The sequence below is a fragment of the Glycine soja genome, chromosome 14 (genome assembly GCF_004193775.1).
Source record: "Glycine soja cultivar W05 chromosome 14, ASM419377v2, whole genome shotgun sequence".
Lineage (NCBI taxonomy): Eukaryota > Viridiplantae > Streptophyta > Magnoliopsida > Fabales > Fabaceae > Glycine > Glycine soja.
The window spans coordinates 51,393,690-51,464,584 of record NC_041015.1 but is presented as its reverse complement, the minus strand read 5'-3'; the positions used below and the strand labels follow the sequence as shown (position 1 = coordinate 51,464,584).

General features: G+C 34.6%; 6 protein-coding genes and 1 pseudogene across 13 annotated transcripts in view; 4 read left to right on the top strand and 3 right to left on the bottom strand.

Annotated features, from left to right (window-relative positions):
• The first annotated feature begins 18,664 nt into the window (after positions 1-18,664).
• On the top strand, positions 18,665-23,840 carry LOC114384766 (uncharacterized protein At1g76660-like). The gene is made up of 3 exons (XM_028344551.1): positions 18,665-18,948; positions 21,881-23,063; positions 23,394-23,840. Exons 1-3 carry the CDS (start codon positions 18,910-18,912, stop codon positions 23,591-23,593), a joined length of 1,422 nt encoding a protein of 473 aa, XP_028200352.1. The 5' UTR covers positions 18,665-18,909; the 3' UTR covers positions 23,594-23,840.
• Positions 23,841-25,584: 1,744 nt separating this feature from the next.
• On the bottom strand, positions 25,585-31,141 carry LOC114384199 (annotated as a pseudogene).
• Positions 31,142-32,583: 1,442 nt separating this feature from the next.
• On the top strand, positions 32,584-34,925 carry LOC114383341 (cyclin-dependent kinase B2-2-like). The gene is made up of 7 exons (XM_028342997.1): positions 32,584-32,984; positions 33,063-33,124; positions 33,205-33,316; positions 33,397-33,490; positions 34,026-34,095; positions 34,185-34,323; positions 34,447-34,925. Exons 1-7 carry the CDS (start codon positions 32,619-32,621, stop codon positions 34,537-34,539), a joined length of 936 nt encoding a protein of 311 aa, XP_028198798.1. The 5' UTR covers positions 32,584-32,618; the 3' UTR covers positions 34,540-34,925.
• Positions 34,926-37,432: 2,507 nt separating this feature from the next.
• Positions 37,433-39,793, bottom strand: LOC114384893 (short-chain dehydrogenase/reductase family 42E member 1-like). Its single transcript, XM_028344719.1, has 5 exons — positions 39,433-39,793; positions 38,997-39,339; positions 38,634-38,905; positions 38,350-38,546; positions 37,433-38,164 (listed from the first exon to the last, which is right to left on the bottom strand). The coding sequence occupies exons 1-5, from the start codon at positions 39,620-39,622 to the stop codon at positions 37,730-37,732; spliced, it is 1,437 nt and encodes a 478-aa protein (XP_028200520.1). The 5' UTR covers positions 39,623-39,793; the 3' UTR covers positions 37,433-37,729.
• A 2,366-nt stretch (positions 39,794-42,159) lies between these two features.
• LOC114385011 (regulator of telomere elongation helicase 1 homolog) lies at positions 42,160-58,175 on the top strand. Of its 7 annotated transcripts, none has more exons than XM_028344937.1 (28): positions 42,160-42,614; positions 42,697-42,775; positions 43,006-43,081; positions 43,174-43,238; positions 43,365-43,409; positions 43,510-43,610; positions 43,740-43,848; positions 44,089-44,150; positions 44,258-44,331; positions 44,423-44,493; positions 45,122-45,209; positions 45,291-45,363; positions 45,443-45,538; positions 46,067-46,175; positions 47,627-47,720; positions 47,813-47,896; positions 47,979-48,135; positions 48,370-48,563; positions 51,658-51,702; positions 51,937-51,965; positions 52,056-52,177; positions 52,276-52,323; positions 53,257-53,381; positions 53,474-53,757; positions 54,464-55,379; positions 55,520-55,591; positions 55,884-56,003; positions 57,832-58,175. In XM_028344937.1, the coding sequence occupies exons 1-27, from the start codon at positions 42,269-42,271 to the stop codon at positions 55,983-55,985; spliced, it is 3,666 nt and encodes a 1,221-aa protein (XP_028200738.1). In that variant the 5' UTR covers positions 42,160-42,268; the 3' UTR covers positions 55,986-56,003; positions 57,832-58,175. The 7 variants fall into 7 exon arrangements, with proteins under 7 accessions (XP_028200738.1, XP_028200734.1, XP_028200733.1 ...); XM_028344933.1 differs by having other exon boundaries at positions 43,707-43,848; positions 57,888-58,175; XM_028344932.1 differs by having other exon boundaries at positions 43,707-43,848; positions 57,826-58,175.
• Positions 58,176-66,333: 8,158 nt separating this feature from the next.
• LOC114383709 (putative 12-oxophytodienoate reductase 11) lies at positions 66,334-68,615 on the top strand. 2 transcript variants are annotated; one of them, XM_028343434.1, is made up of 5 exons: positions 66,334-66,491; positions 66,713-66,853; positions 66,975-67,105; positions 67,336-67,512; positions 67,800-68,572. In XM_028343434.1, exons 1-5 carry the CDS (start codon positions 66,361-66,363, stop codon positions 68,384-68,386), a joined length of 1,167 nt encoding a protein of 388 aa, XP_028199235.1. In that variant the 5' UTR covers positions 66,334-66,360; the 3' UTR covers positions 68,387-68,572. The 2 variants fall into 2 exon arrangements, with proteins under 2 accessions (XP_028199235.1, XP_028199234.1); XM_028343433.1 differs by having other exon boundaries at positions 66,336-66,491; positions 67,785-68,615.
• A 1,165-nt stretch (positions 68,616-69,780) lies between these two features.
• Positions 69,781-70,895, bottom strand: part of LOC114384499 (catalase-3) — a 3,303-nt gene continuing 2,188 nt past the window's right edge. Inside the window, exons 5-7 of the mRNA XM_028344167.1 lie at positions 70,804-70,871; positions 70,615-70,708; positions 69,781-70,104 (exon numbers count right to left, since the gene is read on the bottom strand). Coding sequence (XP_028199968.1) covers positions 70,045-70,104; positions 70,615-70,708; positions 70,804-70,871 — 222 coding nt within the window. The 3' untranslated portion in view covers positions 69,781-70,044. The remainder of the gene's footprint in view (positions 70,105-70,614; positions 70,709-70,803; positions 70,872-70,895) is intronic.

Below are 70,895 nucleotides of genomic sequence, written 5' to 3'. Positions count from 1 at the left end.
CGGATTGGCTTTTTGGCTAAGTAGCTAGATGTAACAAACATGGCCTTAATCATATCCACCTTAAGTAACTATCCTAACAATCCAAGAGTGATGCAAAACCAGGAACTTAAAAACAGGCGTTTTCTCTCACAATTAAGTTCACACTCTCACCGGAATTAAAGTAAGTATACGGCATACCAGTTATGACCTTGTTCCATCAGACTATCCTTCTCACCTTGTGCTATTCATGTTCCACTTCCTGACTTGACTCGTGCTTCCAGAACCAATGTTTCCAAGGACTAGTGGCATCTCAAGTGTTTCAACCTTTCAGAACAAGCTCAAAAATTATGACCGCTCAAGTTATCATGCAATTATTATTCAGAAAACAAATGCTAAATCTCTCATATTATTACTACTACTTCTTTTTAATACCTAAACAGACCACCAAACACAAAACATAAAAGAAACATCAGAAAATAAAAGGAAAACATCAAGAAAAATCAACTGCCTCCGCCCAAGTCCGCCCATGGGCCCCAGTCAGCGGTGGCTAAGTCAGCAATGAGGTCCTCATCGACTGCAGGATCCTCAGCGGCTCCAGAAGGCTCTTCCCCCCTGTCAGTGGAGGGCTGGTCTCCTGGCCAGGCGACTCGCTGACGATAGGCCTCTGGAGTGGTGAGCGGGGGATCCATCTGCAGGTGTAGGGACAGCCTATGCATATTCTCCATGATGAGCTGCTGTCCAACGTGAAGGGACCTCAGCATCTGCCCATGCATGTCCATGGATGCTGAGGTGGAAGCAGGTGGATGTCGCGGTCGCTGGGATGGCTGAGACGGAGACTGGGTAGGAAGAGGGGCCTCGGGAGCTGATGCTGAAGCTCTGGTACGTGTGCGGCGAGGCCCAGGGAAAGTGATTGATGGGTCGGCGGGGTTCCAGCAGTTCTTCTTCACATATGCTAGGTTGATCGCAGGGCTGAGTGACTCAAAGATCAGGGTATCAAAAACCACCCCCTGAATGTCACACAGCGCTGTAATCAACGCTGGGAACCCGAGCCTCGAGGTACTGGACTGGGCAATCTGGCTGATCTGCTGTGATATAAAGCTGCCCACATCCATGTCCATGCGGCTCACCAAACCGTAGATCAAGCGGGCCCTGTCAAGATTAACATCAGAAGTGTGAGAAGTGGGCGCAAGATCATAGTAAGAAAGGACACTCCATGTCTGAGCAAGTGTCGTCATGTCCTTCCTCAGGAGCTTCCAGGGGAGACCATCAGCATTAAGGACAAAGCGCCCCCCTGGAGTGCACAGTGTGGCCGCGATGGTGTCAGGATCGGGGTGAGTGCTGAGGTATCTGGTGTATGCTGTATACTCCTCCCCGTCCTCTAAAATAACCGGGGTGTCGAGGAAGTCGTTAATGGTGTCAGCATCAAAACGAACGACCTGTCCTCGCACCCTGCAGAATCGTGGACTGTGGTCCTCTGGATCATAAAGGTTCGAATAGAACTCTTTCACCAGAGCCACGTCAATCCGCTTCTCCGGAAGGTGAGTCAGCACCTGGTCCCATCTGCGCCTCCTGAGTTCCTGGAGGAACTCGTCAAACATCCCTGGTCCCAGTTCAACATTCCTCTCCGGAAGGATGTTCCGAAGCTGAATGTTGTCTTGGTACCTGTGCCAAGCAACCTCAGATGTGAAGCGGGAAGTGTCCCAGTTGGACGCTTCCCCTGGTGTGGGCACGGCACGGCGCTTGCGAGAAGCCATCTGCAACAAAACAAAGTCCACAACAAACAGCAAAACAGACTGCAGTTAGTAATTAGTGGGAGTGCAAAAAGTAAACAAATTGAGGGTGAAAGTAGTAAAGAAGGGGGTGCAGAAAGTAGAAGAAGGGGGGTGAAGTTATAAGGAAGGGGGTGTGAAAAGTAAAGCAGAAGGCTGTTGGACCCCGAGGCCCAGCCCCGCGCTAGGCGCGCCTCCCTGCAACCGGATGCACGCGCTTAGCGCCATAAACACGCGCTTAGCGTGCTCACCAAGGATGATGAGCGCGCTTAGCGCGACTGTGCTGGCTAAGCGTGCTTGTCGTTCTTGCTCTTCTATCCGACGGCGGCTTAGCGCGCTGCAAATCCTCATGTCCGCACTCGCTAAGCCATTGACGAAGCTTAGCGTGATAGTCCCTGCAGCTTAGGTTAACCTATGTTCAGAACCAAGTCTTACCTATGAAATCAGTGTGAAATGGCACAGGGACGCAGACAACGACAGGCAGAAAAGAGAGAATGCAGAGAAGAAAAAGAGAGTAGATACTGAGGGCGTAAGGAAAAGAAAAGAGAACGTGGGGTTCTGAAATAAAACCCCTGGGGGCAACTGAGGGGTTGGGGAGTTTCGAAAACTCCCCAGAATTTATGACATTCGCGCTTAGCGCGCGTCGGGCGCTGAGCGCACCAAGGAAAAACGTCCTTTGGTTGCCCCTCAGTTTCAAAATTTAAATTTTAAATCTTACCTGGGCGCTTAGCGCGACGTCGGGCGCTAAGCGCGTGACTTCGTGCAGCCCACTGGACTTCTGCTCTTAGCACCCCTCCTTTTACTGTCTGTACCTGTGGGCTTTTGCTTTTCGTACCCCCTGTTTGCTATTCACACCTGCTGGGCTTTTTTTTTTTTTTTTTTTTTTTTTTACACAGAAACAAAATACTACATTTTTACACTAAATGTTGGGTTGCCTCCCAACCAGCGCTTAGTTTATTGTCCTTAGCTAGACAGTAGGCTCTCTCAAGGATCATTTAAATAGATAATGGTCGTCAATCGCTCTAATTGTCCTCCGTTATACGGCTTTAAGCGCTGGCCATTGACGATCCATTTCTTCTCGAAGCTCCCTTCTCTAGGGTCTACCAATTCCACTGCTCCATGAGGTCTAACTTCTTTTATGATAAATGGCCCAGACCACTTGGATTTCAGCTTACCTGGAAACAGCCTTAGTCTTGAGTTAAAGAGCAATACCTGATGTCCTGGCTGGAATTCTCTCCTCTGCAGCTTCTTATCATGATATGCCTTTGTTCTTTCCTTGTAAATTCTGGACGATTCATAGGCATTCAGTCTCATCTCTTCTAACTCCTGAAGCTGTAATTTCCTTTTTTCCCCGCATGCATTATTGTCAAAGTTAAGCAATCGGAGGGCCCAATATGCTTTGTGCTCCAACTCCACTGGTAAATTTTGGATTTATGTGTATTTGGAAAATTAGGGTTTAGGGTTACTTGACAAATTAGGGTTTACGTATATTTAAAAAATTAGGGTTTATGTGCACTTGACTAGTTAGGGTTTATTGTCACTTGAACAGTTAATGTTTAGGGTTATTTTACAAATTAGGGATTACTATTACTTGACTAACTAGGGATTAGGGATATTTGACAAATTGTGGTTTTGGGTTACTTGACAAATTAGGGTTTATGGGTATTTTACTAATTATGGTTTATGAGTACTTTACTAATTTGGGTTTATGGGTACTTGAGTAATTAGTGTTTAGTGTTACTTGACCAATTTGGATTTAGACTTATTTGACAAATTAGGATTTATGGTTACTTAACTTAGAAGCGTTTACGTGTGTTTGGCAAATTTGGGTTTTGGGTTACTTGACAAATTAGGGTTTAAATAATACTTGACCAACTAAGGTTACGAGTATTTCACAAATTAGGGTTTGTGGGGTATTTGACAAATTAGGGTTTATGTGTACTTGACTAACTAGTGTTTATTGTTTCTTGATCAGTTATCGTTTAGGGTTATTCTACAAATTAAGGTTTGGTATTACTTGACTAACTAGGGCTTAGGGTATTTTAAAAATCAGGGTTTTGGATTACTTGACAAATTAGGGTTTATGGGCACTTGACTAATTAGGGTTCATGAGTACTTTACTAATTAGGGTTTATCGGCACTTGACTAATTACTGTTTAGTGTTACTTGACCAATTAGAATTTATGGTTATTTGGAAAATTAGGGTTTATGGTTACTTAACTAATTTGGATTTACGTGTATTTTGCAAATTAGGGTTTTGGGTTACTTGACAATTTGGGGTTTAGGGGTATTTTACAAATTAGGGTTTGTGGGTACTTGAGTAATTAGGATTTATTGTTACTTGAGCAATTAGAGTTTATTGTTATTCCAAAAATTAGGGTCTCGGGTTACTTGATAATTTAGGGTTAATTGGTATTTGACTTATTAGGGTTTATGCATACTTTACTAATTAGGGTTTATGGGTAGTTGACTAATTAAGGTTTACTGTTTCTTGGCCAATTAATGTAGGGTTATTTTAAAAATTAGGGTTTACAGTTACTTAACTAATTAGGGTTTAGGGTTAATTGACAAATTATGGTTTTGGAGTATTTGACAAATTAGGATTTATGTGTACTTGTCTAATTTGGATTTATTGTTTCTTGGCCAATTATTGTTTAGGGTTATTTTACAAATTAGGGTTTAGTATTACTTGCCTAACTAGGGTTTAGGGGTCTTTAACAAAAATAAGGTTTTGGGTGGCTTAACATATTAGGGTTTATGGGTTTTGACTAATTAAGGTTTATGGGTACTTGACTAATTACGATTTATGGGTACGTGACTAATAAGTGTTTAGTTTACTTGACCAATTAGGATTTATGGTTATTTGACAAATTACGGTTTATGGTTAGTTAAGTAATTAGGATTTACGTGTATTTGGAAAATTAGGATTTACCGTTGCTTGACAAATTGGGGTTTTGGAGTATTTTTCATATTAGACTTGATGTTGACTTGACTATATAGCGTTTATTGTTAGTTGACCAATTATTGTTTATGTTTATTTTAAAAATTTGGGTTTACTAATACTTGACTAACAAGGGTTTATGGGTATTTGACAAATTATGGTTTAGGGTTACTTGACAAATTAGGGTTTATGAGTATTTGATGAATTAGGGTTTCTAGGTACTTGACTAATTATGGTTTATGGGTACTTCACTAATTATTGTTTAGTGTTACTTGACCATTTAGGATTTAGGGTCATTGACAAATTAGGGTATATGGGTAGTTGACTAATTAGGATTTATTGTTACTTGACCAATTAATTTATGGTTATTTTAAAAATTAGGGTTTACAGTTACTTAACTAATTAGGGTTTAGGGTTAATTGACAAATTATGGTTTTGGGATATTTGACAAATTAGGATTTATGTGTCCTTGACTAATTTGGGTTTATTGTTTCTTGACCAATTACTGTTTAGGGTTATTTTACAAATTAGGGTTTAGTATTACTGGCCTAACTAGGGTTTAGGGGTCTTTGACAAAATTAAGGTTTTGGGTGGCTTAACATATTAAGGTTTATGGGTTTTGACTAGTTAGGGTTTATGAGTACTTGAGTAATTACGATTTATGGGTACTTCACTAATAAGTGTTTAGTTTTACTTGACCAATTAGGATTTATGGTTATTTGATAAATTACGGTGTATGGTTAGTTAAGTAATTAGGATTTACGTGTATTTGGAAAATTAGGATTTACGGTTGCTTGACAAATTGGGGTTTTGGGGTATTAACATATTAGGCTTGATGTTGACTTGACTATATAGCGTTTATTGCTAGTTGACCAATTATTGTTTATGCTTATTTTACAAATTTGGGTTTACTAATACCTGACTAACAAGGGTTTAGGGGTATTTGACAAATTATGGTTTAGGGTTACTTGACAAATTAGGGTTTATGGGTATTTGATGAATTAGGGTTTCTAGGTACTTGACTAATTATGGTTTATGGGTACTTGACTAATTATTGTTGAATGTTACTTGAACATTTAGGATTTAGGGTCATTGACAAATTAGGGTATATGATTACTTACCTAATTATGATTTACTTGTATTTGGCAAATTGAGGTTTAGGGTTACTTGAGAAATTGGGATTTATGGGTAATTTACAAGTTAGGGTTTATTGTTACTTGGCCATTTAGTGTTTAGGGTTATTTTACAAATTAGGATTTACTAATACTTGACCAACAAGGGTTACGAGTATTTCATAAATTAGGGTTTTTGGGGTATTTGACAAATCAGGGTTTATGTATACTTGACTAATTAGTTTTTATTGTTTCATGATCGGTTACTGTTTAGGGTTATTTTACAAATTAAGGTTTCGTATTACTTGACTAACTAGGGCTTAGGGTATTTGAAAAATCAGGGTTTTGGATTACATGACAAATTAGGGTTTATGGGTACTTGACTAATTAGGGTTCATGAGTACTTTACTAATTTGGGTTTATCGGCACTTGACTAATTACTGTTTAGTGTTACTTGACCAATTAGGATTTATGGTTATTTGGAAAATTAGGGTTTATGGTTACTTAACTAATTAGGATTTACGTGTATTTTGCAAATTAGGGTTTTGGGTTACTTGACAATTTGGGGCTTATGGGTATTTTACAAATTAGGGTTTATGTGTACTTGACTAATTAGGATTTATTGTTACTTGAGCAATTAGAGTTTATTGTTATTCCAAAAATTAGGGTCTATGGTTACTTGATAAATTAGGGTTAACGAGTATTTGACTTATTAGGGTTTATGCATGCTTTCCTAATTAGGGTTTATGGGTAGTTGACTAATTAGGGTTTATTGTTACTTGACCAATTAATTTATGGTTATTTTAAAAATTAGGGTTTATAGTTACTTAACTAATTAGGGTTTAGGGTTAATTGACAAATTATGGTTTTGGGATATTTGACAAATTAAGATTTATGTGTACCTGACTAATTTGGGTTTATTGTTTCTTGACCAATTGTTGTTTAGGGTTATTTTACAAATTAGGGTTTAGTATTACTTGCCTAACTAGGGTTTTGGGGTCTGACAAAAATAATGTTTTGGGTTGCTTGACAAATTAGGGTTTATGGATACTTGACTAATAAGTGTTTAGTTTTACTTGACAGATTAGGATTTAGGGTTATTTGACAAATTATTATTTATGGTTAGTTAAGTAATTAGGATTTACGTGTATTTGGAAAATTAGGATTTACGGTTGCTTGACAAATTGGGGTTTTGGGGTATTTTACATATTAGGCTTGATGTTGACTTGACTATATAGCATTTATTGTTAGTTGACCAATTATTGTTTATGTTTATTTTACAAATTAGGGTTTACTAATACCTGACTAAGATGGGTTTAGGGGTATTTGACGAATTAGGGTTTATGGGTATTTGATGAATTAGGGTTTCTAGGTACTTGACTAATTATGGTTTATGGGTACTTGACTTATTAGTATTTAGTGTTACTTGACCATTTGGGATTTAGGGTCATTTGACAGATTAGGGTATATGGTTTCTTAACTAATTAGGATTTACTTGTATTTGGCAAATTGAGGTTTAGGAATACTTGAGAAATTGGGGTTTATGGGTAATTTACAAGTTAAGGTTTATTGTTACTTGGTCATTTAGTGTTTAGGGTTATTTTGCAAATTAGGATTTACTAGTACTTGACTAACTAGGGTTACGGGTATTTCACAAATTAAGGTTTATGGGAGGATATTTGACAAATTATGGTTTATGGGGTATTTGACAAATTAGGGTTTATGTGTACTTGACTAATTAGTGTTTATTGTTTCTTGATCAGTTACTGTTTCGAATAATTTTACAAATTAAGTTTTAGTATTACTTGACTAACTAGGGTTTAAGGTATTTGAAAAATTAGGGTTTTGGATTACTTGACAAATTAGGGTTTATGGGTATTCAACGAATTAGGGTTTATGGGTACTTGACTAATTATGGTTTATGGGTACTTCACTAATTAGTGTTTAGTGTTACTTGACCAATTAGGGTTGTGGGTATTTGACAAATTAGAGTTTATGTGTACTTAACTAATTAGGGTTTACTGTTTCTTGAACAATTATTTTTTAGGGTTACTTGAAAAATTAGAATTTATGAGTATTTGACTTATTAGGGTTTATGCGTACTTGACTAACTACAATTTTTGGGTACCTGACTAATAAGTGTTTATTAGGGTTATTTGACAAATTAGGATTTATGGTTACTTAAGTAATTAGGACTTATGTGTATTTGACAAATTAGGGTTTATGTTTACTTGACTATATAGCGTTTATTGCTACTTGACCAATTATTGTTTATTTTACAAATTACTGTTTACTATTAATTGACTAACAAGGGTTTAGGGGTATTAAACAAATTAGGGTTTAGGGTTAATTGACAGTTTAGGGTTTATGGGTACTTGACTAATTAGTGTTTAGTGTTACTTGACCAATTAGGATTTAGGGTTATTTAACAAATTAGGGTTTATGGTTACTTAACTAATTAGGATTTATGTGTATTTGGCAAATTAAAGTTTAGAGTTACTTGAGAAATTTAGGTTTAGGGGTAATTTACAAATTAGGGTTTATATATACATGACTAATTTGGGTTTATTGTTACTTGACTATTTAGTGTTTAGGGTTATTTTACAAGTTAGGGTTTACTAACACTTGACTAACTAGGGTTAGGGGTATTTGACAAATTAAGGTTTAGTGTTACTTGACAAATCAGCATTTAGGGGTATTTGACTATTTGGGTTTATCTGTACTTGACTAATTAGGATTTAGTGTTACTTGACCAATTAGGTTTTATGTTTTTTTGACAAATTACAATTACATGATTAATTAGTGTTGACGCATATTTGAATAATTAGGGCTTAGGGGTATTTGACTAATTAGGGTTTATAGGTACATGACAAATTAGGGTTTAGTGGTACTTGACCAATTAGGGGTTAGTTTTATTTGACAAATTTGGGTTTAGGGTTGCTTGACAAATTAGGATTTAGGGGTATTTGACTAATTGGGGTTTATGGGCTTTTGACCTATTAGGGTTAAGTGTTACTTGACCAATTAGGGTTAAGGGTTATTTGTAAAATTACGATGACCTGACTAATTAGGGTTTAGGGGGGTTTGACAAATTAGAGTTTAGGGTTGGATTATGGGTATTTGGCTAACTAGGGTTTATGAGTACTTTACAAATTAGGGTTTAGTGTTACTTGACCAATTAGGGTTTTGGGTTATTTGACAAATTCTAATTACTTGATAAATTAGGGTTTATTGGCACTTGACTAATTAGGGTTTAGTGTTACTTGCCCAATTCGTGTTACTTGACTAATTATGGTTTATAGGTATTTGACAAATTAGGGTGTAGTGTTACTTGACAAATTAGCGTTTAGGGGTATTTTACTATTTAGGTTTTATCTGTACTTAACTAATTAGGGTTTAATGTTTGTTGACTAATTAGGGATTATGGTTTTTTGACAAATTAGGGTTACACGACTAATTAGTGTTTAGGGGTATTTGAATAATTAGGGTTTAGCGGTCTTTGACTAATTAGGATTTATGTGCACTTGACTAATAAGGGTTTATTGTTTCTTGAACAATGAAGGTTTATGGTTATTTGACAAATTTGGGCTTATGGTTACGTGACTAATTAGGGTTTAGGGGTATTTGATAGATTAGGGTTCAGGCCTACTTGGCAAATTAGGGTTTATGAGTATTTGACTAATTAGGGTGTATGGGTACTTGACTAATCAGGGTTTAGTGGTACTTGACCAATTCGGGTTTAAGGTTATTTGACAAATTTGGGTTTCTTGACTAATTAGTGTTTATGAGTATTTGACAAATTAGGGTTTGTGGTTACTTGAAAAATTATGGTTTAGGGTACTTAACCAATTAGGATTTAGTATTATTTGACAAATTTGGGTTTAGGTTATTTTGAAAATAATGGTTTGAGGTTACTTGACAAATTAAGGTAGTTTGACAATTTACGATTCAGGGTTGCTTGACAATTTAGGATTTAGGGGTATTTGACTAATTGGGATTTATGGGTACTTTACCTATTAGGGTTTAGTTTTACTTGACCAATTAGGGGGAAGAGTTATTTGACAAATTACGGTTACTTTATTAATTAAGGTTTAGGGGTATTTGATAAATTATGATTTAGGGTTATTTGACAAATTCGGGTTACTTGATTAATTAGGGTTTATGGTTACTTGGCAAATTAGGGTTTATGTGCATTTGACTAGTTAGGGTTTATGTGCACTTGACTAATTAGGGTTTAATTTTGCTTGACCAATTAGGGTTTAGTTTGTTTTGACAAATTAGGGTTACTTCACTAATTCAGGTTGATGTGCATTTGACAAATTAGGGTTTATGGTTACATGATAAATTAGAATTTTGGGGTATTTGACTAATTAAGGTTTGTGGGTACTTGACTAATTAGGATTTAGCATTACTTGATCATTTAGGGTTTACAATTTAGTGTTTAGGTTTATATCCCAAATTAGGGTTTATGGTTACTTGACTAATCATGGTTTAGGGGAATTTGACATACTATGGTTTAGGGTTACTTGGAAAATTAGGGTTTATGACTATTTGACTAATTAGGCTTTAGTGTTACTTGACCAATTAGAGTTTAGGGTTATGTAATAAATTCATATTACTTGACAAATTAGGATTTATTGGGTATTTGAAAAATTAGGATTTAGGATTACTTAACAAAATAGGGTTTAGCGTATTTCAATATGTTTGAGAAAAAAGTACAAACTATCATTTGTATCTATTTTTTTAACACTTACACCTTGCCTCATTTTGGGCTAGAGCATTTTTTTTTTGTCTAAAATAAAATAGAAACAACTATTTGCACTAGTTTATTAACACATGCACCTTCTTTTATATTGGGTTTATTCCTTTTTTGCAAACTCTGAAAATAATAAAAACCACTATTTACACCCTTATTAAGGCATTCCCCCTTTTCTCATTTTGGGCCTAACCTGTTAACTATGTAGTTTTAAATAAAATGAAAACTATTATTTAACCTTTTATTCACACATGTACCTTTCTTGAATTTGGGGCTGGCCCTTTCGTTGGAAGTGTGACTATTTGAACCGCTTATTAAACACAAGCACCTTTTGTAATTTTGGGCCTAACCCATTATTGTGAAGTCTGAAATAAATTGAAGACTACTATCTGCACGCTTTTATTAACACATGCACTGTCTTTGATGTTGGGCCTAGCTTGTTTGAAATAAAATAAAGAACTTTACTTACACCCTTTTCTTTAACACATAAACCTTTGATTTTGTGCTTAGCCCATTTTTCTGAAATCTAAAGTCAAATGGAAACAACTATTTCAACGTTTTTTAACACATGCACCTTCGTTGTTTGTTGGGTCTAGCTCAGCTGAAATCAAACGAAAGCCTCTATTTACACTTCTTTCTTTAACACATGCACCTTTCATTTTGGGCCTAACCCATTTTTCTGAAATCTAAAATAAAATACAAACCAATATATGAACCATTTTTTACACATGCACCTTCTATCATTTCGGGCCTAGTCCGCTGATAAATTGAAAACTACTCTTTGTACCTCCTTTTCTTCACACATACCCCTCTTTAATGTCGAGCCTATCTAAAATGTTTTAAAAACCTCTATTTACACCTCTATATTTAACACATGCACCTTTCATTTTGGGCCTAGCCCATTTTTCCAAAATCTAGATTAAATACAAACTACTATTTAAACCTTTTTTTAAACATGCACATTCTGTCATTTTGGGCCTAACCCATTCAAATTTGAAATAAATTGATAACTACTATGTGCACCTCATTTTTTCACACATATCACTTTTTATGTTGGTCCTATCTAGAATAAAATAACAACCACTATTTACACCCCTTTCTTTAACACATGCACCATTCTTTTTGGGTCTAGCCCATTTTTTTAAATCTAAAAATATGCAAACCAATATTTGAGTCCTTTTCTTAAATACATTCACCTTCTGTCATTTTGGGTCTAACCCGTTCTTCTAAAGTCTGAAATAAATTGATAACTACTGTCTGCACCTACTTTTTTCACACATTTCCCTCTTTTATGTTGGGTCTATCTGAAATAAAATAAAAACCACTATTTACACACCTTTCTTTAACACATACACCTTTCGTTTTGGGCCTAGCCCACTTTTCAGAAATGTAAAATAAAATACAAACCATTGTTTGAAACTTTTTTTTATAAACACATGCAACTTCTATCATTTTGGGCGTAGCCCATTCTTCTGAAGACTAAAATTAATTCAAAACTACTATTTGCACACTTTCTTTAACACATACATCCTCTTTTATGTTGGGCCTAGTTGGTCTGAAATAAATTGAAAACCTCTATTTATCCTCCTCTCTTTAACACATGCACCTTTCACTTTGGGCCTAGCCCATTTTTCTGAAATCTAAAATAAAATGCAAATCACTTTTTGAACTATTTTTTAAACACATGCACCTTCTGTCATGCCCGTTCTGAAGACAAATAAATTGAAAACAACTATTTGCACCTTTTTTCTTAACACATGCACCCTTTTTTATGTTGAGCCTAGCTTGTCTGAAATAAAATGAAAACATCCACATGCACCTTTCTTTAACACATGCACCATTCATTTCTGACCTAGCCCATTTTTCTAAAATCTAAAATAAAATGCAAATCACTATTTGAGCCTTTTTTTTTAAAACACATGCACCATTTGTCATTTTGGGCCTACACAATTCTTCTAAAGTTTGAAATAAATTGTAAACAATTGCCTGCACCCTTTTTATAACACATGCACCCTCTTTTATGTTAGGCCTAGCTCGTCTGAAATAAAATAAAAACCTTTATTTACACTCGTTTCTTTAACACATGCAGTTTTCATTTTGGGCCTAACCCATTTTCTGATATTTGAATGAAAATAAAAACCATTACTTACACCGCCATTTTCAACAAATGCACCTTCTTTTGTTTTGGGCTTAGTCCATATTTTTTATTAAGTCTGAAATAAAATAAAATTGATGGTTACATTTCCCTCATTTATATATGCACCCATGCCACTTAGGACAATGACTAGGCTCGCCATGTTAACACTCCGTCAGTGTTTACTACATTAAAGTCAACCCTTTGACTTTGACAAAAATAAAAGGACAAAAAATAATAATATATTAGTTGATAGCTCTTTATTTTATTTTATTTTTTTATTGTCTCTATCGCTTATTTTATTCTTCAATGTGATTTTCTTTTTATCATTGTCTTTTTAGTTAGTTTAATTAATATCGTATTGTAAATATCTTGTTATTCATCTTGTTTTTCTCATGTTTCAATCCTGCATCTTTAATTACTAAGTGTACCCCACACTTCTATTATATCTCTTTCTATTGCCACTCTATTTATTTGATTTCTTATCACTATCTCAATTATTTATTTATTTTTGCAAATCTGCATTATTATTCTTTAGTACATGCTTACGCTTTGTGCACTCCATGTCGGGCCTTTGACTTGCTTGGTGGTGTTTCAATAACGTGTGAGCAAATTTTGTGAATGACATATTAGGTCTCCGGCTTGATTGAGTTCACAAAGTTTACCATAAAACTATTTTTTTTTTCAAAAATGGTAACATTCTCAAATAAATGATTACTTGATTCTTCTTTTTCATGTTACACGCACTTCATGCTAGGTCCCAAACTTGTTTGGCGATGTTTCAATAAAATATGAGAAAATTTTGTAAAAATGCCATGTTAGGTCTCCAACTTTCTTGACTTCACAAAATTTACCACAAAACCAAAATCTTTCAAAAAAGATAATAAAATAAATAAAATCAACCCAACACAAACCTCTTTTTCTACAAAAATTACGTAAGTCTGATTTCCTCATTGCACATGAGGATACGTAGGAATGAGAACAAATCCCTTGTCGACCCCAAAAAAATAAAATTCCCTTTTTTTTCTAAAAAAAATTAGATTTCCTTTTCTAAATAAAAGAAAATATAACAAAATATACCTCATGTTTTTTAGGGATGATAAATAATTAAAAGTCACATTATTTTGTTAGCGCACTCGATTAAAGACTGTCATTTTCATGACGGACACCTAGGGTGCTAACACCTTCACCCTGCGAAAACATATCCTGAATCCTTTTTCTCCAATCGTAAACCATTCCTTGTCTTTGTGGTTTTCCTGACGATTTTTCCTTAAATAAATGTTGGTGGTGACTCTCTTAGTTTTCCATTTTTGGAAAACAATTTATCTAATCTTTTTTACTTCGCCGTCCCGTCGTGGCCCATGTTGCAACAATGGGTATTTGACTAATTAGGGTTTGGTGTTACTTGACCAATTATGTTTTAGGGTTACTTGACTAATAAGGGTTTAGGGGTATTTAACAACCATGTTAGCAAATATGGCTAGCATGCACCGTTGAAAAGTAGCTGGTGCATTCTACATAACCCGAATGACATTCATCTGTAGGAAAAGACACCAAAAGGCCAATAAAAGCAATCTTCTCTTGATCCTTGGGGTTCATTACAATCTCATTGTATCTTGAATAGCCATCCAAGAAACAATAGAAGAATTGTCCTGCTAGCCGCTTCAACATTTGATCCATGAATGATAGAGGAAAGTGATCCTTCCTTATGGCATCATTGAGCTTGTGGTAATCTATGCACATCCTCCATCTAGTAACTATTCAAGTCGAGATAAGGTCATTTTTTTCATTGCGAACCACAGCCATCCTGCCTTTCTTGGGTACCACTTGGACTGGACTCACCTAAGCACTGCTAAAAATGGGGTAGATTAAGTTCAGCCTCAGATATCTTGAGGACTTCTTTTCGCACTTCTTCTTTCATAGATGGATTGAGTCTCCTTTGCAGTTGTCTCACTGGTCTATAGTCATCCTCCATCATGATCTTGTGCATGCAGTAGGAAGGATTGATTCCTGTTAGATAAGAGATATGCCACCCAATAACTACCTTGTGCTTTTTTAGTTCTTCTATCAATCGCGCTTCTTTATTTGAGGATAAGTCATTGTTGATCACTACTGGCTTGGCTTTATCTTCTTCCAGAAACACATACTTCAGGTGAGTATGTAAGGCTTTCAACTCCACCTTGGCCTTCTCTGCTGGGTTGTTTTTCTTTAATTCTTCAAAGGCATACTCTCTTGAGGGAATCTCCTTTAATCAGTCTAAGTCCTCCAGACAGGCTCTAAGATCCTTCTCCTCCTAATTGGTCAAGCAATCAACAACATTTATCAAGGCTTTTTTCCAATGGGGAGTGAGTAGTCAGGGTACTGCATAGCGAGGTCATCTTCTTGCTCAATTGCCTCAACCTTAAAGCAAGCTTTACTATCACTCGGATGCTTTATCGCCTCAAATAAGTTGAAGGTTGCTTTCTAGTCTTCCACACTCATCTCTAAGTTGCCATTCCCCATGTTCACCACACATTTTACAGTAAGCATAAATGGTCAGCCCAATATCAAGGGGATATTAGAATCTTCCTCTATGTCCACAATCACAAAGTCCATCAAAAAGGTGAATTGATGAACCTTAACCAAGACATCTTCAATTACACCATATGGTTTGGTAATGGAGCGGTCTGCTAGTTGAAGAGTCATTTTGGTTGGAGCAATTCTCAGATTCCCAATTCTCAGGCACATAGAAACAAACATTAAATTGATGCTCGCCCCTATATCAATAAGAGTTTTACCCACTGACACATCCCTAATAGAGCATGGGATGGTTACACTTCTTGGGTCTTTGAATTTCTATGGTAGAATCCTTTGGATTACAACACTGCAATTTCCTTCCACCATGATGCTCTCATTGCTGATGTATTTCCTTTTCTTTGTAAGGAGGTCCTTCATAAATTTGGTATACAAGGGTATCTACTGTAAGACCTCTCTAAAAGGAATGGTGATCTCCAACTTCTTAAAGATGTCAAGAAAATGAGCAAAATAATGCTCCTTCTTTTTTTTTAACGGTACTAAGGAATATGGGGCTTCCTTCACTGGGGTTTATGGAATCTTTTTTTTAGCCTCCTAAGCCAACTGACTTTTGGTGTTAGAGATTAAGATCTCATCACCACTCTCATTTCTCACACTTTTTTCTTTTTCATTTTTTTCCACTTTATTTACAACCTATTCTCTCTTTCTATCCTCTCTTTCCTCATCACTTACATCCTTCAATACTCCCTCATTTTCTTCTCCTTCTCAACACTCTTCTTCCTCTGGCTTCCAGTGAGAACTACCTAGTATTCCTCCTTGGAATTCTTCTCAGTGTTGACCCCAAAAATTGCATGTGGACTTTTCAACTAATTGCTTATCTAATTGGCCCACTTGTACCTCCAGGTTCTTGATAATTGACTCAGTGCTCTTGTAATTTGACAAGGAGACCTGTGTAAACTGAGTCAAGGTGTCTTCTAGCTTTGTGGTCCTCTCATATGGACTTGGCCCTTGATTGGGAGGCCTATTAGATGGACCTTCTTGATCTTTGTTGAATTTATTTCCTAGATGAGATCTCCAACCTTGGCCTTGAGAGAAATTTCCTCTCCTTAGGTAGGTGTCTTTATCTACAGACGGATGCCATTCGGGATATGATAATTATAAGGTTGCTAAAAGGGATAACATGCACTTCCAAAAAACTTAAGAAAGATATAACTAGGAAAAGTATTGAACAAAACAAGATATGGTGTGTCAAAATTAAGAGCGGTAAAAGGCATACAACTAATCAAGTATACTACAATAACAAAGGCATGATCTCAAAAACTTAAAGGAGGAGAAGCATGCCTAAGCAAAGATAAACCAAGTTCAACAATGTGTCTGTGTTTACATTGAACCACACTATTTTTATGATGGATATGAGGACAAGAAAGTCTATGAAGAATGCCTTTTTCATTAAGGTAGGAGGAAAACGTATGAAACTCTCCCCCCAATCTATTTGAAGAGCCTTTATGCTTATCAAATTGCAATTCAACCATTGATTTAAACTATTTAAAAACAATTAAGGCATTAGATTTACTTTTAAGCAAATATAACCAAGTAAAACGAGTATGAGCACAATAAAAGACATATAATATTTGAAACCATAGGAGAGGGATCACACAAATCACCGTACATTAATTCCAAAGGAGATTGATACACAATTTTAAAAGTATGAGAAGGTAAAGGATGTATCTTGCCCATACAAAAAGCAGAACTAAAGGGAAGATCATCCTTAACAGAAAATTTCATATTACAATTATTGAGAACAAGCTTTAAAACTTGAGAATTTGGGTGCCCTAGCCTAAGGTGACAAGTATATACATAATTAGGAATTTATTATTACAATCAGATGCAGAAGTAGATTTTATACAAGGGGGAACAACAACTAAGCAGAGCTTGAGACTAGGAAATCGATACAAGCCATCAAGTCCAACATCACCTTGAAGAAGGATTTCGTTGGAATCCTGAGATTTGACAAAACAACAGTTAGCATGAAACTCAAAGAAGACACAATTATCATGACCAATTTTGCTTACTTATGAGATTTTTAATGATTTGAGGAACATGAAGCATGTGATTAAGATCAAGACTAATATTAGGATTAAAAGGAGAAGGGAAACTAGAATAACCAAATCCTGAAAATTTTAGACCTCGTCTATTACGAATAAAAATTTGGTCAAGACCTTCAAAAGGTTAGTTTTGCCGAATATTCTAAGAATTGTTAGTCTCATGAAATGAAGCTCTAGAATTTGGAAACCAAAAGGATGAAGAAGTAGCATTAGAATTGGCTACCATGGCTTGAGGAGGTCGATTTCCAAAGTTCTAAGCCTCTACTGGGTTATTATTTTGTTGTGAATTCCACTTAGAACTACATGAGTTGTTCCAATTTTGATTTTGCTACTGAGTGCCAATCCAAACCAAAGGAGTTGTTCCAATTCTGATTTTGATTTTGAGACCAATTGGAACGATTACCAATGCCATTATTGCTATTGTTGAAGGCCTGATATTGAGGATTGAATCAGTTGTAACATGCAAGAGTAGTGTGATTGTACTTAAAACACACTTGACATTGGACTGAGCTTCAACCACTGTGGCCGCCACTATAGCCACCACCGTGGTTTAATCCACCTCCACCTCAATAATTATGACCACCAAAAACCCTAGAATCAGAGGAATACTTGTTCACATATGTTATCGGGGTATTAGAGGAAGAATTAGAGACAAAATCATCATCAATCATGGATTGTGAAGTTTTTCCATGAGTAAGATTCACTAACGTAACAAAGGAATTACTCAACAAGCTGAATTTGACACATTTTTTAAGGTGCAATTCTTGCGCAAGGATTAAACATTCAACTTCTTCAATGGAGATATTTGGAAGACGACTCTCAACGAGAGCAATAACAGAATCAGAGTCCCTAGGAAGACTTTCAAGGGAGTTCATGTACTCGTGATAGGTTGTGACATCACCAACTGAAGCAATATCATCAACAATCATCTTGATCTTGCCAAGATATTCCAACATCGACGGACTTTTAGACAGGTATGATAAAGTTTAGATTAAAATTACCTTGCTTTCGATCAAATCTAATAATGAAAATAGGTATGAATTTTTAAGAAATTATTTTAATATAAATCTATTGGTAATTCTTTTAAGTTATCCTATTATATACTAAGAAATCAAATTATTTGACATAAATAATTAATATATTAAAATTAATATTAAATCATTCACATACTAATTAATGCAAATATTAGAAATAATGTTAAGTACATTTTGTTAAGTTCAACTAATTGATATGCCTGTAGATGATTTAACCGTATAAAATAAAATTGTTTGGATAATTAAACTCTTTAATTTGATGCGGACAGTATGCGTGTTTTTTCAGTAATTAATGATATAAAGTATCGCCCTAGTCCCTGCCTCTCCGTCCCTTTTTCTCTATCTTCATCACACACTTGAATCTTTTTCGCTTTTGTCTTTCTTTGTCCTTTGATTGCTGCCATAAATTAATTAATTAATATTGTCCCTCCCTCTCTCCTCACATCAAGAAGAAGTTAGAAGTCCATGCCGTGTCAGCTTGTGAAGAAGAAATGTGAGAAGGATCTGGGTTTACACCTGACCTGACTGTTCTGGCAGTGGAGTGCAACAGCTACTATCTAATCTAATGGGGTCCGAGCAAAATCGATTTCCTCTGCACGAAAGGGTATCTTTCTCAGTCTCTCTCTCAATCTCATGCATCCTTCTATTACTCTTTACAAATTTCATTTCTATACATTATTTGCAACCGAGACAAGGGTTTTTGGTGTTAGATCTGAGGTCTCTAGTAGATACCCTAACACCAATTTTCTTTGTTTTCGGTTGATGTTTATTTATTGCTGCTGTTTTCACTATTTAAGCACCCAGATCTCACGTCAAATGATGATAATTGGTTGCGTTTGTAACTTTGTTTACATGTTGGGCGCCAGCCATTGCTTTTCACTTGCATCTGTTACTCTTCGAGAACATTATGGACGACAAATAATTCCCACTTTCCGAAACCTAGTGAGTCATTTCAAACCCGCCCGAACTAAACTTGGACGGATCTGATGGCTAAACTATTAGTTTTCAAATCTTACCCCACAAAGTGTGGTATACTTTACTTCTCTTCGAGCAATCGGTCTTTTCTTTTTTCTGTTTTATTTCAATTTTTCAGTCAAAATCTGGATCCATAGTATCACATACATACACGCTTGTCTTTATGCTATGTTCTGTTATGTAAACCTTGATTTTGAAAAGCTCTTTATGTTGAAGGGTCTCATAATTCATATGCAATATAAATAAGAAAGTAAAACCCCTACTAGTAATAACTATTTTCCCTCTCTTTTTTTCTTCTTTTGTGTGTGTGGGTTTGTGTCAAGACCTAATAGCCTGGATTCCCATGTGGATAAGTTTGGCAAACTCTCAAGTAACTCTTGAACTTATATGATTTTACGATTCTAGTTAGAGAAAGCGAACTAGCTCGTTGTCAAACTCTTTTTCTGATAAACTTGGATAAATTCTGAGTCAAGAAGAGTTGGTGAGTCTGGAATCAAATATATTTTTTGCCCTCGATTGACCCCTGAGTGACATTGTTTTATCGGGTCTCAAATGATTAGAAAAATTTAACTCCTTTTTTAAATGTTTTGACTTAATTAACTTATGTTTTTTAGTTTGTATATGATTGGTTATTTATGTAGTTTGATTTTATTTAGTACTAATGTATTATCATACTTTATTATTGTGGTTTGCTTCTTAGCTTTATTATGAAGTTGAAGTGTTGAATTATTGTTGTGTTTAATAGTATTTTGTTTTGCATATATGTCATTATAGAACTTTTAATATTATTTTTTATATTAGGTAAACTCTTGTTAGTTTTCTAGTCGAGTCCATGAGTTTATGTACAATCTTGAGTTTGACAACTTGCCCATGTGGATATGGTAAATCTCTATGTGAGATGTATGTTATGTCAGATGAACGCCTAATTTTGTTCAGGCATGAAATGGTGGACCAGTACTGCTATATGGTTTATATATTTGTTCATAAGTATATATGATGTAGATTGAAACTAGAAGAATCTTATGCTTTTAACATTTATTAGGAAGTACCCACTATTATCCTCATTACTATACTGCTCTGTAATTTATTTGGCTTGAACACACTGCTTGTATTTTCAGGAATTATTTTCTGCATCTAAATTAGATTTGAGAATTGTGTCAAGATTTTTGTTTTGGTTTGTTGGACTTCAGTTTGAATCCAGTTTAACTTCTCTTATTTTTCTTTTTTAGTATTTTCAGGAATTATAACATATAATTAGTAAACTAAATAAAGCATAATATGTAATATGATAAACTAGTAACAATTATAGCCTTCTTCTTTAATTTCAACTATAAGCAGTAATATTAAACAAGATAGGATAATTAACTAAATAATAATAGTAATAAAAAACTAAATAAAGCATAACATATAATATAATAAATTAAATAATGAGAGTAATAAAAAGATTCAGAATTGCTGTCATCCCGCTATCTGCTGTCCTGCTTTCGCCATCCAGATTTACTACTTAGATAGTATGCCCATTTATCAATGTTATACTGTATGGTACTTGGATTGAGCATTTTATAGAAATTAAATAGGTTGATGCTTTGCATAAGATTGGTGGAATAAATAGGATAGGGTTGTTGATAAAAGAAGAGGGTATTAATTGAAACAAAGAAGAGAAAAAAAAACCAGCCAAGTTCAAACCCAAATGAAAATGGCTAAAAAAAACCGATAAAGCTTTCCAATCCCTCTGTTTATTTCGTATGCAAGAAAAGCCAAAAACAAAACCCTATAACATCAGAAGTAAGGGTAGAGAGACCTTTGAAAATATGGCATTTGTTTCTTTCTGACTGAATGCACTGAAGGGCTGCAGAAATTTCCATTGCCATATGATCATAGCCTCCTTTTTCCTGCCCAAACCCTTCAAATGTATCATGAGAAATTACTCCTGGGTTTCTGCCTTACAACTGTGCCACTTGATGCTCATTAGGAGAAAGCGCTGTGTGTAGTTTAAGAATTTTGGAAGTGGAGCATGTAATTTGTGCTAATGTATTAACTATAATTTCCAAGTGAAGGACTTAACCTTAGGGAGTTTTAGATTTACAATTGGATCTATAAAGGAGAAACTACCGGTGACTAGGATAGCAGGTTAAAAATTGAAGGGGAAATAAATAAAAACTCCAGAAAAATCTAACAGCCAAATTGTTGCGTATAAATTAAGGGTGAGATTACTAGAATCAAGTAGCCATAAGGACATTGGGTCACTTAACTTTGGAATGTATGTGATGTTAATTTAGATATCCCTTTAACAGTTTTCATAAAATAAAAAATATCGCACATAAAAACTTAGATCATGAAAGATATGTTGTGATTACCAAGTGTAAGCTTTTATCTTGGCATGCCTAAAGGTTATGTAACAATATGACGAAATATTTATTGATGTTTGGGAGGTTGGATTCTTGTTAAATATTTAAAATTTCAAAAAGAATTATCAATAGTCATTGTTTCATTTCGGATCTACCTGTTATTGATCTCCTTTTTCCTTTGAGTAATCTGTATTGCTTCACTTGCATTGACAGCGAAAGAGATGGGGAGGATGTTGGGGTGCATTTTCTTGTTTTAATTCACAGAAAGGTGGGAAGCGCATTGTACCTGCATCTCGCATTCCTGACAGTAGTGGGCCAGCCTCTCAGCCAAATGGACCTCAAGTGATTGGGTTGACCAATCAAGCCACAGGACTAGCTCCTTCTCTCTTAGCCCCACCTTCTTCACCAGCATCCTTCACACATTCTGCCCTTCCTTCCACTGCACAATCACCTAGTTGTTTCTTATCCTTATCTGCTAACTCACCTGGTGGTCCTTCATCTACAATGTATGCCACAGGACCATATGCTCATGAAATGCAGCTGGTGTCTCCTCCAGTCTTTTCAAATTTCACTACTGAACCATCTACTGCACCTCTCACTCCTCCACCTGAGTTGGCTCATTTAACGACTCCCTCTTCCCCAGATGTACCTTTTGCTCATTTTCTCTCATCTTCAGTGGATCTCAAAAACAGTGACAAGGGTAACTACATCACTGCAAATGATCTTCAAGCTACATATTCACTCTACCCTGGAAGTCCTGCCAGTAGCCTTATATCTCCAATATCAAGGAACTCGGGTGACTGTTTATCATCTTCTTTTCCTGAACGAGAGTTCCGTCCACAGTGGGATTCATCACTATCTCCCGAGAATGGAAAGTATCAGAGAACTGGGTCTGGGAGGGTGTCAGGGCATGACACAAATGGTGTCACTATGGCATCACAAGATACAAATTTCTTTTGCCCTGCTACCTATGCACAATTCTATTTGGACCAAAATCCTCCATTTCCTCATAATGGTGGGAGATTAAGTGTTTCAAAAGATTCAGATGTTCAATCTAATGGCGGAAATGGACATCAGAGTAGGCATGCTAGAAGTCCTAAGCAAGATGTGGAAGAAATAGAAGCTTACCGAGCATCCTTTGGTTTCAGCGCAGATGAGATTATATCTACCAGTCAATATGTGGAAATTTCTGATGTAATGGAGGACTCATTTACCATGATGCCATTTGCTTCTGACAAGTCAACAATGGAAGAAAGCATAGAGCCTTCATTAATGAAAGGATTCAAAGCTCAGGAGACGCAGGTGGCATTGCAGAGTCTGAGAAGTCTTAGATCAGATCCAGGTCCAGTAGGCAAGGAAGCACACAATCAGGCCCCTATATGTCCAGGATGTGAAGGTATGCTGTAAATACTTGGTCTAAATGTTGATCTGTTTCCTTGCATCTTGAGAAATCATGGAAATAAAAAAAGAAAATATGGTCTATAACTAGAGCCTTGGTGCGACGTGCTGTACTGTACTTTTAATGGGTTAAGGTTATAATTTTTTTTGTCCGATGAGATGTAACGCTTTGTTCATATTTGTTTATTATCTGGAAAAGATGGAGGGTAATTTTGTGAGAGTGATTGTATGCATTTTAAGGAGTAGGATGTTCCGTCTTTGCTTCTACTTTTTTCATGCCGTTTTCTTTATCTACTTGTAAGCAAATATGGTCTTTCTTGCATGTCAGATCATACATCACAAGGGCATTGTAGCAACAACTCTGGATTAAGTACACCAGAGAAACGTACTCTCGTAGATGATGAGGATATATTCTCAAAAATGGAATCTTCCAGAATCTGCAGGAAATATCAGATGGGGTTATCATGCTCTGATGCTGAGGTTGACTATAGGAGAGGAAGAAGCTTACGAGAAGGAAAGGGAATGTGATTTATGACACTAAGAATTAATCAGTTGAGAACAGATTGTATGTTATCTGTGTATTAATTTGTAGCTTTGTTTAAAAAAAAGAAAAGAAAAAGAAACTCTTTACTTGGGGTTGTCTAATAGATGGAATGACCTAACTTAGATCTAACCGATGGTGTTTGACCAGATCTTACTGATCAATGATTGTAGTCTCGTTCTTCAAGCGAGTTCAGATTAATGTTTGAAGTGAATGAAGTTTGATTTTAAACAACGGGCAGTGTATCAACCTGCATATGTTCCGACTTATAGGGCATACAAACTTTACACAAACCTCAACTCTTTTTAGCGCATTGGTGTAGGCATGGTAATTAAAAAAAAGTCTGTTTTGGCTGGATTTGGATTTTTCTTGATTCGTAAAAGCGGGAATGAGTTTGAGGATTTAATTATTCTCTTCCCGCAGTATCTGTTGTCAAAATGATAATTTATTGAAAATGTACAATTATTATAATATTTGAACCGGTGACCACATGCAGAAATATGCTTCTTTGATAACCTTGAGTCGTAGCAAAAAGAAAAAATGAAGTGATTGATGATATAATGTGATAGGAAGTGAGACAGAGAAATAGAGAGAAAAAAGAGATGTTGATTGAGGGTTTAAAATTTTAATTGTTAAAATATATGTTGATTGAGGGTTTAAAATTGTAATTGTTAAAATATAATCACTCATTTATAAAGAAGGAATATCAATATCTATCAAATCATCAAGGAGTGCTATGCTTCATTATATTGTTTTAAATTATTTTTGGTGATCATTAAAATGATTTAGTTACCAAAAATTTAAACATAGAATTCATTTTCTCTCCCCAGATATTGCAGGATCAATGTGTTATAGGTTTAAGTGGAATTGACTTAAATAAAATTTTGAATTTGAGTTTTTCTAAATGAAAAAATAAAAGTGGAGAGACTTCAATAAAAGTGATCATTTAGATTTTTTAACAAAAACTAATCATTACTAAAATTATTAAATATTTTAGACAATGTTAATGACCTAAAAGATTAGGTAGGAAGAATAATTACATCCTCAAACTCATTTTCTCCTTTGAGTTCATTTTCTCTCGCAAATTAACTTCATTCAATTATTTTAAAACAGTTTCTCATCATCATTGAACATTACAAACGGGGAAACAGTAAAATAGGACATTAGAATTTCACCCAAGGTAAAAATTTCGACTAGTAACCACCAAATGAGAATTGTGCTATAACAATCTGAAGAGCTTAAGATACCAATCATAGCCATTTTAAGACCATTTAATTGGATTTCTTTTACTAATGGCACATTTGATGCTAATTCGCATGTGATCAATTGATTACATGAGTTCGAGAGAAGGTTGTGATTTGGTCTAACCTAAATCAATAATGTCAAGGACTTAATCACGGATAAATTTTCAGGATTTAAGAGACTCCTCCCAACTTTTGTTGGGACTTGGACAACAAAAGTAGCAATATATATATATATATATATATATATATAAATCCAAGAACTCAAAAGAATCAAGATAGAGAGAAGGAGAGTTTTCGAAAAAATTTCGGTCAGTTTTTCAAATAAGGATATAAATAAAATTGCATATTAATGAAAATTAAAATCATGTTTTAATGTAAATTAAATCCATATTAGAAAAACTAACAGATATTAATAAAATTAATTAACGAGACTTTAACTTTTTGAAATATATACAAAAATATCAACAAAGAACTATTGAAATTGGGCTAGGCTTGACATTGCAAATAGGAAATTGAGCGTAAACTAGAATTAGGATTGAGTGACGTAATTGTGGTGTTTTTAGGAATAGAATGACATAATTATTAGTAGTTCTTAAGAATTAGTATCTTTTTATACAGAGATTTGACTATAGAATGCGAAGTGTACATGGCTGATGGCTATACCATTCTGACCAGAATTCCCTCAGCAAAACGTAGAAAAGAGCAACCGAATGGATGTAAATCCCCTTCTGATATTACATGACTATTTTAATGAAGTTGAGGGAGCCCAGCAAATTGTTGTGGAAAGGATCAGAGATGTGATCAATAAGGCTTCCATTTTTTACTTCTTTTACCTTCAGCTCTTCAAAAGCTTCAGGATCGTTGGACAGATTCAAGGGATCAAACAAAGCTCCTCCAGGATAATTTATATCACAAAGGCAGATATATTCCTAGAGGCTTCAATGCCTCAGTCCCACATATCTAGCATATTCTGGTCCAACCTGTTTAAGAATCTCTAATTAGTATAAATGCCATCATTTGCAGACGTCAATGACTGTCCAAAAAAAACAAGTTGTGTAGTAAAGCAGCTCCGATTATTTGAAACTTTTGATTTTAGCCAATATAAAATGTATAGGAGAGGAATTTAACTTTCAAATTCTATAGTTGCATTATGTTATGTCTCTTGACATATGAAGGATTACAGACCATGATCCATTTGTAGAATTAAAATGGAAAAGTTCATCCAGTACAACCTGGTTGCAAATCTGAAATCATATATATGCTACACCACGTCACCACTTAGTACACTCGAGCTAAAAACCAACGGAAGGCAAATATCGCAAGAAATAAATGTTATATTTTATAAGTACAAGAAATAAATGTTAACAAAGCTCACGGAGGTATATAGGGGATACAAGCATTACCATTATTGGAGTGCTTGGCAAATAGCAATCACGACCGCTCCCTGACTTCCAGCAAGGTGAAGACCTTGGATGCGAAGGTAATCTAGAGTATCTGAAAATTGAAAAACTCATAAGCAAGGAAGTGTCAATTACATTTATTACCATTATTTTTACATGTTTAAGATTACATGTTCAAAATTCAAATTCAAACCCTTTTCAATAGCTCTTTTTCATTCTTCCCTTCTGGTAATCGATTACACTTTCTGGTAATCAATTACCAGAGTCTTTCATGACTTTGAAACACTTTGTTTTGAGGCAAGACTTGATCTTTAATAAATCTTGAAACAAGGCTTTGTTTGTTGAAGCAATCTTGAATTAATCTTGAAGCAAATGCTTATCTTTTGAAGCGGCCTTGTTTGATTCTTCTTTTGACATCATCAAAATCATGTATACATACATTCACATTATTATGTGAGAGTATTATCATTTCCTCTAACAATTGAGTGAGGTACTCGGATTTGTAGAGTAATACACTATTTGGGGTGGGTTACAATCTTGCAATCCTTTTTGTGATAGTGAAATACTTTTTGAGACGGTTCCGTGGATGTAGGCAAGAGGTGTTGAACTACGTTAAATTTTTATATTTGTTATTATTTATCCTACGGTGTAATCTTTGTTGTGTTCTCACAATTTTTTGTGGGTGTGAGTAATTTTTTTTAGAGCATTGATTACCCAACAGTGGTATTAGGGCTATGCCCAGGAACACACAAAAGTTTGAGATATCGTTGTTTGATGAAAAAATAAATTTTATGATTTGGTATAATACTATTCAAGACCTTTTGGTGCAGCAAGGCCTTGATCAGGTGTTAGAAGATGAAAGGTCGGCTTCTATAAATGAAATCGAGTGAACTAAGATCCAAAGGAAGGCTATAAGCACGATTCAATTAGCCCTTGCTCCCGAGATAAAACACAACTGTTGAAGGAGACAACACCGAAGGCCTTGTGGGAGAAGCTCGAGAATATCTATGTGTCAAAGTCACTAACCAATCGTCTTTGTTTGAAGACGGAGTTGTATAAACTCAAAATGGAGATGAGAGGAGATCTTCATGACCACATCAACAAGTTCAATAAACTAGTAAGTCAATTGTTGCATGTAGATGATAAACTCTCTGATGAGGAGCAAGCGTTGTTGTTGTTGGCCTTACTGCTAAGGTCCTTCAAAGCTTTGGTTCAAACGTTGCTTGTGGGAAGATCAACTTTGAATTTGGATGAGGTGACAACTGCTCTTAAAGAAAATGATGAGAACTAAAAATGTTGATGATGAACACAATGCAATAGCTGTGGTGGAGTCTGAGTGAGGGAGAAATGATTCAAGGAGACATGATGGTCTAAGAGGAATATCAAAATCACAATCGCGTCCACAACGAGATCTGAGTGACATTCGATGTTACTATTATGGTGAGAATGGTCATGTGCAAGTGAGGTGCAAACAAATGAAAAGGGACTTTAAGAAATTAAGAGATATGAACAAAGATGGTGCCAACTCCCAAGCTAATGCAGTAAAAAGTGTTGAAGATGAAAGTAATGTGTTTTTGGCAACAAATGATGAGGTTTCTAAACCAAAATGGGTGATGGATTTTGCTGCCTCAAACATATTTGTAGAGATCGAGAGATGTTTGACACTTTGAAAACCGATGGAGAATTCAGTCATTTCAAGTTAAGGAATGGTGGAAAAATGAAGGTTGAAGGCATATGGAGCATGAGGATAAAACTCCATGATGGTGCTATTCAAACTTTCTCAAATGTGAGGTTTGTACCTTCTGTTGTTGTCAATATGATTTCTATAGGAGAGATGACATCACAAGGGTATAAGTATGTTGATTCAAAGTGGGGATGCAAGGTGTATAAGGTGAGACATTTGGTGTTGCGAGGACAGAAAAATAAAGGTAATCTTTGTTATTTGGATGGTCAAGCCTTAAAGAGGAATCATGATAGCAAAGTGAAGAAGAAAGTAAAGTTTTCTAATGTTGTGAAAGTGTTGTGAGATACTTTTGTTGGAGTGGGAGTTTGTTCACTTTCTAATTGATTGAATGATATTTCTCTTTTGGCTTGAGGGGGAGAATTGTAGAGCCTCAAACCAAAAGATAAGGTGCATGCATATTGAGAATTGGATTTTATCACTGAGGTTTAGGTAGCTTAAATGCAAAGTAAAAGGTTTTATTTTACTAGATGAACCTTAGTTGAATAGATGCATTGAAAATTGTTTTTGTTTCAACTTCCAAGAGAGCTTATTTATTATAGTTGGTGACAATCTTCACTATAAATAGAGAAGAGAATTAGTAGAGAAACACAACACATGAAGAGAGAGTGTATAAGAAAAAAGATTGTGAAACAAAGTCACTTTGTTGAGAGAAAAATGTCTTTGTATGAGAGTGTTATCATTTCTTATAACCATTGAGTGAGGTACTCGGATTTGTAGAGTGATATACTATTTGGGATGGGTTACAATCTTGTAATCATTTTTGTGATAATGAAATACTTTTGAGACGATTTCATGGATGTAGGCAAGAGGTGTCGAACTATGTTAAATTTTTGTGTTTATTATTATTTTTCATACAATATAATCTTTGTTGTATTCTCATGATCCTTTGTAGGTGTGGGTAATTTTATTTGTGAGAGCATTAATTATCCAACAGTTACCAAGTGAGAGCATGCAACTATTATTATTATTAATGATGATATTAGTATTATTGTTGTTATCATCATCAATAACAACACACATGGCCAATGAGGCAAGAAAAAAACAAGATCAAACAAACTATTACAAGATACAAAATATGCCAAAATCTATAATCAATGTTTTTAACTTTAAAGAAATTTATGAGGACATACGGGAATATTCACTTGCCATTTAGCCATGTCTAGAGCATCTGCACCTTAATGGAGAACAAATTGGTGACCAACATTTTCAATTAATTAATTAATTAATAGATTTAAGGAGTGGGTAATGAAGAATAATTGTATACCTAATAGCACAAACTTTTGAGTGATAAAACTCAACAAATTGACAAACAAGACTGCACGAAAGATGGTTAAAGAGACAAGACATACTAACCTTGAGCTTTGAATAACCAGCACGCCACCACACAGGTTCTACAAAGTGAACGGCTCCCAATAGGTTTAATATTTTAGGAATCACAGCACTGACAAATGCAAGCGTAACCCACCGAGCATGCAATATCTCAAAGCTTATGGATAAAAGAGGTTTAAATGATCATATACAAAGATTCACACAAGATAAATATAGTATTAATAAACATATTCATTTTATATAATATGTTCTGTCAAAATTTTGAAAACAGTCACTTCACATTATTGATAAACTATTTAGAAAAAAATGGGAAATTATTGTCCACGGTATATCATAAGAATTAACATTTTTTATATTTTGTATAGGTGTAGAATATACATAAGTAAATAAAAATCAAACATTTCATCATATGAAAAATGATCATGCATGACAAGCAACAATAACACATGCATAATGGCTTCCATTAAAAAAATTCAAAATATGACATACTTGAAGTATTTCTACAATTCCACAGGATCCTGGCCAAGCCCAACAATGTCAAAATCGTAATCCCCGGGCATTTCCCCAGTAAGATATGATGGGTATTTATATGAAATAGAACCAAGCCAAGGAGGCCCATCTTCTCCATACCAAAAGCTGAAAATTAGTGAATGTTTAACGAAATAAGCATAAAATTTGGACCCACAAGCAATAGTGAGAATAATAATCATGTAATGAAATGACAGCTTGAGCTCTCTGTGTCTCTTAATTATCTTCTAGTACAACTCTCTAATAACAGAGCCAGTGATGAATTACATTAGTGCTCAAGGTATTCAAGAGATCATGACCTTTCCCCACTCTCTAGTCTCTAAGAGTACAAACCTTCCCTAAATGATAAGATTCCCCCCCTCTCAACCCTTTTTCTTATTTATAGGCAACATGCCTTCTCCAAACTATCTTACTAATATAAGTTATGACTATAAGATAGGTAACTAATTAACCTATTGTAACTAACTACTATTGGGGGTTACTTAACAATACTCCCATCTTCCCCCCTAAACATTCACCTTCTCCTTGAGGTGAATAGTGATGACAGCTACAAACAAAGTTCCATCGAGTTCCAACTCAGTAAATCTTCATGATCAAGTCAATGCCTACCTTGCGGCCCAAAATAGTCTTTACCCCTCCTGGGTCAAACACAAACAAGTGAGTGTTTCCAATCTCTTCCAATGCTTTGTCTTCTCTTATATTTTTAGCCCTATAATAGAGCATCAATGTTTGCAATTGCATGGCTAACAAGAACCCAAGGCGTCATTCAGAATTGAACTATTGCAAATGTTAGAATGATGATCCTTAAAGTCCTCCACTATCTCTTGCTACTTCTAACCTTTTATGTTAGGAAAGAAGCAGTTTCAATCTGGTTGGGACTTGGTCCATGAGATCAAAACAATGATCAAACTTTTGAAATTCCAATTGTGTCCCTCATCCTTCCTCTGTTGCCCAAGCCATTTTCTTTGTTTCTTCATCTAGTTGAGATGTAAGAGCCCAAGATCCATGCATTTCCATGGGAGTATCTATGTATGGCATTAATTCCAATGAATAAAAGAATCTCAACTGAAAATACTTCTCAACCTGGTTAATCCAATCATTGGCATTAATTCCAATGAATAAAAGAATCTCTAATTTCCTTCAACAGCCTTCTTTTGAGTCAATTCACCTACCTGCCTCTACCCCATCTCTGTGTCCTCCATTTTCTAAGTTGCCTAATGCATTCCACCCAACTATACCTTTGTTAGAGAACTCTGTCAGATTTTCAAGAAGGTCTTCAATCTTTTTCATTCTCACTTCTTTCATCACACTGCAAGATTGTTGGAACTATGACTCCCTTTCTGCTAGTCTCCTATCCTCTGATAGGATGGGCCTTGAGAGGCCCAAATAGGTGACTTATGAATTAAATGTCTTAGATATTATCCTTTGGTGTTATTTAGTTTTATCTTATTTTCCTAAAATTGTTAGATATTTCCACTTGTATGGTTGATATTTCTTGTGAGCTCTTATTTAACATAGGGTATGTGATGTGTAATGAATCATCAAGAGAATATGAATGTTTATCTTTTAGCTTTCTCTTTAGTTTTTAGGAGTAGTGTAGCACAAAGTTCTCTTGAGGCCATCAAATGAAATGATAGGATGGGCCAAATGAGGCCCAAAAGAAAGAAAATAAAATGATTTAAGGATTTTATTGGTTGGAGCTAAATATGTGTAGTTTTATTTTACTTTGTTTTAGAGTAATATGATGTTGATACTTGAATAGTTAATAGAAGTTTTCTACACCTAACACTTTTTTAAATTTTCTAAAATTACTTCTGATACATCGTCGAATCATACAGAATGGTCCATCCATGTCTTGAATATATGACTTTCACGTTATTAGCACGACGCTTTAACTAAATGAACTAATAAAACAATTATGTTATAAAATAATTAATATTATTATATATAACACTAAAATTTATAATGTATATTTAATGCGCATATAAGTTTACATAATAAATTTAGTGATAATTTTAATTTAATAATGTATTTTTTTACATATATAAATTTTTATTAAACTTATGATTTTTATTTAAAATTTATATATGCACAAAAACATTATTAGATTAAAATTAATTACAATAAGGACAAAAACAAAAATTTACTTAATGTAATAATTATAAAAAAATTATAACTAAATTTATTAAAAACAAATTAAAAAATATATTTTTTAATTTTTTATAAATATTTTTGGTGATAAGGATTTGAAATTAATATGATTCATACGGATTTTAGCAACAATAATTTTGAAAATTTTGAAAAAATATAGGGTGTAAAAGATTTAAGAAGAAAATCCCTTGATGCATTGATTGACCTTCTTAGGACTATATAAATGTACCATTCTTCTGCTGCTATAATGAAATCTGAATTTTTATATATTATATATATTGCTTAACAATTTCAAATATATCTAGTTAATACTTTTCTTTTTATTTTTATTCTTAAAAATTTAAAATAGTAATTTAATACGTATAATATTTAATATAACATTATTATATGACATTTATAGTTACCCAAAATAGGAATGGATATATTTTGCCGGAAACAAAAAGAAAAAATACTATTTGCTGTTGAGGAGGGGGAGGGGAGCGGGATTTGAAATTCAAAAAGCAAGTGTCCGTTGCTCAACGATTAAATTTCTGATTTATTTATTATATTAAAAAATGTTGCAACGGCCTTTATATTGAATTGAAGAGCGAAGGATGCAATTGAGAGAGAGAGAGAAATGGAGAAGACAGGAGTGTTATCGGCGAAGGAGGCATTCGAGAAGCTTGAAAAGGTGGGAGAAGGGACATATGGGAAGGTGTACAGAGCAAGAGAGAAGGCAACTGGGAAGATCGTGGCTCTGAAGAAGACTCGTCTCCACGAGGACGAAGAAGGTGTCCCTCCCACCACTCTCCGTGAGGTTTCCATTCTGCGAATGCTCTCTCGCGATCCCCATGTCGTTAGGTTAATGGATGTCAAACAAGGTCAGAACAAGGAAGGGAAGACAGTGCTCTACTTGGTATTTGAGTACATGGACACCGATCTCAAGAAATTCATACGCTCTTTCCGTCAATCTGGGGAAACCATTCCTCCCCATATCATCAAAGTAATTCTTTCTATCTGTCCATCTATATTCAATATTCGCTTCTTCTTTGTTCATCTTTTTTTGTCAATTTGGTTGCAGAGCTTGATGTACCAGCTTTGCAAGGGCGTTGCTTTCTGCCACGGTCATGGGATCTTGCACAGGTATGTAGTTAACCCTAATTCCCTTTCATTTCTCTCACACCATCCTTCCGATTTGAACTGGATCTTTAATCTTTATTTAGGGACTTGAAGCCTCACAATCTCTTGATGGACCGAAAAACCATGATGCTTAAAATTGCTGATCTTGGACTCGCTCGAGCATTTACCGTGCCAATTAAGAAATATACACATGAGGTAAAAAAGACAAAGAGAGATCACTTGAATCTTTTTCTTTTGCTTTCCTCTGCCTTTGTTAATACCTCTTTTCTTTTCAGATACTAACCCTGTGGTATAGAGCTCCTGAAGTCCTCTTGGGTGCTACCCATTACTCAATGGCGGTGGACATGTGGTCCGTTGGCTGCATATTTGGTAAGGATAAGGATCTTGATTAAACAACCATGTGGCATTTCATGTTTGCATGTGAGGCTGAGGGTTTACTAATGTTATTTGCCATCTCAAGTGTATGTGAGAGGGTTTACTAATGTTATTTGCCATCTCTAGTGTATGTGAGGTTGGGGGTTTACTAATGTTATTTGCCATCTCCATTGTATGTGAGGCTGAGGGTATACTAATGTTATTTGCCATCTCTAGTGTATGTCAGGTTGAGGATTTACTAATGTTATTTGCCATCTCTAGTGTATGTCAGGTTGAGAATTTACTAATGTTATTTGCATCTCTAGTGTATGTGAGACTGAGGGTTTACTACTGTTATTTGCCATCTCTGGTGTATGTGAGACTGAGGGTTTACTACTGTTATTTGCCATCTCTAGTGTATGTGAGGTTGTTTACTAATGCTATTTGCATCTCAATTGTATGTGAGGTTGAGGGTTTACTAATGTTATTTGCCATCTCAAGTGTATGTGATATTGAGGGTTTACCAGCGTTATTTGCATCTCAATTGCAGCCGAACTTGTAACCAAACAAGCACTCTTTCCTGGTGATTCCGAGCTGCAACAACTCCTGCATATATTCAGGTGACGCTATGATATATGTTAACGCATTGTGTGTGTGTCACCTGTTTAGTTTGCTTCATCTTGTTTATACTTGTACCCTGTTAGTGCAGGCTATTGGGTACTCCCAATGAAGATGTGTGGCCAGGCGTGAGTAAACTAATGAACTGGCACGAATATCCTCAATGGAACCCTCAAAGTCTATCAACGGCTGTTCCAAGTTTAGATGAGCTTGGACTGGATTTGCTATCTGTAAGTTGCTCCTAAACTAACTGTCATCTGGCATGTAGATCCTGTTGTTTTTTTATTTCATTATTATATTTTTCTCTTTCTTTTCAGCAAATGTTGAAATAATATTTTTCTCTTTCTTTTCAGCAAATGTTGAAATATGAACCTTCCAAGAGGATTTCTGCCAAGAAAGCAATGGAACATGTATACTTTGATGACCTGGACAAGAGGCACCTTTAGAAAGAACAAATTGATCCAATATTTGGACGTAGAATTTTATGACTACCAATTTACTCTATGCTTCTCTCGAGCGTGTATTCTAATCCGTTTTAGGACGATTATGGAGTGATTGCCCTTGGGATTTATTTCATAGTTACTTCTATGTTCTTTAATCATTCTAATGAAAAATATCAAGGTGTTTTCGTGTCATTACCTTTAAAAGAAAGAACAAATTGATCCAAGATTGGACGTAGAATTTTATGACTACCAATTTACTCTATGCTTCTCTCGAGCGTGTATCCTGATCCGTTTTAGGACGATTATGGATAGCCCTTGGGATTTATTTCATTATTACTTCTATGTTTTTTAATCATTCTAATGAAAAATATCAAGGTGCTTTCGTGTCATTACATTTAGAAATAACAAATTGAGATCCCCAAGATTTTGGACGTAGCCTTTAGAACGAACAAATTGATCCCCAATATTTGGACGTAGAATTTTATGACTACCAATTTACTCTATGCTTCTCGAGCGTGTATCCCTATCCGTTTTAGGACGATTATGGATTGATTGCCCTTGGGATTTATTTCATTATTACTTCTATGTTTTTTAGTCATTCTAATGAAATCAAGGTGTTTTCGTGCGTGCCATTCTAATGAAATCCCCTCAGTTTTTCTTACTAACTAGAAGCCTTAGAAATCCCCACCAACTAGTATACTGAACTGATTAACAATTCATGATTAGATTAGCAGGGAAGGATGGTCATTTAAAACATGAAGTTCAAAGGTATGGAGGACCTAAAGTTCATATAACACACACCTAAAGCATAATAACAAAACCTTGATTGTCGTAATACGTTTTGGGACGATGAACTTTTTCTGTTTTTCATATTCATGGAATTATGCAGTTGCCTTGCGTCTTGCGATTCATTTCATAGTTACTTCTATGTTTTCTAGTTGGGTGCTTTACGTGTCATTGTAATGAAATTCACTCCGTTTAACTAGTTACAGTACCTTGGAAATCCGCCAATATTATCCTCATTAACCACTCTTGATTATTAGGACGGTCGTTTTATCATCCTGGTTAACCATTCTTGATTATTAATTAGAGTAGGATGGTCATTTTATAGTTTCCAAAATTGATTTTGGTATCAAAATCCCAGTGAAAGATTGAAAAAAATTAAAACGACTTGTTGTTTTGGCTTTCAACTAACTTGATTTTGAATTGATTCTAGAAAAATAATTGTAATCCAAAAATGCTATTAAAATAATTCATAAAACATCCTTAGATTGTATAAAAAATTCCAATAAAAAAATTTAGGAATAACCTTATTTTTTTTATTTGAAAATTGAGATTAATAAAATTAAATGATAACTAATTTCTTAATTAGTGGAAAGTAGTTATTTTTGTTTTATATATGAGTTTAGAGGAAGAGTATTTTACAAAGTTTTAGTGCACAAAATAAAATTAATATATTTATGGCAAGTAAAAGAATGAATCTTCATTTTAATCCTTCAAATAATAAAATTAAGTATTTCATAAAATATTTTAGTTAATTTTTAATTCTTTTTACTAGTAGTTTCTAATGTATTTTAAAGCGCTATTTAAAGTAATATTTTTTAAAATGTCCTATATTTTTATATTTATTTTATTTTTACCCTTAAATATTTGTTAGATTTCCTTTTTAATTTGTTTCTATTTAAGATAAAAAATTATTATTTTTATCATTTATATAATTTTACATTCCTTTAGTTAACTTTTTAGTTAGTTTGATTAAATATAGCCTAAACTGACTATTATACTAAAGATTATTTTTAGTATTTGTTTAACAAAATTAATTTTTATACAACATGTTCATGTGATTTAACTAGTAATTTTTTTATTCAATACTTAACTAAGTCGATGATCCACCGATAAGATTGGCTATAATAACTCATTTTGCTAAAAAAAAAAAATGTTACATGAAATTGAGAGACTATTTTTCATGGCAATTAAAGAATTGTGATAAAGGTTTCAAGGTAATAGGACCACTTTTTTTTTGTTGTTTAAAACAACAAATATTCTCACATGAGATAATTATGGGTGATTGAGTATAATATTATTGTCATAAAGCTTTCTCTTTGAAGATTTAAGGCAAAATATGACCATTTTTAAAAAATAATAATATCTATGATCCATTTTAGTTATTAGGTTTAGTCCATAAGAAAGAAAAAAAACTTGAGAATTCTAATCACGATTTTAGTTCCTAATATTATGAAAAACAAAAATTATAAACCATTACCATTAATGATAATGCCGATCGATGAATTTGAGAATCAATTTTACAGGCAAGTAACCAACTATGATAAAACAAAATAAGTTTCAAGACAATAGGAACGAAATTCTAAATAATATAAATTTTTTAGTCTTTATATTTTCGATTATATTTACTTCAATCCTTTATTTTTTTAAAAAAAGTTCAAATAATTCTTCATGTTTTCAAAGTGAGTCAAAATGATATTTCTAAAACAATTTTAAACATTTATTTGACTAATTAGGAACATAAAACTAGTCCTATTAAATTCATATATATGAAAACTATAAAACTTGTTAAAAAAATCATAAACGAAGTAAAAATTGAACAAAAAAATGAATCTAACAAACTAATTTAAAAAAATTGAAATATGTAATATCGGATTTTTTTTCCTGTCGCTCGTGAAGGACAACGACATGGGATGGTCCAAGGTCTTCAATAGACGAGGACGCATGGTGAAGGATCCATTCCTCTACTAGGATTTTTCTCAAGCATTATATTAGTTGGAAATCACTCTTCAGAATCACCAAATTTATATATTTTGTCCGAGTAATTAGGAAAAACTCCAATCTCTCGCTTGCGACATGTATTCAGTCATTGATTTAATTCTAGCTCTTCAACTTAATATTAATATATCCAATAAATTGCATTCAACGGTGTATGATGGACAAGTTTTTATTTTTGGGGCTCCTAAAAATAATGCAACAATGATTTTAAAAACTGAGGCTGATCATAAAAGACGACATCTTCCACTATGATGGACTAGTTTTAACAAGGCCAATGCTAAGAATCTCATAGCGCTAGATAGTGGAATATATTATTGGTAATGGTAGTTTGCATTTGTCATGCAATGGACAGAAAACAGTATTGATTTCCTAACCTGTACTGTAATTGTACAAGTAATCTGCAAAAGCTTACCTATTTCCTTGCTCTTTTCAATAGTAAACGCAACGAAAACATCCCAAGAGCAAAAGTTTGCCAAAACCATCCTCTTGCATTGGCAGGATCCATCCTCTTAGCCAGGTACCAAGCATAAATGGCCTCAGCAATATGTGCAGCTGTAGCCAGAAGAAACACCAACCTTGTCACCCACATTGACCGAAAGACAAATAGACATGTAGCTCTGAGAAGGGACATGATCCCTATGTCAGGTAAGAAAGCACCACAAAACAGTGAGATCATTCCAATGACACAAAACAACCACGCGTAGATTGTTGGTCCATCCAGAGTTGTTCGTTTCCTCTCTTGCCAGTAAGATATGGTCAAAGCCATCCCCTCTCGCGAGGTCACCATGGGAAAATAGCCAATCTCCTCTTTGGCTTTAAGATAAGAGAAATAATGGGTCACTCCCACCTGTTGAAAAAACAAATATGGAAGTACATAATATAGCATTCACAAATCATGATAGTTACTCTGTCATTTATGCATCCTCATTTCAAACACATGGGCTACTAATTTTCAAGCATGCAACCTGAGAAGGCTCCAATTAAGCTAGCTAGTAGCTAGCTAGAATTAGAGAAAAGGACGGACTGACTGACCTTGTGTACTTCAGAGGGAAGGATGAATGGCTGTGGAAGCCACCACCGATTGAGCCATGGATATAGGATTGTATAAACAGCCCAGCAAATCCTGCTGAGAACAAGAGCACGGTCGACCGGTAGGGAAGTCTTTGGCAGTTCATAATCCAAACTCCTAAGTAGAGGGTGCAGGAATTCAAAAGAATTGACTGGGGAGCCTGAAAAACGAAGAGAAGAGTCACTCAGAACTCAGCCTTCAGCATAGCTTGTAACTTTGTTAGTAGAAACATTAACAAATCGAGTACCATCAGATATAAAGTAGGCCTGGCCAGCAGCAACAGGACGTTTCCCCTTGCTAAGATTGTCATCCAAAAGTCCCATACTCGCCAATATAAGAGCAAGGACAAGGTTATCCACAAAAAGCCAATCTGACTTTACAGTTTGGTCGCCAATTCTGAACAAAAGGAGACCCAACTTTGCCAAGGTTACGATCCTTGGAAGGTGCCTGTCTTCACCCGGTCCATAGATTGCAGCTGGACGAACAGCACAAGTGTAAAGACGATTCCCGGAGTCGTTCCTTGATGTGGAGGGTATCATTAAATTGAAGACAGTTACTACAGACTAGTTCTAAAATCAAATCACATAACAATAGTGAGTGTGAGACTTACTTGAGAGTACGGGCATTGTTCTTAAGAACCAACTGTTCAGCAATTGATTTACTGCGGCCATATGGATCGACATGGTGATCAATTGGGAAATAGGGCAATGTCTCATTCCCGTTGATGATCTGTTGACCGCCAAAGACAACATTGTTTGTGCTACAGTAGACAAGCCTTTTGATGCCGAGGTGGAGGCAAGCATCGATAACATGGCAAGTCCCATTTATGTTGACTTCATCAATGCGACCAAATTGGAGCATCTCTTTGCCTGACATTCCGAAGGCCGCAAGGTGGAATACGCAGTCGGAACCGCGGAGGACCCTTTCCACGTCTTCTTTGCGGGCAACATCCCCTTTGTTTAGGTTGTTCAGTCGACCGCAGAAGCAGAAAAGTTAATTAAATAAATAAATACTAAAAACAAGAAATGAAATTGACGCAGGCTAACCTTGGACGCAAAGGACTCCCTTGACCTTGAGAGGACGCGACCATGGAGAAGAGAGGCGGAGGTCAAAGGCTCGCACCTCTCTAGCACCTCTTCGGATGAGCTCCAAGCAGAGAGCAGATCCTACGAATCCCAGTCCACCGGTGACCACGAAGGCCTTCCCCTCTATCCCTTCGTTCTCGCTCAAGTGCATTCTGATTTCTGATTAACTCGCCTCGCCTCTTCAATGGATTCCCCTCAATTCATCACATCACATCATGTCTACACCTCGCAAGTCGCACCAGCCATAGGGAATAGGATTACCCACTTTTTCCTTTCTTTTTTCTAAAATTTGTTAAAAATTCTATTTTTTGTCATAATTAAAATATGTGGTTTTTTGGGTTTAAAGTTAGGTTCCATTTTATCCGAACATACATGTCAGTGGATTGTGCAACACGTGTTAGTTTATTTTTACGTGTCACTCTCTTGTTGGTTACTCCCTCTGTTGCCTCATCCAACACTGCCTTCTCCTTCCATCCATATCCTTCATCTGCACACACTTCCCTCACTTGCATCTTGCCCTCGAAAGTGACAGTCACGTTGCACAACACCACCTCAATCGTTGACCCCCTCTCTCCGCCGCCCACCACCGTAGCAAACCACACCTTCACCTCCCCTCTCAACCAGTGTCGCTCCACCGACACCGCCCTCACACTCGACATGTTCAGCGCACGCTTTCCCTAAGCATCCGCCATTATCCAACTTAACCTCAAAACCTGACCAAGAATTTCACATGCTTCCTCGCTCCGTGGAAACTCCGTCCAGATCCAAACCCAAAACGCCCGTATCCAACCTCTCCTTCTCGTCGCTTGTTTCTCCATGACTCCCCCGCGAAGCACCATGCCTCTTCTACCAGTCGAGTCGCCCTTTCAGTTCTTTGAGAAATTTCATTTTAGTTCCCATTTTGTTTCTAGTTCATATAAAATCTGGTTGTTCTATTAATGTAAACAAAAAAAAAAAAAGAACTTTGATAAGTTGGTTTTGTGGCTGTTGAGCTTGATTTGGGCTTGAATTTGAAATTTTTAACATGATTTTTCAATTTGGGGATTTTTTACTAGTTTTTTTTTTTAATTTTGATAATTTTTAACCGTGAATTGTGTTTTGATTCTTGCATTTTTTATTCAATGGTGATTTTTAACACGCAAAAGTTACATTTTTAAATTAAAATAATGTCACTTAAGTTTAAAATTATTCAAGTGTAGTTTTAGGCCCAAAACTAGTAAATTATAATTTTACATATGAAAAATAAACAATTTTTTTATAAACTAAATTTAAACTTGGGTAATTTTATAGAAAAAGAGAACATATTTTAACCTTTTTTATAAAGAAATAAATATTGTAACATAAAATAAAAAAATAAAGTTAATATTTTTATTATTTGCGTGTTTTTAAAAATAAATTTATATTCAGATATGTAAAGTAAAAAAATATTTTATAAATAAATTGTTTTGTTTGGATTATCTAAAAAATTATGGAGTAGAGTAAGCCAAAATTGGAAATATTCTTTCAAGTTGAGGGACACCATTTAACACCAAGGACTCAAGAGAATCACGGCCAGCGATTCATTTGTCAGTCCAAAACCTGGTAATTCCCATCGTTGACAGATCATACCAAGTTGCTAAAGGCAATATCCCAATAGTTGACCAAAGCTTTCCAAATGTGGCATGATTTAGGCTTGAATTTAACTGTGGGAATATAAGAAACCACGATTTAGGCTTGAATTTAAGTGTGGGAATATAAGAAACGCCACAGTTGTATTTATCCTCAAGACTGCACATCCAAAGGGGACTTGAGTAATAAGAGATCATCCCAACTTTAGAAAGTAAGTCTGGTTGAGTTTTGATGTTTTTGAAACCGAGGCCACCGTGTTCTTTCGGCTTGCAATTAATCTCCCAAGAGACAAGATGAATTTGCGATTGTCTCCATCACTTCCCCACACAAAGTCTCTACATAGATTTTCAATCTCATAACAGATTGAAGTTGGGGAGAGTTGCGACTTGAATCCAATAAGAAAGAAGGTTTAAAAGGCAATATTGTGCCAAATTAATGCGACCATCCATGGATAAAGATCTACTTTTCTAGCTATTAAGTTTTTTTCTTACCTTGTCAACCAGGGTTAAGAAAATAAGCATAACATTTTATCTTATGAAGAACCATGAATCCCGTACAAGTGTGGAGATCATATGTGGAAGGGATGTTCAACCTTTAGCCAAGGGCAACAACTTGTGTGTGAAAAACATTTGAAGAGAAACAAATTGAAGATTTATCTCTATTAACAAATTGATCCGAAATCAAGGCAAAAAGGTTAAGAATGTTGTCAATCTCATCTACCTGATTGTTTGTAACTTCAACTACCAGAATAATATCGTCAAGTGGGAGACCTACACTGTATTCCCCTTCCTGAAAGGGAATGATTTTCATATATTGTTATGAATTGAGTTTTGAATCATGTGGACAAGTCTTTCCAAGCACAACACAAATAAAAACGGAGAGAAGAAGTTCCTTTAACGTTAAAATAAATTTACATGATTTTTTTTTAATTTAGGTCTCCTCAAAAGTTTCCAAAATTTAAACTAAAAAAATACAAAATACTAGTAATAAAATAACAAAATAACAAAATTAAAAAATACAAAATACTAATAATAAAATAACAAAATTCAAGCTGTAAACGTAAAAGAGAATCTTTTGTAAACCAGTAACTTACCGCCTAATCGTATTCAGAAACCAGGTTTCCGCCTAAACTTATACAGCACACAAGTAGAGAGACACACAGCATCTGCCATTGTGAAATCTGAAGTGAATGGAAAAGAAAAAAATGATCTCTGCATCAAACCCTAACCCTAAAAATGTGTACCACATCGGCGGTCTGCAAGTGGAGTTTCCCTATCAGCCATACGGGTCTCAATTTGCCTTTATGGGTAGAGTAATTTCCACCCTTAATCGAGCTCAGAAAGAAGGCCATTGTCACGCGTTGCTTGAGTCTCCAACCGGCACTGGCAAGTCCCTGTCGCTTCTCTGTTCCTCTCTCGCTTGGCAGCACCATTATAAATCTCAACACCACCACCTCAAGTCCGCACATGAGGCAACCGCCGATCCTCTGGCTTATGGCGGCGGTTTTGTTCCCGACGAAGTTCCACTTTCTTCTGGTAACTGTCTCTTCCAATCGACCATATTTCCTTTATTTGGTTTCTGTTATCCTCACCAAATTCTCCTTGGTTTTGGCATCAGAAAGTCTGGACCGTACGCAATCTGAGGGCAACAACAAGAAGCAGAAGAAAAAGGAAGCACCCACTATATATTATGCCTCGTAGGTTTTTAACCGTCGAGTTATCATTTGATTCCTTTTTTTTTTGTTCCCTAAGTAATTCATAGTTATAAAATTGAGAAGTTTTGTTATTATGGTTCCAATCAATTAGTATTGCTGAATATTGTAGAGACGATTAGATTAGATGGTTTCAGATTTTCCAGGCCGCTTTCTATATCTTAAAGTATAGGCATCGTCACTTAACTTGGTCATATTTTGTTCTATTGCATAAGGAGAACACACTCACAAATTTCTCAAGTGGTTCGTGAATTGCGGAAAACTGCATACAGGGTTCCTATGGCTGTGTTGGTGGGTTGAATCCATTTCTTTGATGGCACTCGGACTTCACAGTAAAGCATTATTGATTTGTCTGAGTATTTTTCCCTTTCTTATTTTGCCAGGCATCGCGGAAACATTACTGCACAAATAAAAATATAATGGGCAAAGAGAACATCAACGATGAATGGTTGCTTTTACCTTGAGAATTTTTACCTTATGAGAATCTCCTCCCTCCATCTTTGTACTGATATATTTCATAAAATGTTCTCATATTGCAATATTTATACTGATATTTTTCATAAAATGTTCTCAGTAAACTATTATTGAAAGATCAGGCAACGGGGTGTCCAGAATTCAAGTGAGTGTATGCTTATCCACTCATGCTTCCTATCTATTTTTTATATCACAGTTCCTGAAGTAACTGAAATGAGAAGCTTAATATCTATGCACTTATGCAGAAATGCTCATAAAGTCAAAGGTCATCCATCCCTTCATAAAGGAGGATGCAATGAGGTACATGACATAGAAGATCTTGTAAAAGTTGGACAATTGGTAAAAGGTTGGGTCTTGTTATTATTTTAGCCTTTTATTTATTTGTTTTAAATTTTATGCTAAGCTTTGTATAGTACAAGTCTTATGCTGTCTCCACTTTCAGGTTGTTCTTATTATGCTGCTCGTTCTATGTCAGATGATGCACAGTTGGTATTTTGTCCATATAACTACATCATTAATCCAGTCATTCGGGCAGCAATGGATGTGGATATTAAAGGAGCCATAGTGATTCTTGATGAAGCTCAGTGAGCTGCTCATCTCTTTCTATTTAGTTGCCAAGTCAATGAAATAGTTTGAGAAGTCCAGTTAAATTGAAGTGCCTTATTTTATTCTTTAGATAATATATGGATTCCTGATGTTTTTGACACACCATCAGTTGTATGCAATACAAATCCTATGTAGAGCTTAATGAGAAATTTCTTTAGTTTGGTAGTTTATTCGTGTTTTTCTCTATGAAATGGACCTCACATGCTTGCACTTTGCAGCAACATAGAGGACATTGCTCGTGATGCTGGCAGTGTGGATATTGAAGAGGATGTTGTGGATAGTATGTTATGAACCTTTTAGCTTTTATTTTCATTGTCACCAATAATTTTAGCTTTTATTTGTCGTCACTAATAATGAGGCTTAACTATATGGTCATACCTTTGAAAGAACTACAAATGGAGCTTCAACAACTTTGTTCTATTAAGGCTGAAATTTACCAACCGCTATATGAAATGACACAGGTAATAGGATTAGATATTTGGTTTGAAATGTGTGACCTATAAATTTATCCTCAGTGACTGTATATCTTTAATGAGTGCTGCATTTTTGCAGGGCCTTACTAGTTGGATGGAACAGAAGAAGAACAAGCTAGAAAAACGTGATTTTCAGCACTATGTGTCTTGGTAAGTTAAGGATTTTGTCATTTCTTATGCCTCTATTTATTATTATTTTGTAATGCATTTTTCATTTTGTAATTTGGATCTTGAGGCTCTAGAAATTCCTAGTATTATAGAAGTTGGTTTGCTATAGATTTGATATAAGCATGCCTTATAGTGTTATGCAGTTAGTAATTGATTGGAATTGCAACAATCAGACTGAATAAAAGGGCATTGGGAAAATGAGACTCCACTTGGGTTGGGATGATACTGTTAATAATAAGGAACATGCACTTTTCTTTTTCCCAAGTAAATCTCCATTTATTTAAGCTGCTCAGGAAATTATCTATTAATTTCTTTTGTCATTTTTTTGAACCCAGTTCTTGTGTTAATAAGAAATTGATCCTTTGATCTTATTTGTTTATGTTTGATTGCCTGCGTTCACATATGACATTTACTATTTGAGAATTGAAGGGTTGCTTTAAGCTCTCTGTGGTTAAATTCTTTTTCGTCTGTTGCAAACTTGCAATTCAATTGCTATTTTGAAAAATTATTTAACCGTTGTATTGTCTGGTGGCTAGAGCCTCATCAAATAAAACCCATAACTTGTGAATTATATCTGGGATTTAATGACATAAGCTTTCTTTATGTATAGTTGGACTGGTGATAAGGCTTTAAGAGAGCTTGAAGAAGCAAATATTTCAAAACAGTGTTTCCCTATCTTGCTAGAATGTGCTACCAAGGTATCTCATTTGTTTGGCATTTGTATTATACTATTATTCTTATGTCTGTGTGCTATTTATCTACTTGATAATTTATTCAAGGCAATCAAAGTTGCTACAGACTTGGAGACAGATGCACCGCATATAAGTGCCATGTCAGTGATAACATTGGAAGGTCTGGGGTTATGGTTTTTATGTCTGACTTGGCTCTAAATATTTGTTACGACCAATGATATTTATTGATCTCATTTCAGGCTTATTCTCATCGCTAACTTATTTCTTCTCGAGAAATGGATCTCACATGTTGGATTACCAGCTTGCTCTTCAGCGATGTATCAGAGAAGATACTGGTAAATAGTTGCAATTTCAGTCTAACAATAATATCCAGCAGGACCACAAATGACATGGTTGTTATCCATATAGAAGTGAATGGAAAATGGCTTAGAAATCTTTTGGTTGTATGAATGGAGTTTTTGGAGTCTCTTGAAATATAATATAATCTAAATTAACAAATTGAAATCATTTATAGGGAGACAAGAATTTAAAAGATTTTTCTTAAACATAAAAGGTTAAATTGTTTTTAATCTTTGGATCCTTGTAGTGGTCCTGAAACTGATGGTGTTAGAGTAGTGGACAGATTATTACTATTTTCAGAACTTAAAAAGGAGACTAGAAATGAGATATAAGAGTGTATTTATTTTGTGAACTGAAGACAAATGAGGACCCTTTTCCTTTTAATATTGGGAAAACAATTACAGGTTGAATTAATTGATGACATTGTAAAAGGTTCTAATAGCTAGTATGTAACTATATATCTTATGTTTCTGCCTGGGTTATTACTGCATTATTATAATTACCATTCGTTGGTTCTATGCCAGGAAGAGCTTCTAGAAACTGGACATACACTTTAAGTTTATGGTGCTTAAATCCAGCAGTTGTGTTTAGAGATGTTGCTAATCTTTCTTTATCAGTCATCTTGACTTCAGGGTAAGCATAATGTGAATGGGCACCTAATGGCCAAGCCCATGTTTATACATGTTCAGGGCAGAATTCTTTGTATTTTTTCTCCTGTTTTAAAAATGCATCTCATAATGTGTTCCTGAATCCTGATAATGAGGCACTTAGGTCTAGGCCACTTAAGCCTGATTTCATATAAGCATATAATTATGTCCGGGCCCATATTCTTCTGGACCTGGGTGGGTGGGCAATAACCCAGTCTGTTTTTGCAGTTATATGCAAAATTAACCTGCTTTTCCATACTAATTTTCTTTAAAGCATCTCTGTTTGAATACATGTCCTGTATTCCAGTAATGTATCAATGTCTCAAATATTATATTAAAATCTCCCAAATTAACTTAGCATCGTATTTGTAAAATGTCCTTTGTCAATATTTTTCCTATTTAGACATTCATATTTCATAATAATGTCTGTAAATATGCCAAACTATATATATAGAGAGAGGACATATGATATGAGATGAGAATGATCATCTTATGTGAGAATGAGAATGACTAATCTCAATTGTTAGATTAAAATAAAAGGCCAAGATTAAAATATTTTAAATTCAAATTAAAATTTCATTTAATCATAAAATCTACACAAGTTTTACCAAACAGGAAACAAATATCTTAAAGATTTAATCTATAATGTCCTAAAATATTCTAAACCTATCATCATCATGACCACCACTACTGTCATGACTGTTTCCACCATAATTGCCATAGCCGCCACCTCAACACCACTATGATCATCACTGCCCTTGCCACCGCTAACATGATTAACATGATTGTTACCGCTGTCATCGCCGCCATCACCACCACCACTGTGATCGCCGCTGTCACCACCAGTGGTAGTAGCGGTGATAGTTATGTTGGTGGCAACGATGATGGTCATGACAATATTTTAATCTTGATCTTTAATTTTAATCTAACGGTTGAGATTAGTCTTTCTCATATGATACGTCCTATATATATCAAGTATAACTCTTTTAGAGTTACTCCTCATTCTCACCATTCATTTTCTTGAAATCTAATGGTTCTAAAGAGTAACTCATCTTAACCGTTAGATTAGATGAAAATGAAGGATGACGATGATGAGTAACTTGATCGCTCCTCTATATATATGTCTAGATGACAGAAATAACCATTTTACTGTTACGTTTTGTAAAAAGCATTTGTTGAAATACAGTTCCAGTAAGGTATTGGCCCCTCAAACATTCATGGTAAAGGTAAACTTTCACCAAATAATTGATATATATGCCAATGTCATACAAATTTTTATTGCTAAAATGAGGGAGAGTCTTCTATTTTTATTTTTAATTGCCATGACACCCAGCATGTGAGGGCCAAATTTTTTTGAGAAGTGAGCTCAGTTCTTATAGCATTTCTGCTTCCTAGCATTCTTGTAGTATCATTTACATACTAATTTTGGTATTTCAGAACACTGTCACCAATGGCATCCTTTACCTCTGAGCTTGGAGTTCATTTTGAAACTAGTCTAGAAGCTCCTCATGTAATTGATGTTGACTCACAGGTTTTGGCTACTTCTCAATTTTTCTTCAAAGTTCATTATTCCTTTTAGCCCTGTAAGTGCTTGTTCAACAAGTTATAACCTCTTGAATGTAGGTGTGGCCCGCTATAATCTCCACTGGTCCTGGCAATTATCCTTTAAATGCAAGTTACAAAACAGCAGATGGATATGCATTCCAGGTATGCTTGCTCAACATAAATTTTTCAGCATATGTTATTCTTGCCTTTAGAGTACATCTAGTTATTATAAGCTATGATTTAGGATGCAGTTGGAAAATCTTTAGAGGAAATCTTCAAGATTGTTCCAGGTGGATGCCTTGTGTTCTTTCCAAGTTATAAATTGATGGACAAATTATGCAAGCGTTGGTCTGAAACAGGTCAATGGTCTCGACTAAATGCAGAAAAGCCTCTTTTTGTTGGTGAGTTATCCTTATCTTCCAAATGATTTTCGTGTATTATGGATTAGGTTTTAGATCTGAGTGTCTGTTGATATATTTGCTTTTACTTTTTACCATCCTTTTTTTCTGCAAAGTGCAAATGTCAAAGTAGATGGGACATTACTTTGGTATTTATATCTAAAGTTGATTTTGTTGTCCTGGCAATAATTTTTGGTTGTAATAAGAATTTGTATTATGTTTGTGCTTGGTGTGTAGAATCAAGAGGAGGAAGCCAAGAAGATTTTGAACTTGCATTAAAGGGGTATTATCATTCAATTCATGGCAAAATACCTGCACTGAAAAGGAAAAGAAGGATTAAGAAAATTGATCTAAATCATGCTCATGCAGTTGATTCCCTACAGAATTCTGAGAAAGGAGGAGCTGCTTTACTTGGTGTTTGTCGAGGAAAGGTGCGTCAGAATTTTATTTGTATCTAATTATTTTAGATGCAGCTTTTATGAGGCAACAATTGTGGAATGAGAAATTTGATTTTTGCTATGCTTTAGTAGTGCTACAGTTATATTTGCTTATAGTTTTTCCCTAGATAGGACTTTTTTTTAGAACAACAAAAGCAAATATTGACCACTAGATTTTACTATGATTGATTAAGATTAAATCATACAAGTTATGTGAGTTTTTCAAAAAGTCACATCACTATTTGAAATGATTATGTGATTTTAAAAAGAGGAGGGGTCAAGTTACTCTAAAAGTAACTTTTTTAGAGTTACTCCCCATCTTTACCATTCATTTTTTTGGAATCTAATGGTTAAAATTAGTTAATCATTAGAACCATTAGATTTTAGAGTTACTCTTGGAGTAACTTGGTCTTTCCTCTTTGAAAAAACTTTTAATCTTGACCATTCATATATAATTGTGGTCAAGATTTATTCCTCTCACTCATTAAAAATCTCCTCTTACTAAATTGTGCCTCACAACTTTTCTTGTTTCATTTTTAGCCTTTTGATATCCTGTCCAATTTTCAACATTATAGCACCCTTTTATTCTACCACTAAGATTTCTTATCTCAGTTCAAAACTTTGGATTCACTCAACTGCTTTAGCAACCTTCCGAACTTTCTTAGACATCTTATCTTAAATGGACTCAGCGCTACCTTGTGATTCCACCTTACTTTTCACCAATAATTTCTTCTTAAAAGTCAAATGTATATCACTATTAAGTTGTCACCACTTGATTTTTGAATTTTTAATTTGCAGTTTACAGTTCTTAAAATAGACATCTAGGATCAATACCTTATGTCATATAGTAAAACTTTCTTAGAATTCTTGCAAGCTCTTTCATTTGAACTCCTTACAAAAAAAATAATCAATTTGCAACCTTAAGGTTCCACTCTTGTAAGTGATTAAATGTTCTTCCCACTTTTTAAAATAAGTGTGCATAATTTTGAGGTGATTTGCCATTGAGAAATCAAGAATAGATTGTCTTTTCTCATATAGCTCTCTAAAACCAAAACCATCATGAGCTCTTGTAAATTGTCTTGCCTTACTTCCAACATATGCATTTAAATCTCTGCCTATAAGAATATTTTTTTTTGTATGAAAAACCATGAACGATTTGTTAGGAACCAATAATTGAAATGAGAAAGAAAAGAAAGAATTTTATTGAATAGGAAGAAAACAGAAAATAGGAAACATAACTCTCCTCTAAGGGTTTCCCTTTCAGAAAAGATTTTTCCTTTCACAAAGAACTAATGTTCAATTAACAAAATGACACAGATCTCCTTGTCTCCTATCCTTCTTCCCCTATTTATATCTAATAAATCCCTCTAACTAACTAACTCACCCTTCTCCTTAAATCCTAACACAATCTGATCGGAATTGGCCCAATAGTGAGAAACCTTTGAAGCTTTACACAAAGGCCCAAGAGGGTAACGGAGTCCATTCAGAATTAGTGCTGTCGTGCTTTGTGAGTGGGAATTGAGTTAGTTAGAGGAGTGAGAAACAGTGAGTGAATTCTGTTAAGAGAAAGGGCACTGTTTGTATGGGGGGAGGATATTTTGGAATGAAATTGGGAGTCTAGAGATTCATCTTTGATTAGGGGGAGCTTGCTCTCATTTTCTCTATTTGTGCCTTTTTGTTATTTTCCTTCTTTTGCAGCACCAATTGATACAATACGTATCACAATCCCTTGATTTCCAAATGTTTTCTTTGAAAAAGTACTGCAGGTCCTATTTCTAGTGCATAAGCATTGCTGATATTGATAATGTTCCATGCAACCATTAATTTTATAGATAAAATCTTGTCTCTAATTCTTTTTGCATCTACCACATTGTCCTTCCAGTTCATATCCACAACAATACTTATTCCATTCTTTTCTCTTTCCTGTTGTGTCTAGCTCCTCAGTTTTTTCTCCAATCCATTTAGTTTCTTCAAGACACATGATGTTAATCCTTCTCTGAATCTTGATGTTCACCACCTCCAAAGATTTACTTGCCAAATTTCAAGTCCCAAACCTAATCAAGCACTCTTGGGTTAGCTTCTTTACCCACATTCATAAAAAAAAAGAAGTGAAAACCCTTACTCATTTACTCATTTAACATTACATCTAGGCACCAATGCAATAACTCTAATTCATTTAACACTAGACATGAGTCATATAGTGTTTAGCTTCCAGGTAACAACCTAGCATTAGCATACGTAATTTGTCGTGGGTGATCCATGTTTGAGACTTTGAGGTTTTGAAAAGTTTGGTGTTGGCTATCAAGTTCAAGGGCCTGTCTTATAACGTGAGTTTGAGCCTAATTCAACCCTAAAAGCCAGCTCATAGGGTGAGGGTTTCCCCCCACTAATATACTCTGTCTTGGCCATATCTCTAGTCAATGTGGGACTTGGATTTTTTTCAATACATTCTTTATGCCCAACACTTTTTGGTTTGGTGCGTGTATAATATGGTGTGTGACCCTTTTTAATGAATCTAAGATAAACTATAATATCATCTTAGAATGTGGGTTTGGGATCTCTTTTACAGTACCTCTCGTAGTGGTTTGCTATTTATAATATATATATATTTTTGCCTTCCAAAAAAAAAATGTGGGTTTGGGTCGAACTCAACCCCAAAAGTTAACTCATAAGATGAGGATTGTCCCTCACTTATATACTCTATCTTGGCACTATCTCTCTGGCCTAACACAACCTCTCTTCCTTTACTTAGGCTTGGGACCAACTATGAGACTATATGCAGAGATTTTAATTGTGATTTCTTTAATATGATTTGTTACTAATTTAATTGATTATATTTCTATTTGTATGTTTACATTTCATTAAGGTCAATTCGGAAATGGCATTAAAAGTAATTGAGAGTGAAAATAAACTATTGGTTGTGTCAATAGCATTACCATTATTTAAAATGTTTTAATCTATGTTGATGATATGACTGCTTTAAGATATATGAATTCAATTTACCTTTAGCATAGTTATTTGTGCATATGTCTGCATTATTATACGCTTGTGTTTATTCGATCAACATAATATAACGCTCGTGTTGCAGGTTTCTGAAGGAATTGATTTCTCCGATGATAATGCCAGAGTAGTTGTATCCTTATTTCTACTTATAATTTATTGTTCACTATTATCGGTGGGTAATGGATCTTGATCTGCCATGTGGCTATGGTATATCTTGTGAGGATTGAAAGTAGATATATTCTCAGATTATCAAAATAAAGATTAAAAAAAGATTGTGAAAACGAACTACTTGATCACACGGATATTCCATTTTTTAATAATCAATGTAATGTTAACTAAGATTGTACGTCCTTGATAATCTCAGATTATTGTTGGTATTCCATTTCCCAATATGTAAGACTCCTTTTCTCTTATAAATTTTCTTTTGAAGGAATCCCGCTATGTGAACAAAATTCTGATTGCTTGATTTATTACAACTAACAGAAATGATATTCAAGTTGCACTGAAGAAGAAATATAATGACACCTACAAATCATCCAAAAATCTTTTGAGTGGAAGTGAGTGGTACTGCCACCAAGCATTCCGAGTTTTAAATCAAGCAGCAGGTAAGGCTTAATTCAATTTATTTTTTCATCACAAACCAAAGCTGATTTTTTTTCAAAATTTTAAATTCTTTACACTGATTACCTTTTATTTTCTGTAGGGCGCTGTATACGACATAAACTTGATTATGGAGCAATTGTCCTATTGGGTATGAACTGCCCTCCACTTCAGTTCTCTTCTCTTCCACTTTATACGTTGTTTCTGTTGGAAGGAAATTTTAGTATTGAAGGGAATATTTGAGAATGGGAGAGATTAGAAAGTTTTGGAGGAAGAGATTACTTGTACAAATGATCACTACTTCTTGATTTGTGACTTGATACAAACTCTAATACATCACCCTTATTTATACTAGTGGCTCCTCCTAAACCAATGGTTAGGATTTTGTCGACACACACTTAATCTAATGGCTACAAATGATTCTCTAGAACTTTCTTCATAAATACAAAGTTACTCACATTCTAGAATATTCTATAAGCTACTCTAGAATTATCTTCTAAAATAGATTTCTCAAGAACATTCTTCTAGAATTTTAGCTTTACATGTCTTCTAGAATCTTCTAGAACTTGGGCTTTTTGATAATACCCACAATCAAGTTTATATTTCAACAGTTTCTCTCCTTTTTGGATTTAGAATTTAGAAACTGATTTTTATATTTGAAAGGGAGGGTGGAACTTATTAGGTTTCCCAGGATATGCCAAATATTACACTGGTAGTTGCTGTGTAAGAGTTTACAGCATTAAAACTGTTGTCTTTTTCATTAGTTTGTTTGGAATTAATTCCTTTAAGCATGTTTTTAATGTTGGTAGACATCGTACCATTGGCAAATATTCTCCCATGGAACATAAAACTTATCATGAGTCATGGCAGTTATTCCCATGGTGCAACCATAAAAGCAGGCAGTTCTGTCTTGCAAAGTACCTTTTTTGTTTCAAATCTAATAATCTAGTGTTTTCTCCTTGTGTTTTGCTATGCCATTATTGCAGTGCAGTTTATTTTAACACTGTTCTTTGTATAGCTATCAACTCTACATTTTCAACCAGTGTTTGCATCATAATTGGTGTAATTATTCTTGTGGAAATAGATGAACGTTTTCGGGATGAAAGAAATAGGGCATTCATTTCAAAGTGGCTAAGAAGACCGTTGAGAGTATATGACAGCTTTGATTTGTCATTGGAGGGACTAAAATCTTTCTTTGAGGATGCCAAGGTACATGGCATGTTGGTTCATTATAATCTACCTCTTTCCTCTTCAAGGTTTAGTGGAGAAAGGATTATTAATATATGGTCAACTTGCTGTAGAAACATTATGGCATAAATACAGTACATGCCACACAGAGTTTGGGTTTAAATGGGGATGTCGTCCAAATCAAGGATCAGAATGCATGGTTCAAAAGAAAGAAAAATCAGAAGCTGAACAAGTCTGGTAATGGAGATGGGAGAGAAACATCAGTGATTGAGAATAACATGTCTTTTCCCACACTAACCCCTCAAGATCTTGTTGAGAGTCAGCCATCAGCTCAAAAGAGCAGTAACACATACAATTGTAAATATCTCCCACAATGCTGTAATCAGACAGAGCCAAGGTATCTCTCTTTTTGTGTTTCCACCATTTTGTTGTAATTGGTATGGCTATTTTTTAGTAACTAAACATTTAAACCTAATGATAAACACTTCTAATTTGAAAAATTGGTGGAGTTAAATCCTTCTTTGGCTGTCACCAAATTTGTGTATTTTGGCCTCCATATTTCAAATTTCATAGATATGCAAGGGATATTAATCTTCTATTCACTACATCTGAAGTATAGAACATTCAGCTGATTCTGTGATTGTTTATTTAACAAATACCAATTGCCTTTCGTCATGTTACCTGATCTTTAAGCATATGTAGCTATATATTTGAGTTAGCCAAACTGCCAGGGATCTTGTATTAAAACTTATGGTGGTGTAATTTTTCTCTTTTGGGTGAATAAATAAAGAAGACATCAATTGACCTGGATGAACTATTTTTCTTTTTTAAATTTAAATATGCTGTTCCCTTATGCTTGTGCATTTCTATTTTGTTTTGGGTGGGTTCATTCAGGGCTTTCAATTCTGTAATACAGGATCAACCTTAGTATCTACAATATCAGATGCATCTAGACATTCATTTTTTATCTGGTGAAATATTGTGGGTACAGTTGATAGTTTTTATGCCAACAAATGGAAATCGTCTAAACATAATTTGCAACTATTTTTACATCATTAAACAATCACAATGTGGTTACCTGTTGAAAAATGTATTTCTTACAGGTTCACTGGAGAATCATCTGTGGCAATCATACATGAGGAAACTTCCATTGTCATGGAAACCCCTTGTATAGATGTTGAAAATGATCCCACTAGTCCTGATTACTCCAAGGATGACAACTCTGGTTCCATCATAATTGAGGCCTCAGCTCAATTTGCAGATCACTTATCAAGTCTTTCAATAATGTCTTTAACTAAAGGAAGTAAAAACTCTTCAAGGGCCCAGTCTTCAATAACAATTACTCCTAAAAAGAATGTAATTACAAGTGATATTCCAGAAATGGAAAGTGTTAACTCTCATAATCAGAAAAGGAGAAATCCCATGGTCACTCCATTTATAAACCTCGTTGAAGAAGATAATTTTGTTGCACCTTGTGCCAGTCCTCTTACATGGTACACAAAAAGCTCCGTAGATGTTAGAGAGATAACTCATGGAAGTGAATATGGTTTCAAGAGAATTTTGAAGTCAAATTCTCCTCCATTACTGACAAGCACTATACCTGGTTCTTGTTCACCAACTGCCCCTCCACTAGACAAAAGGTTACAGATATTTTGTTCACTCTGCAAAAGTCCATTGGGCCGACCTGAGAATCATCTATATCTTACATGCTCATTGATTTCATCATCAAAAAATCATTTGAGATCCCTTTTGAAACAGAGGTTGAAAACTTACAATACTGATACTTTAAAGAGTGTTCCAGTTATAATTACCGATTCTTTATTTGTTGATCAACGAATTTGCAATGGAATACCCAAAAGTGCAATGGAACAGGGTATTTGGTGTCCAGAAGATGGGTGTGTCTTCAGCACTATTTTCTGTCCCTTCTGCAGTAATATCAACAATTTGCTAGGAGTTCAGATCATGGCTACTGACTCATCAAATGTTCAGTTACTTGACAAGGTGACTTTTACCACCAGGGTCAGGCAACCTTGTTTCACTTGTACATGAATCTTTATGTCCCTTTTTGCATTGTTCTTTGCTGTTCCAGTTCCAGCTGTGTCAATTTTCTCTGCTGGTGTTCTTCCAATTGTATTTTTCACTTAACATTTCTTCTCCAGATATTGTTTTACTTTGATTCATTGGAAGTGAAGAGCAGTGAGGAATCAGGGAACGTTGCCTCAGGGAAAGTGGTAAGATCAAGGCATATTGCTTGTTAGTCTTCTCCAAGAAGTTAATACTTGTTAAAATAATTGTTTTTTTGGTGATAGTGACCAATCTGTTTTCTAGCATATTGCCAAAAACAAATATTTTATGGCAAGGGAAAAATGTTTGAAACTGAAAGTTAACAAAACTTCACAAAACGCTGTCTTTTATCTGCACTTTTGAAATTGTTCTTCATGCATGCTAAAGTGCTCAATTATAATATAAATGAGCTATGTACTCTTCTGACAATTTATGATAACATCTTCTGAATTGCTATAGGATCTGTCGCCAGTTAAAGACTCTAGGGAGGATGAAATTGCTGTCTTAAATTCTATTGAGAAATATTCTTATTTTCCCCGACCAGGGAATTCAGAAGTCTAGAAGACTAGAAATTCTAAGGTAAGAATTCAAGTAATGCTTCAAGCATTTTTTGTTGAAAAGTATACTTTTGTCTTAGAGTTGTCTTGTCTGTAAATGATGCAACAAAGACTAAGAGTCTTGCATTGTGCAGCAACCCAGAATTGAAGCTAGTAAGATTGGAATTATGACACAATTTTGATAACTATGTTAAGAACACAAATTGAGGTGGGATGTTTGTTTCTCAAAAATTGAATCAGAATATTTTTTGTTTGACATCCATCCCATTTAATGTAATTAAATTTTCTATGTGAGTTGTATTTTTATTTATCTCTTATTCTTTTGCATTTAATTGAGTGGATACCTAAAGTTGGGAAACACCAGTCATTCTGAGCCTTTCACCCCTCCCCAATTAGGAACTTTTTGGAATCAAATGCTTAATTTACTAGTGTTTTTTTTTCTTCAGCATGTTGGGGAAGTATTCTAGTCAAATATAAGTAGTTTGCTATTGATAGTTGCTGATTGAGCTAATTGCCCATCTATATATATTATTATTTTTTGCACAAAAATACTTGTGTTGATGGTTTTATTACTTTTGTTTTATAGAACATTTTAGGCTTAAATATTTTTTGATCCTTGATAAATACTACTTTTTATATTTGGTCCATAATAAATTTTTTCTTTTGATCGGGTCCCTAATATATGAAAAATTGTCTAAGTTCTTGTCATTAGTTCAAAATCGTTATCTGTCCATGTGGCCGTTAATAGATTATGCAGGCATATCACGTGTGGTGTCACGTGTAATCTTTATTTAAGTGGGATTGCACATGATTTCTTTTTTATATAAAAAAGTAAACAATGATTTTTTGCATGTTAAAAAATTTTCTATTTCTTTCTTTTCCCAATCTGTTACCCCTTTCTCTGTTGAGCCTAAACCCCAATCTACTTCTCATTGGTTCCACCGTCAAGGTGTGCATCTCGTGCGATTATTAGTAAGGAGCAACAACAGAAGAAGAATAATGAAGAAGAGTAAGAAAAAGCATTGAAGTCGTTGGAGATCGAGATGACCCCGTTTTCTCCCACTACCTCACGCCGCAAGCACGACGACCCCGTCACTGTCAGAACACTCCGCATATGGGATCTCTCTTCCTTTCGAATAGAGAATCACTACTTTTGATGAATGGAGAAGCTTAACGGGATCAAAGGCATTAATTTTAGACTCGTCGTTATGGCTCTTGTTTCAGATGATTTTCAAGGAATGAAAAAGGATGTCGTGTTTGAAAGTTGGTGTGAACCTGATACCGTTGTTTTGAGAGGTGTGTCGTCGTAGTGTTTCACTGAGCCTAGGTTTCATCTAAGCCCTACATGCTAGTTACTCACACCATCTTCCTAGGTTTTGGATACTATGGTTTCGAAAGCGGAGAGGTTTTCGGATTTGTTGAGCAAATTTGCGCAGAGTTCCAAGGAGGTTAGATGTTTTGGGTTTGTATTTGTGATCAGAGAAGGGATGTTTTAGGTGTGGGTCGTTGTTTGATGGTGGTGGTGCATGGAGAGGTTGCAAAAAAGGAGGAAGGAGCTTGCATAAATGTCGTTTTTAATTTTAAAAAATTAAATTTTTTTTCATGCCTAATCCCTCTCAAACAAAGATTACAAGTGACACTACATATGGCATTTTTGCGTGACCGGTTAATGGTCATGTAGTCAAATAAGATTTTGACCAACCAGAGACAATTTTTCAAATATCAGGGATCTGATTTGAAGGAAAAAATTATTAGAAATTAAACGCAAAAAATAAATATTTATCATACACCAAAAACATATTTAAGTCAATATTTTAATTTCATTAATCATATCTTATTGAAAGATGCAGAGCTTATCGTGTTTTGGAATTTCGGGATTGATTTGTACATTTTTCCTGCCTTCAAGATCTGCTGCCATCGCTCCCTTCCCTCAAAATACATGAATACCAAGTATGAAACCTATGTGTTGGTGGTACGAGAGTATCTCAAAGTTACCAAATGACCCGAATTGCAGAGGTGCTTCTGTACAGCAAGTTATAAAATTTTGCTTTCTTTTTGTACAGTTTGGAGGATGATTTCTTGTTACATATCCTGACTCATAGTTGAGCTTTTCTGTAAAGCATTTCCAATAGTACTATCTTGCATGTATCGAACTATATTCGAATAACTAATTGCAGTATGTTTTAGCACGGTCCCTCCAGGTGTTATGTCATTGTTACTCAGTAAGGTTCCTTTTGATAAAATTGAAATCAAAAATTGTTTTGAAATGGAGGCATGGTTGCAGTACCATATAAGTAAAATTCATACCGTTCCATTTGATCAATAGCCTTTTTAAGTTGAGAAAACATGGAAAACAGTATGAATTTTTAGAGTATTTATGGAGCTTCAGTTGATGGTAGGAAAGACAATAAGGCAACGCAATTCGAAACTACATATCCTATTAGATGAAAATTTGCCTTATACTTGCTTCATACCCACACAAGTGTTAAGTGAAGTATCTAAGAATTTTATGAATATTCGTGGGTATGCATTAATGCATAGGTATCTGAATATTTGTTAAAATATAAAAAAAAAAAACATGAAGAAAAAAATAATTTAAAAACATGTTTACACTCGATAAATTCGTTCATTCTTCAGTTTTGAAATATAAATTTTGAAACTTTTTTTTTGCAGTTTAATTTTTAGGTCAATTTATTTAACATACAATTAAGGAATTTACTTAGTTTCAATATGGTAGGGTCTATAAAGTAACAATTTATTTACGTAGTTCCAAATTCAATATGTAGCGAGTTTTACTCGTAAATATGAATTTTTTTTGCAATCTCAAGTTGATAGACTACTAGAAATACATTTGGGATTTATATTTCACAAATGAGTTTTTTTTTTTGCACCTAGCCTCTTGTCAAATTGTTAGGGTCTATAAAGTTAAGTTGTCAATTTGGGATTTATTCGTTCGCCTATGTCAGCACTTCAATACAAAACATATTAAAATGTCATGTAGAAAAAGACACTAGAAATACTTTATTACACGATAGCACCTGAAAAGCTAACAACGAAATTTAAACTTCAATTTTTTTTTTGGAGTGACAAATGTTAATTTATTAATTTTTTTCAGGAATTCAAATTAAATATTTAAGAATCCAGCTTACCACAAATTAAACATTTGTGATATAGATTGACATGTTTAAATTGGCAATCAAGATCATTCAAGTCTCACATGATCTTGTCAATTTAAGCATACACCATAATTTATTGGTCTTTGCGAAAAAGAAAAATTTATTGGAGCTTTCATCCCTTCATTTTTCCGGAATTCAAACTTGAGGGAGTGGAATTTAGTTGTGCTTCTTCTTCTTCCAAGCTTGTTCCTAGTGTTCTTGAACCTTTAAGTCATCAAGCTTAGGTAAATGAGTTTCATTCTTCATCCTAGACTTAGATTCCTATTCATTCTCTTGTTCTAGCTTCTCTAATAACTTGAAATTATTATTTTGTTTTACTTATGAAGGGAAACTCTAAAAAAATTGAATATTTTTCATTCTCCTTCAAGATTACATGAGTTCATCAAGAGGTAAGGGGAGTATTTTCAACTCTTGAACCATATGTTTGTTGATAAACTTCCGTGAACATGTTGCTTTGAAATTTTTATGCTTGTTGTCATGTCCTGAATCCATGTGCTGAGCTGTTTTCCTTGAGTTTTTTTTGTCAAAAATGAGTTCTTTGCATGTTAAAACATAGAGTTAGCCTTAAATTTCACGTAAATGAAGGTTTCCTAGCAAAAGTTACAAATAAAATAAATTTAAGGACATTCAGTAAAATGAAAAATCTGTCACGAATTTGAATTGAAAGTTATAATAGTATGGACTGTTTTTATTAAAGTTTTGACCTCAAAAATGAGTTTTTTAGGTTTGAAAATGTAGGGTAGCATATAAGATTTGCGAAAATCTGACTCTTAGAATACCAAAAGCAATAAAAATAAGTTAGGAACAAAACTTTGGAAAACCAAGCGATAAAGTTATTTTAGACAATAGATAACTTAATTTTGAAATCCGTGCCTCCATATAAATTATCGTAGAATTATTTATTTTTTGGAACTGCTGATTTATTTACTATCATATAGCTGAGATAAAATTAAAATGTGTGCATGTACTTTATTATGATTATTTAGTGATAAGACAGATAGAGTGTGAACTCCGAAAATTATATTTGTAGCATGCGAATTTATCTTCTAGTATATAGATGTTGGCATATTGTAATTTTTATCTGCACGAGCAATGGTTTGGGCCACGGGTGTTCGACCCTCAAAAAATTGTTTGCTATGTTTTGTTAGATAGCTATAGTTATAGTTGCTATGTTGTCCAATTTTTTGTGTGTGACAAGTGGTTTTACCACTTAAGGGGCCACGAGTGGTTCCCTAAGAGTAGTATGTAGACCTAAGCCTTGTCTCTCTTTCTTGTTTGTTTGTTTGTACGCGTTCGTTGATGTACATGGTATGAGGACTAGGCAGAGAATAAAAGAACAAGCGATTCTATTTTCTTATGTGAGAAGGTGAGGTTGCACTGAGAAAGTGGATGATGGGTAAAAATACACTAGGGTATAGTGAGCGGAGAGGTTCGAAGAATCTAGGAAAATTAGCAAGTGGTGACTACTCGGCATTTGGTGCCTTTATTTGGCGTGGGTAACTCATAGGCCTCAATTTCCAACTCTTTACAGGTTCTGAGACTATGCTTTTTGAGTTGGGAGATAAGGGGTCGGTGTACAATGTATTCGTATGTAGCGATCACTCTTGATTGTCATCCACATGATTTTTGTAAGACCATTAATACCTGCGAGGATTAGTGGTAGTGATTGGGCCCTATTGTGAATTAAGTGTGATAGTTACACGCTTAGGATGCGAAAATGTTGTTTGTTTAGATAACCACATGTAGTGGTTACATAGATTATGTTTTAATTTTATTTTACTATTGTTTGTTGTTTGTAGCGTTTGAGAAGCGAAGGACTCACCCCTACAACCAATAACTTTTAGGTACTGACGATGCCGAGTACACAAAGACGTTTGTGGGCTTAGTGTAGTTGGCAAAGAGAGCGGGCATGGCCATGCACCGTAACGTGGACTACACATTGCACCTGCCATACTCAAGTCCATGTACTGCCAGCTGATAGATCGAATACAACGTGCATGAGTACACCCAGTGGAGGTTACAGAGGATCGAGGTGACCATTCAAACATGTCATTTGAGAAAATGGAATAGTATAGGGAACTACTGAGGTTGTTGGAACTGACTTATAAGGAGGAGAATGATGATTCTTTCGAGGACACGTCTTAGTTGGCTATATACTTCTAGTGTGATAAGTGGTTTGTTCTAACCCTAATTTCTTTACTGTTTTGATGTATTTTGAGAGATATTTTCTCCACAGACATGTATTTTGTTGTAGCAGGGATGCAAAGTGTATTTTGTTTATTATCACACTATTATGGGTTGTATTTGTATATTTCTATGACACTACAAGTTTTATTTTATTTATATATTAACATTGAATTACTTTACATTTGCATGTATTTTAATTCGATGCAACTATTTAGCATTTTCTGACTATCACATTTTGTTTTTAAAAAATAATATAGGAAGATATTTTATTACTTAAGTAACAGTTAAAAAAAAGTCAACACGTATTTCTAAAATAAATTAAATTAAAGCATTTTCAATCAATATTTTTAGTTTAAAATTTGAGGTGTTATAAAGCGTGCTTGCAGACCCTAATAGGTTTTGATGGGTGTCACTTGAAGAGTAAGTTTGGAAGGCAATTATTGATTGTTATCCTAATGATCAATATCTCCCTATAGCATTTGCTCTGGTGGAGAATGAAACAAACGATTCATGGAAGTAGTTTTTGGAGCTTCTTATAAATGATATTAGAGACATATAAGTGCCAACAAATGGATATTCATCAGTGATCAACAAAAGGTTGGTAAATTGTCCTGCTCATAGTAAACTCATCTCCAAGCATGAATGTTATGAGAATATATTAAGTATTATCTTGTTTAGTTTTCTTGGTATGGATCAAAAGTAAAATAAGGTCCTCTTTAGTTGTTGTAATTCTTGTAAATCCTAGACAAAGGAATTTGACTTAAGTAACCAATAGTTTCTGCTAAAGATTGAAAATGTTTTAATTGCTAGTTTGCTACTTTACTCGAATGGTGACTATGCATTACATAACCCTTTATTCCTTTACTTCTGAAATGACTTCATTAATATAGTTGGCTAAGAGCTTGTCATTAAATTTTTCTTTTTCTTCTTATGCCTAAGGAATTAAGTTATAACAAGTTATACATTTTTTCCATTTGGTAAGTAGAAGGATTATCCTTTTTTATCACTATCCTTCTTTACCTATTCTTTCTCTATGTGTGTGTGAGAGAGAGTCATCCACCCTGTTTCATTAGATGAGGGCAAGTTTCTACTCTATCTTGTGGAGTAGTTGAAATGTTTTCATATTTTTGCAATCCAAACCTTTTACAATTGCAAAACCGAGTGATACACTTTATGACATCTTCAACTTGTTACTCATATGTCTTCTGGGATTGGAAAGTCCACCCACTTGGTGAGATTGCAAGTGATGTTGAACATCAATGTTGTTGGTCAAATGTGACATTATTAATCTTCTTAGTTTATATTTGCTGGGAAATGGAACACCTAGCAAAGAAGCCAAGAGGTTTGAAAGATCAACACCTATTGCACGAATAGCCCCTACTAGAATTGACAGTTTGAAAAAGTTGCCAGAAATGACAAAAGGCCAATCTATTAGTGATGTCATTCAAAGGAAAATATTGTGATCAACAAGATTGACTGAATTGTGACAGGTTGGCTTTTCCAAAACAAACAACATCTGGTGTTGTTGCTAGTCTTGACAGTGTTCTTTCGAATTTGATTGAACTCTTTTCCTTGAGTAACAATGTTCAATACTTATAAACTTTTAACTTTTAGGTTTCTCAGCAAAAAAGGAGATACAAGTGTTTGGGACAAGGCCGAAGTTGTTAGGCAGCCAAAACTAGTGACAAGAAGCAAAGTCAAAAGAAGGGACAATCAGTCTAAAGAAGTTAGTTGCCTTCCTTTCAGGCAGCAAGGAACACCTAAGAAGTAGTAATGGTCCGGAAGTGAAAATGATTTTTTAAAACTAGCATTGAAAAAGACTTATTTTTTTAATTGTTGGTTGTTTCAAATTGACTTTAAGTTAACTTTATCCATGTAATGATATCATTTTGGTTGGCTTTGTCGGTAGCCAAAGTTGCACTCTGGTTTAATGTTGCAGACTTTGTCGCCTATTAGAGATCATGTTCTATACTCTTTACTTAGTAATTACATTATGACAAGTTTGTTAATATCATTGTTATTAATGGCATTGTTATGACAAGTTTGTTAATGTCCTAGCATTCTATTACGTTATGACAAGTTTGTTAATGTCGTTGTTATTAGACTATAATTCTGCAATTTGATAGAGATCTCATACAAAATTTTCCAATTTAATAAGGACCTCGTACAATGTTTGCAATCTGATAGGGACATAATACAAAATTATGCAATCTAATAAGGACCTCATAAAGTGTTATGAAATTTGATAGAGGCCTAAAACACAATTCATCAATGTAATTGCATAATACATATACCTCATACATGAATTACTACTTCCACAAAATGTCATTACTAAACTTGTTCATACAAACTTGTGCTTAAAATAACTAAACACCAAAATCAGAACCTTAAATTTGATTACAACACAATTTGAATCAGCACATTTCAAAAAACAAAACAACAACAGTTTACATCATTTACTCAATTGCAAATGCAATGGTGATAATACAAAATAAACCTCAAAGGAAGACCACAATGCATCCTAGGACCTTCACTTTTTTTTCTTTGAATGCTTGTCTTTATTTGTTGCTTTGTTATTTTTTTCACGTAGTTCTTCAACACCTTTGACACATCCCCAAGATTGAGCCTCTTCTTTTGCAAGCATTTTCTTTAAGTCTTGTAGTTGTTCATCATACAAATAAATTCTTTCCTTATGGGATGCAAGTTTGTGTTCTGTTGCTATAACCTTTTGCTTCAACAACTCTAATTGTGAAAGATAAACATGAACCTCCATAGTACTTCCAAAACCTTAGTTTAAATGTTTTGCCAAATCATCATCCTAGACCCAAAATTTACACCAGCAATCTTTCTACACATTATACAACAACCACTAAGAACCCTAAAATAAAATACAATAGAAACAAAAACATAGTAGAAACCAACTATGTCAAAAGTAAAATTTTCTTACATTCCACTCAACACATCACTATAAAATTTTGTCTAGATGCTTCTTGGTTTGAAATGTTAGTTGAATCAATGCCTTGTCACACTAACAACGAATGAAAAGAGACCCAAATGACGAAGAAAAAGCTCTCATGGATGTCATTCTCTTCTCTAGACTGGAGAACATTCAGCTCACATAAACACCCCTCAATGAAGCCAACTCAATACTACACAAAGATGCACCACTGTAAATCTTAGATTGTCATACTCCTTTATTCTGTTGCGATCAATAACTAGTGTTAAGGCAAGAAAACACAAGCCTCCTTCTATTCTCAAACGACAAAATTTTCATTATAAGGAATCATAACCTTCTATTTTTTTGTTTTAATTTAATTAAAGGCTTAAATATGTTTTTTGTCCTTGATATATGCTCGTTTTTTACATCTGGTCCCTAATAAATTTTTCCTTCGAATTGGGTCCCTAATATTTTAAAAACTTTGTCCAGGATTCCTACCATTAGTCAGGATCTATTAACCGCTTATATGGCCATTAATCGGACACATTGACATGCGACACGTGCTACCATGTGTCGTCGTTGGTTGAGTGAGATTACACGTAGGATTTTATTTAAAGTTTTTATAAAGTAGAAGTGACGTCGTTTTTATTCCTTTTTTGTTTATTTCTCTCTTTCTCTCTCCACTAGCCTCACCGGGTCCACTGCCTCTTCCATCGCCGTTGCTATCTCTGCCCCCAATGATGTCGATTCATTCAGCTTCGACACCACGGACCGCAGCAGAGTCGTTGTGTCCACCTTCCTCCATAGGGATTTGAGCCTGGTGGAGAGATCAGGGTTCGGCGGAGGCGTGGCACAGAAGAACTCTGTGAGCATGATCTTCAATTTTGATTTAAGAAGAGAGTCTTAGCACTCTCCAATGGCGACAAAGGTCCAATAATTCTTCAACAAACTCAAAGCGAAGAAAACCATTCTCACCAAATGCACCGACCTCTTTGTCACCCTCTCCACCCACTTCTCCTCCCTTCAACACTCTGTCGCCAAGAAATCCCAATCTCTCGATTCCCTCTCCAAAGAAACCCTCAAATCCCTCTCCAAAGAAACCCTCGAATCCCTCCACCGCTAGGAGACCTCCATCTCGAAGCATGAGTCCTCCACCGTCGCTCGCATCGAGGAGCAGAGGGAGGTCGCGCTTGCATTACAACTCGCAACCACCATCTCATTGATCTAGTTCACCATCACCATCTTGAAAAGACATTGTTTTTATTCCTTTTTTTGTTTGCGCGCATGAACGAGGGCACAATGTGATGGTATCGCAATCTGTGGTTTGGTGGTGTAGGTTGTTGTTTAATGGTGGCGGTGGTGCGTGGAGAGCATCCAGGAAAGAGGAAGAAGAAGCTTGCAGAAACAAGGTCATTTTTAGTTAATTTTTTTTAAGAAAAAAATTCTTACGTGTAATTCCACTCAGTCAATGAGTACATGTGGCAGCACACGTTGCATGCTAACATGTTCAATTAATGGTCATGTAAGTAGTTAACGGATCCCGACTAACGATAGGGACCTCAAAAAAAATTGTTATATATTAGAAATCAAAAATATATTTAAGTCTTAATTAAAATATGATGTTATGTCAGGCACCACGTGATTAGCTTGCATGTTATATTTAATTCAACGTGACATCACATGTAACTTGCCAACTTGTCGAGTCAACGACCACATCAACCATTAACAAATTCATTCTAACAACAAAGATCTAACACAAAACCTTTTAAATATTAAGGATCTATTGTTAAGGAAAAATTTATTAAGAATCAAATACAAAATTTAAATATATATTCGAGATTAAAAACATATTTAAGCTATTATTAAATCCTTCTTATTCCTCTCATCACCGGATTTGTGCTACAAATCTCAATGGTTTGTTTTTGTTGCCATCAGAGTGGTCCCTCGGATAAGCACCAATGAATGATAACTTGGTATTTCCCGGTTCCTATCAATAAAGTAAAAAGGAGCATTTAATATATTTAATACTAATAAAATACTAATATAATATGGCAAGACACTGCATGGGAGTCAATTGAATGGCAAATACGACGATGGCAAATATGAACACGAACAGCAACTCCAAAGAAGAAAGCAAAAAAATGGATGAAAGAGAGGCGATACCCTTGCTCACCCCATACAAGATGGGAAATTTTAATCTATCTCACAGGTATTTATACCCTTGACCTTGAGCATGCGTGTTATATATATATATATATATATATATATATATATATATATATATATATATATATATATATATATATATATATATGCATGCATGCATGCGCGCGCGCTTGTTTTTGTGATTCTCGATCAAAATCATCATCTTAGTTCTACATGTGGATGTGGGTTAATTAATTTTACGATATTCGATACTGTGTATGATAGGATTGTGTTGGCACCGTTATCACGATCGAGGTCTTACAACTTCATCCCTCAGCCGCATGCTGCTCTATATTATTCTCAAAGAACAACTAAGGGTGGCTTTTTGATTGGGGAAGCCTCCGGTGTGTCTGATACGGCACAGGGGTAATTAATCTGAACACGTCTAGAAATTGGATCTGATTTTGTCCACACAAAGATTATCTTGTACTAATGCTTTAGTATTTTGTTTCATTATACGTGTGGCCGTTTTGTACGTTGGCCAAAGATACCCTAATACACCTGGCATCTGGACAAGAGAACAGCTGGAAGCTTGGAAACCTATTGTGAGCGCTGTTCATGAAAAGGGGGGTATTTTCTTTTGTCAACTTTGGCATGCGGGGAGAGTCTCCAACTATGGTACCCGCCTACCTACAACACTATACATACATTCTTGAAAATTTTATCAATTTAATCTTAAGATTCATTAAATGAAGAGTGGGATCTAGATAATTAAAAAAATTACTTTTTCTCTTTCTCTTTTTTTCTTATCTCACTAATGTATATATATTAGTATTATTACAACAGTGTCTAAACATAAAAGCTTGCATAATCATATATTTATATTTTGTGTGCGTATACAAGTGTAGAATACCAACCAGATGGTAAAGCCCCAATATCAAGCACAGACAAGCGACTTCGCAAGGATATAGCCAACAATAAAGCAACAGCTGATAAATACCCACCTCCTCGCCGGGTGAGAGCCGATGAAATCCCCAAGCTTGTCAATGACTTTGTAATTGCAGCCAAAAATGCCATGGAAGCGGGTATAATAATACGATACATACATATGTAAATATTTGATGTTACTTATTTTCTTTAAATTCATATATAAATAAAAATAACTATTTTTTACTGTTCAAAAAAGTTAATTAAAATTATTTTTAAAATACTTTTTCAATATCACCGAGAATTACAATTAAATAAAAGATATTTTAAAAATAATATTAATTAGATTTATTTATATTTGAGTTTAAGATGTAAAATATTTTTTTTTGTTTATATATAAATTCAAAATGAACATCAATGAACGATGTAGGTTTTGATGGAATAGAGATACATGGAGCAAACGGATACCTGCTGGATCAGTTTCTAAAGGACAAAGTGAACGACAGAGATGACGAGTACGGAGGAAACTTAGAGAATCGTTGTCGATTCCCACTGCAAGTGGTGAAGGCAGTAGCTGATGAGATAGGAGCTGACAAGGTTGGGATGAGGCTCTCCCCTTTCGCTGATTACAATGACTGTGGAGACTCTGACCCTCATGCATTGGGCGTTCACATGGCTCAGTCATTGAATGAAATGGGCATTCTTTATATTCACTTGATTGAGCCAAGGATGGTAACACAATTCCACAAGTTTGACGGTACCAAATCGTCCCTAACGCCAATTAGGAAGGCCTTCAAAGACGGGACTTTTATTGTGGCTGGTGGCTACGATAGGAATGAGGGAAATGAAGCTATATCATGCGCTGCTGCAGATTTGGTCGCCTATGGGCGCCTTTTTTTGGCTAATCCAGATCTCCCCACAAGATTTCAGCTCGATGCTCACTTAAACCAACCCGATGCCACCACCTTTTACTCACATCATCCTGTGCTTGGATATACAGATTACCCGTTTCTTCAACCCAACCCCAAGTAATGTTATGCTTAGCAGTTAGCACTCTTCTTGCACTATCACCATACATATATCCCTCCACTAGGACTTGTATGATTTGATTAATTAAGTACCATCTTTTATTACAGCTTTATTTGTTTTCCTTATTCAACCATTCTGTTTGGGTTAAACAGTCCTTCTCTCTATAAAATTTGAAAATTGTGTGTTTAATCATGTACCATTTAAGGTAAGATCCAATATGAAGTATTTATGATAATCTTGGCTTTTTTTATCGTTCAGTTACAATTTTTTTTACTTTTTTCATGAGAGTAAATTATTTTACTAAAAGAAAAAAGCTATAACGAGTGTAACGACTTATTTTGTTAACGTAAAATTATTTATGAATAAATTTTTTTATTTATTTATCACTTCAAAGTCAATTAATTTTTTTTTTATTTTACAACTTTAAAGTTATAAGTTTTTTATTTATTATTAATGATACGACTTTGAAGTCGTAATATATTTTTCAGTTTTAGAATTTTTTTTTATTTACTTGGTATTTTTGTTTTGTTTTCAATTTTTTTAAAAATATAATTAAATTGTATTTATTTAATTATTAATTAAATATTTTTAATTTTACTTGTTATTAATTTTATTTAATATCTTGTATATATTTTTATATGAATTTATTTAATATGTTATATATTTTTTAAATATTTTTATTTTAAATATATTTATTTTAAATATTTTATAATTTTTAATAATGTTTTATCTATACAAAATTGTATATTTAAAATTTATATAATTTTTTTTATTAATTGATGGTGTAAAAATTCTGTATATTGTCAATACTTAAAAATTAAATTCTTTCAAATAATAGGAATAATTCCCTAGAAAAAAATTCAACACACGACGCGCTGAAGATATTTTTTATTATTATTTAGGATTACTTATATCTTCTCTATTTTTTTTTTTTTATTTTTTTGCCAATGATGGATTTCTTGCCATGGAATGAATTAATGAACTGAATACGTTTCCAATACCTACAGCAGCTCCCGCTGAGGCAATTGTAGCAGCTCCGGCACCTATTGATTTTGCACCTTCTAACATCTCAAATTGATAAAAAGTCTCGTCACGCTCTTTTATTCACGATTTTCTTTATTATATTACAAGATATTAAATTAAGTATATCTATCTTATCTACTCTAATTCTGTTCATAGAAATATCAAATATCTACAACATAATAATATTAGCTCTAGCGACAGGATTTTTTTTTTAATTTATACACGAGACTTATAAATGTAATGTAGGCAGCTTTGCATTTGTAACTTGTAAGAGGCTGATTCGGTGACTCAAACCTGTTATCTCTTACTAGTCACATGGCAGCAATTTTAACCACGGCCAAAATTCTCCTTCAGTTAGGGATGACTATCATAAGTGACATTATAAAATTTTATTCGAAATATAAATGAAGACTAAACCCCAAATGAACGGAGAATCATGGGACGTCCAGATCCTCATCCTTGTCACAATGGACATATATTATTAAGTGGACAAGTCAAAAAGTTGAGTTCATGAAATAAACAATATACAGTTATTCTGTAATAAAAGGACCAGTCCTTTCAAATTATTACAGTGCCACAGACTTCTCACTTGTTCCTACATCTGCAACTCCTAGAAGCTATGGTATCCACCACCAATCTTAGATACTTGGCTTCAAGTTCAAGTGAGATGCTATCTTTTGTCCAAGAGAACGATCAGCCTGCGTAGCAATATCATCCATGAAAATCACATTAATTAGCACCCAAATGCATATTCATTTTTTATGCTTTGAGCCTATAACTTTTTTTCAGTTCAAGGGACCCACCACTGGTGTGGTCCCTACGTGTGAGTGTCCACAACGGGACAAGGGAGAAGAGGAAGGGGTATGGGTACTGGGAAGGGGACTGGAAAGCTGAGGATCAAAGCATTACACTCTCTTTAATGTCCCATGATTATTGTCACATGAAATGTGTCATGGGAGCTCTTGAACCCATAGTTATTGGAGAAGTTGGGTTGTTTGGTTTAATATGTAATAATAATAAATAGTATTATTATGCTGTTTTCAGCTAGAATTTTAGTTAGTCTTTTGTACAATAGTCACCTCTATAAATGACTTGTAAGCTTATGCTGTACAATACGGTAGTCATAATACAGAAACAGATTTTCTCTTATGAATACACGAATTTCTTCAATAGCTTACAGTGGCAATTAGCGTATGTGAAAAACTCACCTGAGACCAGTATGATATCCAGATGCTGCGGATTTCATGGGTGACACGTGGGTCAGACAAAGCATCAACCCATCGGCGGACAAATCTTTCTTGCCTGAAAAGAAATCAGAAAACAGCAAAGGACACCCCATCTTTAGACAAAGCCAAAAATATTTCATATTGATCATATCAGTAATTTATGAAAGGAACCTGTCAGAGGGCCAGGATCGGTATCTCTCCCCAGGTTGCTTGAAGTTGTTCTCCTTCTCAATCATGCACTGCAATAAGCAAGAGTTGCTGAC

Excerpts from the sequence above, each read along its gene's own strand:
- LOC114384766 (XM_028344551.1), top strand. The coding sequence starts at position 18,910 with ATGGGGTCCGAGCAAAATCGATTTCCTCTGCACGAAAGG. Across the intron at positions 18,949-21,880 it reads GATTTCCTCTGCACGAAAGG|CGAAAGAGATGGGGAGGATG; the intron begins GTATCTTTCTCA and ends TTGCATTGACAG. Across the intron at positions 23,064-23,393 it reads TATATGTCCAGGATGTGAAG|ATCATACATCACAAGGGCAT; the intron begins GTATGCTGTAAA and ends CTTGCATGTCAG.
- LOC114383341 (XM_028342997.1), top strand. The coding sequence starts at position 32,619 with ATGGAGAAGACAGGAGTGTTATCGGCGAAGGAGGCATTCGAGAAGCTT. Across the intron at positions 32,985-33,062 it reads TTCCTCCCCATATCATCAAA|AGCTTGATGTACCAGCTTTG; the intron begins GTAATTCTTTCT and ends ATTTGGTTGCAG. Across the intron at positions 34,324-34,446 it reads TTGGACTGGATTTGCTATCT|CAAATGTTGAAATATGAACC; the intron begins GTAAGTTGCTCC and ends CTTTCTTTTCAG.
- LOC114384893 (XM_028344719.1), bottom strand. The coding sequence starts at position 39,622 with ATGCACTTGAGCGAGAACGAAGGGATAGAGGGGAAGGCCTTCGTGGTC. Across the intron at positions 39,340-39,432 it reads GGGAGTCCTTTGCGTCCAAG|GGGATGTTGCCCGCAAAGAA; the intron begins GTTAGCCTGCGT and ends ACCTAAACAAAG. Across the intron at positions 38,165-38,349 it reads TTCCCTCTGAAGTACACAAG|GTGGGAGTGACCCATTATTT; the intron begins GTCAGTCAGTCC and ends TTTTTTCAACAG.
- LOC114385011 (XM_028344933.1), top strand. The coding sequence starts at position 42,269 with ATGGAAAAGAAAAAAATGATCTCTGCATCAAACCCTAACCCTAAAAAT. Across the intron at positions 42,776-43,005 it reads CCCACTATATATTATGCCTC|GAGAACACACTCACAAATTT; the intron begins GTAGGTTTTTAA and ends CTATTGCATAAG. Across the intron at positions 43,410-43,509 it reads ACGGGGTGTCCAGAATTCAA|AAATGCTCATAAAGTCAAAG; the intron begins GTGAGTGTATGC and ends GCACTTATGCAG.
- LOC114383709 (XM_028343433.1), top strand. The coding sequence starts at position 66,361 with ATGGCAAATACGACGATGGCAAATATGAACACGAACAGCAACTCCAAA. Across the intron at positions 67,106-67,335 it reads GGGGAGAGTCTCCAACTATG|AATACCAACCAGATGGTAAA; the intron begins GTACCCGCCTAC and ends ATACAAGTGTAG. Across the intron at positions 67,513-67,784 it reads CAAAAATGCCATGGAAGCGG|GTTTTGATGGAATAGAGATA; the intron begins GTATAATAATAC and ends TGAACGATGTAG.